This window comes from Oreochromis aureus, linkage group 3 (genome assembly GCF_013358895.1).
Source record: "Oreochromis aureus strain Israel breed Guangdong linkage group 3, ZZ_aureus, whole genome shotgun sequence".
NCBI lineage: Eukaryota > Metazoa > Chordata > Actinopteri > Cichliformes > Cichlidae > Oreochromis > Oreochromis aureus.
In genome coordinates, this window is record NC_052944.1 from 109,277,591 (window position 1) to 109,349,679 (window position 72,089).

Below are 72,089 nucleotides of genomic sequence, written 5' to 3' on the forward strand. Positions count from 1 at the left end.
CACCTCACGAAGGCTGAACTCCTCTCTGAACTTCGTGAAGAAATTTCAGCACTGTTTAAAAAGGAACTGACGGCTGCGTTTGCAGAGAATCTCACGTCTATCAGGTCCGACATACAGCAACTAAAAACGGACCTTTCCTCAGACATAACGACCACGCGGCAGGAATTCACTGGCCTCAGAGGCACAGTTGCGGGGATGGAGCAGTCTCTCTCTACATGCATGGATGATATTGTCCACCTCCAAGCCAAAGTGAATGCAATGTCAAAGGAGTTGGCCAAATTGGAGAATAAATGCAAGGATTTGGAGTCCAGTTCTCACCGCAATAACATACGCATTGTTGGTGTGCCAGAGGAGAACATCCTTTCTGCTACAGATGTGTCTGTGCTGTTGATGGAGGCATTTCAGCTTAGGAAGGAGCCGCTTGTAGACAGAGCCCACCGAACTTTGGCCCCCAAACCTAACACCAGTGAACGTCCCCGCGCTGTGGTTGTGAGGCTGCACTATTACGCGGACTGTGCTAGGATTCTCCAGAAGGCCAGGGAGGGTAGAGAGGGTACAGATAAATAATATGACCATTTCTGTGTTCCCCGACCACACCGCTAAGACAGCGCGGGCCCGTGCGGCTTTCAATGAGGTCCGTTGCCAGATTCGCGGCATCCAGGGAGTCCGATTTGGGATCCTCTATCCGGCAAGGCTACGGATCACTTATCAAGGAATACAACGCAACTTCGTCCCACCAGAAGAGGCCAAGGAATATATTAAGACAATAACCACACGGTAAAAACATAGCGGGACAATTACAAATTTATTTTGTTTGTTTGTTTAAAATAGTGAATGATCCAAATCCAAACGTCATTGTGGTAAGTTAAGTTTGTTACTCTGCCAAACACTTGCTTTGTTTTACCTGTCTAATAGTAAAATATAATTGTGTTATTTTTATTTTATTTGTGCCTTTTAATCTATTGAGAAATGACTCTGTTGGAGCTTTAGTTTGACACTGTTTGTTTTCGTAGTCGGGAGCGTTTTTGTTCAGATTGCTCCGGGTGGGAGCGTGCACTGCCATCTCCATCGTTTGGGGATGGGGGCTTTTGCTGTGCAGGGGGGAGGCGGAAGGGTGTGTTTGACGTGTTATTATTATTTTTATTCTAAAGCTGTACTTCTGTTGTTGTGGTTTTAGTTTGTGTGTTTGTGTGAGTGTGTTTTTCCCACTTGTTCTTTCTTTGGGGGTGAAGAAATAAGTATTTTATCTTTTATCTTTCTGCAATGATCAGCACTTCAGGTCAGTCCTTAGGCAATAGTGGTATTAGATTTTTAACATGGAATGCCAAAGGTATGAATAGCCCAATTAAACGATCTAAAATATTCACACATCTTAAACGTCTAAAGAGTGATGTAAAATTTTTGCAAGAGACCCATTTGCAAAATAGGGATCATCTTGGGCTCAGGTGCCCATGGGTGGGACATACATTCCATTCAATGTTTAATTCAAAAGCCAGGGGGGTGGCGATCTTAATAAACAGAAGGGTACAGTTTACAGCCTCTGAGATTAAAGCTGACAAAAACGTGAGATATTTGGTTGTTGTAGGCAACATGTACAATTTGCCTGTCCTCTTAGTCAATGTGTATGCTCTGAATTTTGATAATCCAGGTTTTACAGATGCACTTTTGAGTAGTCTCCCTTCCCTTGATACTCATCTTTTAATATTGGGTGGTGACTTGAACTGTGTTATTGATCCTGCCTTAGATTGCTCGAATCCTCGGACCCTGGACAAATAATTTCTTTCTCTGCCCATTCCACTAAAAACCACAAAGCCAAACTTCAAACTTTGACTACACAAATTTGTGACATAGATAGACAGGTTGTAGCCAGTCCAACTCCTGATTTGCATAAAAGACGACTTGATTTGCAGACCAAATTTGATTTACTTTCTACGGCAGATGCTGAGCGCCTTTTACTTTGTGCACGTGCGACTTATTATGAACATGGTGATAAACCCAGAAGGCTTCTGGCCCATCAGTTAAAACGTCAGGCCTCTTCTCAATTCATTTATCAATTAAAAGATGCGGCAGGCAACTTGGTCTCTGATTCAAAGGAAGTAAATGAGGTGTTTAAGAAGTTTTATTCCTCCCTATATGAATCAGAATCTGCTGCTGACGCCTCTGAGGTGGATTCTTTTTTTAACGGTCTTACAATGCCCACTGTCGATCCTGTTATGGCTGAACAATTAGATGCCCCTTTTAGGTTGGATGAAATTCTGCATGCAATCAAGACCATGCACAATAATAAGGCACCAGGACCTGACGGGTATTCAGTTGAATTTTTTAAAAGATTCCTAGACAAGTTAGTCCCATTACTTCTTTCAGTGTATAACGAATCTTTTGAACGTGGTCTATTGCCCCCTACATTGTCTCAAGCACTAATTACTGTTCTCTTAAAGAAGGGTAAGGATCCTACGTCTTGCACCTCATATAGGCCTATTTCACTGCTGAATGTGGATGTTAAAGTCTTGGCTACATTTTTAGCAATTCGCCTTGAAAAGGTTCTTCCTACTATTATTTCAGATGAACAGAATGGCTTTATTAAAGGCAGCCAGCTGTTCTTTAATGTTCTCACGCTTTTGAATGTCATTCTTTCCCAACACTTGACCACTAATCCAGAAGTAGTTATCTGACTTGACGCTGAGTAAGCTTTTGATCGTGTAGAGTGGAGCTTTCTCTTTGTGGTCTTACAAAGATTTGGTTTCAAGGACAGATTCATTTCATGGAATCGACTGTTGTACAAGGCACTCCAAGCCAGTGTCTATACAAAAGGTGTTTCCTCTAGCTTCTTCTCATTGTCACGCGGCACGAGACAGGGTTGGCCCCTGTCCCCTCTACTTTTTGCTATTGTAATTGAACCTCTATAGCTTTGAAGGCCCTTCCTCATTTTCATGGTATATTCCGGTCAGGTCTTGACTTAAAATTGTCTTTGTATGCAGATGACCTGCTTTTATATGTTTCTGATCCTTTATCTAGCGTACCATCGCTTGTGTCTCTATTAAACAAGTTCTGCTCTCTGTCAGGTTACAAAATAAATTTTCTTAAAAGTGAATGTTTCCCCATAAATTCTTTAAGTCTTACACTTAAACAATCTGACATTCCTTTTAGACTTAGCCCTGCCGGCTTTAAATATTCATGAGTTAACGTGACTCATACTTTGTCTTCTTTATACTCTTCCAATTTCTCCCCTTTAATCACTCAAATTCAATCAGATTTTCAGAGATGGAATTCACTACCTTTGTCCCTAATTGGTCGGATCAATGCTGTAAAGATGAACATTTTGCCTCGATTGTTATTTCTGTTTCAGAGTATTCCTATATTTTTACCTAAAGCTTTTTTCAAAAAGTTGGACCAGCTAGTTATATCGTTTTTGTGGGGAGGGAAACATCCCACGGTGAGGAAATCATTATTACAGAGACTGACGTTTGATAGTGGTCTTGCCTTGCCTAACTTTTTATTTTACTATTGGTCCTCTCATATTCACAAATTGACCCATTGGCTTGAATCTCAAGAACTGCTGTGGTGGAAACTGGAGCGCCTGTCGTGCACTTCCTCATCCTTAGAAGCTTTATTGTTCTCTCAACTACCACTTAAGCCTTCTCATTTCACAAAAAACCCCGTGGTACAGTCTAATCTAAGGATTTGGTCACAATTCAGGAGTCATCTCTGCATCAGTACACATGCCAATCACACAGAACCATCTGTTTACTCCTGGTCTCATTGATGGTACCTATGTACAGTGGACGCGTCATGGTCGTTATTTTCAGGCACGGCATTGCACTTCTGCTCTCTTCCCCTCCTACCCTCTTCTTCCAAATGTCCAACCGTGGGAGGAATTCTTATCCCTTAAACCCAATAAGAAGTCAATTATATATTTAATATATAAACAACTTATGGATTTAAATGTCCATTCAGTTGTTAAAATTAGGAGGGCTTGGGAGCGGGAGTTAGGAGTAATTTTTTTCGGATCAGCCATGGGAGAAAGCAGTATCCAATGTCCGTTATAGTACATCCTGTGCCAGGTTACAACTTATCCAGTTCAAGGTAGTGTACAGGGTTTACTATTCAAAGTCTTGTCTTTCTGAGATTTACCCACAAGTGATGGATCAGTGTGAGCGATGTCATGCCACCCCATGTGACCTAGGTCATATGTTCTTTCTGTGCCCAAGACTCCATGGCTTCTGGAGTCAGTATTCAGTTATTCTTTCCAAGGCTCTTGGGACCCAAGTCTGCATGGACCCTTCCCTAGCTCTTTTTGGGCTTCCAGTCAACACTGGTCTAACCGACCCTACACACTTCAAAATATTAGCCTTTACATCACGTTTGGCTAGACGTTGCATCTTACTCCTTTGGAAATCTTCAAAGCCACCTTTAGTTTCTTTTTGGTTTAGAGATGTGATGTCATTTCTGAAATTGCAAAAGATAGGCCTTGTGGCGAAGGGCAAAAAATTTCCCCCAGGGATCAATAAAGTATTCTGATTCTGATATAGAGAATTTTATCGTATCTGGGGCCCCTTCGTAAACTATTGCAAGTCATTAGACATTCTACCAGCTGATTGATATCATCCACCCCCCTTATTTATTTATTTTGTGTGTGTGTGTGTTTTGGGGTTTGTTGTTTGTTTTGGGTTTCTTCCTAGGCTACGTCCACACGTACACGGGTATTTTTGAAAACGCAGATTTTTCTATGCATTTGCACCTTTCGTCCACACGTAAACGGCGTTTTCAGTCACTGAAAACGGAGTTTTCTAAAAACGCCTGCCAGGGTGGATATTTTCCAAAACTCCGTTTTTGCATTTACGGGTGGACAAGAAAAACGGAGAAAACGCAGCGTCAAAGGTGTGCGCCTTTTCTGATGTCACACTGTGCGCCACGTTATTGTTTCTGGTAATGAATTTCTACAATACTGTTACTGTTAATTTTACTCTCTGCAGTGTTTAAAAGCTTACATATACACACACAGTTACTGTCCCTCCACACATACGACTCGGTTCTGCTTCTACGCCCCATCTTTGTTTACTATTTCCCACCCAGGCTTCTAGACTTCTGATTGGCCAACATTTCTACACGGTTAGGAATATATCGCCACCTGTTGCTTTGGCATGTTCCTAGCAGCGTTTTCCTTCATTTTAGTGTTTACGTGAGGACGGAATTTTTTTTAAAAACGAAAATGGAAAATCTCCTTTTTCAAAAATACCCGTGTACGTGTGGACGTAGCCTTAGTTTTTTTGTTTGTTTGTTTGTTTGTTTTTCTCAGTTCTATATAAGCGCGCGTGTGTGTGTATTATTGTATCTGTTCATGTAAGAAAAACTAACAAATATGTGAGGGGAACAGATTGTATTGTCATTGTAAACTAATCTACATTTGTCTCTCAATAAAAACATTTAACAAAAAAAACAAACAAAAAAAGCCCAGCACTTTCATATCGTATTCAGCTTCAGAACAACTTCTCAGTAACCTGCAGACGACATCGTGTTAATTCTGTGTTCATTTCAACCAACTTAAAGATGCCTTTCCTTTCCAAGCTCCTCAGACTCAGACCTGGACAACTGAGAATCTTCAGACATCGTGATAATCCTCTTTATCAGCCGTAGTGAGCAGTTTGGTTTTCAATATATACAAACAGGAATTACTTTATAAAATATGAATATATGTCTAAAAACCATTAAATAAATGTGATCCTGCATCTCTAAAATTTAGACAGATATTTTAGACAGACCCCCCCCCCCCTTCACTAAGGTGCCAGTTATAGTCTCCTCACATATGTAATAATAACTTTATTTATCTTAACTTTATAGCTCTCCTGGAAGGATAACATAAGAACACACATGGAGCTGACTGTGAGTCCACAGGAGGCCTCAGTCCCCTCACTGTCTCTGCTGTGGTGAACATCTAGAGTCCTTTAACTGTTCGTGTCACAGGAGACTCAGCGAGGACGCCTCTGTTCTGCTCACTTTATCTCCACCGTCTCCACCCACATCACTGACACTCAGCCCCACCAAGTCTCTATCTGTGAACTTTCACCCACTTTAACTAAGGTGGAGGTTGTTTCAGTCACTTCATCACATTTACTGTGATCATCACACATGATGATGTGTGATGATCAACACTATAACTACTACATAAACATATATAAACAAACATTATATTTATCTTATAAAAACTGTTTATTACAGGTTATTACTGTTCTGTTTATCATTCAAAGGTGTTTGAAAGCCTTTCCAGGTGAGTTTGATCCAGGAAGGTCTGAAGCCAGAGTCAGACAGAGACTGTGCAGAGACTGTAGAAGGACAGAGCAGCAGCAGAGCAGTCCAGATACACTGATGATCCTCTGTCAGATCCAGAGGGGCACACAGGGATGATGCTGGACTCTACATTGTGTCTGACAGTGGAGCTGTTCTCAGAGCAGTTCACTCTGCAGCACTGACAGTCATCTGCACTTCATTCCTCTGTCAGTCACTGCTGGATGAAGCTCTCCTCTCCACTCCACCTCCCAGTAACATGGCCCAGTCAGAGTGTCTCTACACACAAGCTGCTGCTACTTCAACCTCTGGATGATCAGGACAAAGCTCCTCCTCTCTCAGCACACACACTGTCCTGTTTCCCATCATCAGCTCCACCTGCAGAGAGAAGAAGGAAGAGCAGAGGAGATAAACAAGTGTTTCAAGAGACTCTTCTTCAGCTGTCAGTCAGTGATGCAGCACATCCAGTATAAAGAGCAGCAGGGACTTCAGTGCTGGGACTGTACTAGGACTCATTGTTGCTTCACTTTTTCTAATCTTTGGATTTTTATTGAAGTTGATGAAAATTTTTTTCACTCCTACTTTTAGTTTGGACTTTCATTCATTAGAAAAACCTGTGTGTGTCCACTCTGAGCTCTGTAGGAACCCCAACAACAAGCCCAACAATCCAGATGGACGGTTCTAGCTGTTAACTGGAGGAATTCCATCCAAACATCTGCTCTCACTAAATTCTTCCTCACCTACAGACTGCGTTCTTCACTGCTTTAAACTTGGAAATGAATGCAATCATTGGTCTGCGTGCTGCTTTGTTCAGAGAGCTGATATGCTGTTGACAGTGTTTGATCAGAGTGTGTCAGCCGTTACTATGGTGACCATAAAGCTGAGAAAAAGGCAGAAACAGGAAGTGTTTGTATCCAATCCTGAAGCCTGTCACCATTCTCCTCTCACAGCTTCACTGAGAAGCTGCAGATTTACAGGAAACACTGGATCTTTGTTTCATACTAACTGTGTTTAGTAAAATACTGCTGACAGCACCACCCACTCACTCCATCACTCTACTTACACTAGAGACTCCAGTCTGTAGTCTGGACTCTCCTTAAGATCAGACAGCTGCTTCACATCTAGATCCTTCAGGTTGTTCAGCATCAGGTCCAGCACTCTCAGATGGGAGGGGTTGGACTTCACCGCTGCTGCCAGATAATCACAGCTGATCCTTGTCAAACCACAGTCCATCAATCTGTATAATGAATGAAAGATGCAAGTTTATTAGACAAAGTGTGTGCTTGAAATCATTCAATGTTTCATAATCTGTTCAGAGCTGAAGAAGGTTCAGAAGTGTATTTCCTTCTCTTTTCCCATCATTCATGCTGGCAGTGGGGGAGATTTGCATGTTGGACTGCTGTCTGTAAAGCAAATGCACATTTTGGTTTGAATTTCACTGTCAGACAGACTTTAAGGTGGAATGAAGAGTTTTAGAGTTTCACAGTGAATTATCCAGTGGAGGATTTTTCTTCTTCTTTCAAGGTTTGAAATGTGAACATTGTTCTGCTAGAGTCAATGGACTAAACCAGAGAAGAAAACAGACTTTACCATAAAGATCCTCAGTGTGGATCAGTATAATATCAGCCTGATGTCTGCAGTTTAGTGTCAGCACAATTTTCACATCATATTCATCTCAGCACAACTAAAACATGCTGACTGACCTCATAGTTTCAAGTTCACATCCCTGACTCTTTACAAAACCACACAGCTGTTTCACTCCTGAATCCTTCAGGTTGTTTCCTCTCAGGTCCAGCTCTCTCAAATGGGAGGGGTTGGACTTCACCGCTGCTGCCAGATAATCACAGCTGATCCCTGACAAACCACAGTCCATCAATCTGTATAAAGAATGAAAGATGTAAGTTTATTAGACAAAGTGTGAGCTTGAAATCATTCAGTGTTTCATTATCTGTTCAGAGCTGAAGAAGGTTCAGAATGTAGAAGTTTAGAAAATGGAAACTCCAAACAGCTGAAGCCAACAGGAAGAAACTTCAAACAGGAAACTGTGCAGAGTTTTAGACTATATGTCCCAATTCAGCCAGTTTGGTTTTGGAGATTTGAATCTCTGTTCTGTGACTAAGTCCTTGAATAATTTCTTCCAGTTTTTCCAACAAGACAGAGTAAGTATTGGACATGTGTTGTGGCTCCATTAGCTTCTAAATGTGATGTGATGGCCCCTCTGGGTCTGTCAGATCACAGCACTGAAGAGAACTCAAACTGGGCACACAGTTGTACTAGTCTGTACCAAAGGCTCTCTACTGGGACTGAGGGACTGCTTTGACTGCACCCACTGGGACTTTGAAAAGTTCTCCCACTGTCCAGTGAAAGCTGCTTAGGTTCATTGGTGCTTCTAAATTGGCTGTAGATGTGGATGTGAGAGAGTCCTTCTCTGTCTCTCTCTGTTGGCCCTGTGATGGACTGCTCACCTGTGCAGGTGGACCACGCCTTTTGTCCTATTACAGCTAGGGCACAGGGTCCAGCCCTGTGAGGCTAAGCTGAATAAACAGTTAGCAAAAATGATCCATAGACGGCCTGAAATCCCCCAGTTAGCAGTTTGGTAGATAGCTATGACATGCTAATCCCATCCAGCAGCTGTATTCTACCTGTAAGCTGATCCCTGCTGAGCCAAAGCACCGGCACTTTTTAATATACAAATTACAACCTTTAATAGAAACCTGTTGGTCAGCATCTTATTAGCCTGCTGTTAGCTTCATTACACAGAAAACTATAGTAACTAACAGAGTTCATAAAGAATAAAGAGAAATGTGCTGATTTAAAGCCTTTGAAGTGCTTCAGGTGATCTCTGTCCACTCATTCATTCATGTAAGCTTCTAATGCAGCTTTGATCTTCACAGTCTGCTTCATGAAACTCATTCTAACCCTGAATGTCAGAGTGGTCCTCCTTCTCTTTCCCATCATTCATGCTGGCAGTGGAGGAGATTTGGATGTTGGACTGTGTTTTGGATGATGTGTGTATGTTTGTGTTGGACTGCTGTCTGTAAAGCAAACGCACATTTTGCTTTGGATTTCACTGTCAGACAGACTTTAAGGTGGAATGAAGAGTTTTAGAGTTTCACAGTGAATTATCCAGTGGAGGATTTTTCTTCTTCTTTCAAGGTTTGAAATGTGAACATTGTTCTGCTGCAGTCAATGGACTAAACCAGAGAAGAAGAAAACAGACTTTACCATGAACATCCTCAGTGTCGATCAGTATAATATCAGCCTGATGTCTGCAGTTTAGTGTCAACACAACTTTCACATCATATTCATCTCAGCACAACTAAAACATGCTGACTGACCTCAGAGTTTCAAGTCCACATCCTGGACTCTCCAAAAAACCACACAGCTGCTTCACTCCTGAATCCTGCAGCTTGTTCTTTGTCGACGAAAAGGAGTCATTACTCAGGTCCAGCTGTCTCAGATGGGAGGGGTTGGACTTCAGCGCTACTGCCAGATAATAGCAGCTGATCTCTGACAAACCACAGTCCTTCAATCTGTATAAAGAATGAAAGATGTAAGTTTATTAGACAAAGTGTGAGCTTGAAATCATTCAGTGTTTCATCATCTGTTCAGAGCTGAAGAAGGTTCAGAATGTAGAAGTTTAGAAAATGGAAACTCCAAACAGCTGAAGCCAACAGGAAGCAGCTTCAAACAAACACAACAAGAGAAAAACTCTGAATGTTTCACATTAAAGTCGTACATTTATCATAAAAACATGAAAGAGACTTGAAAAAGTCATGTTTTTCATTCAAGGAACCACATGTCTTCACTTTTAAAGGTGAAGGGTGAAAGAAATGGACATATTTGAAGTCCAACACATTTTTCCAGTCACATGATTAAAGCAGACAAACTACAAGCTCATTTTCATTCCAACAAGTCATCTTCTGACCTGGACTAACAACACTGGTCTCTGTGTGCAGCTGGCTGTGAGACCAGTGCTCAGGGAGCGTCTACAAAGTGCAACACTGAAAGAACATCACACACTCATTTGCTTCCAACACTTTCACACAAACATCTACTGTCATTATTGTCACTAATTTAGAACGTCATCCATAAATATTGAGTAATAGCTGGACTCTCGTACAGTGAAACTAAAATGCCTTTAAACATCAGGGTTATCCTCAAAGTCCAACAATGAGTTTGTAAAAACATGTTTGTCAATCATTTTGTTTGGTTTCTGAGGAAAATGATTCAATACCCAACATTTCATCATATTTCCTCATAACCCTCTTTTGTCTGACCATTTGAATCACATTTGATTTTCCAATAAAGGATCCACAGAGTTTGGGCTCAAATATGTGACAGACATTTAATCCCATTTCAGTTTGGCCTCATCCTGGTACGGATTATCCAACACACACTCTGACCACAGGCCCAGGGGCCACGCACAGCTGGGCTCCATCCAAGAGACAGGAAACTAAACCAACAGAATAATAAAGAACACCATTTGATCTTCTTACATTTTAGCTCTTCAAGCCAAACACAGTAAAAAATGAGCATATATATGTTTTCTGATAAAATGACGTCACAGGTAGAATAGAGTCAAGTGGGGGTGTTACAGCCGGCCTTTCTCCCCTCTGCTGCCAAGGCTTTTAGTCTCAAACTCAGCTACAGGACTTCCAAATGAATGAAAGCAGCAGAAGTGGCTTTAAAAGTGAAAGAGGAAGAGGAGAAGAAGAGGAGAGGGAGGCCACCCTGACCATCACTCCAGCTGAAAACATCTCACTTCCATTAATTAAGTTGGTGAGAAAATGTTGAGCAGGATGAGCTGCTGGCTAATCTGGAGGCTGTAGCAGCAGCTCACAGTCACAGTTGATTTCCACTCATGAAAACCTCTGGCTGCTTCAAAAAGACACTCTGCTCTGATTGGCTGCCCTGGAATCCTTGTTACCCATAATGCAACAGGCGTCAGACACGGGCAGAAAGAGTCTGAGAGTTTGTACAAAGTGAAAACAGTTCTTATGTTTTTAACAATGCTGAGGTAAAGTGAGAGAAAAAATGAGCTTTATGGAAGGAATAAATGTGATGAATGAGTCATTACATCTACACCTGGATCTCAGCACTCCAGCAGGCGCAGCCATAGGCCATTGGCCATCAGCTGTGCAACACTCACAGAAATATATCAACTGGGTTTAATATTTAGGCACATAGATCATTTAAGTGCTTATGCTCTTCATGCATTTCACTGCCAACACGTTTCAAAAGGAGCAGATTTTACTTTGAAGGCCAGCTGTCTCTGTTTCCTGTTTTCATTGTTGGATAATGGAACAAGTCGATGCTTCAGTGCGTTGAATTGTGTTACACAGAAATAAGAAAAGTTTTCACGTTCACATTTTCGAGTGTTGAAGAATGAATTCACACGTCAATAAACATTTTCATCAGCACAAGCAGGAGAAAGAAAGCAGGAAATACCCCAAACCGCCATTTCTCATTCTACAACTTCAACAACTGCAGATGAATTATACTTCATACACAGACCTACAGTCCGTGATTGCTCTGAAATCTCACTGAAAGCCCATAGAAATAAAGAAAAGTCCAGACTGAAAGTTTCTGTGGGGTCAAGCAGTGAGCTGCTGAGGCTGCGTTCAAGTGCATCACAAACTATTGGAACTAGATCCAACTTCATGAAGCAGATTTCTTCTCAGCTGCTGTTTTGAACATTTCCTCATGAACTGTATTAATTTCTGTAAATGAACTGAGAACTGTTTCTACATTTGAAACTATGGATCCATTTTCCCATTCACTTCTGTACTAGGGCTGATCACGATATACATTTGAAAATTTACAATAACGATATAACTGATGATATAATTGACACTAGACAAAATACTTTACAACTCCACAACTTTATTATTGCAAAAAACCCCATCAATGTATTTTCACTTAAACAAGCAGCTGTTTTTTATGTGCATTATAGTTATATAAAAATTTAACAGTGCAAATGCAAATTCCTTGCTGTCAGTTTAACCATTTCCAAAACTGGAAACTGGTCGACATATCCTCAGCATAACCATGTATAATATCCACAAAACTTAAAAAGAGGTTATATACACACAATTAGGGCTGCTCAATTAATCGAATATTAATCGTGATTACGATTTGGGCTTTCAACGATCATTAAAAATGACTCAGCCGATTATTAGCTCCTCCTCTCGCGCTGCTCCGTGTGGCAAATCGAGCGCACCTCTCTGCGTTTCGCGCACGCGTCACAACAATTAAGAGGACCCGAGGGAAGCTAGGAAAGCTAAGCAGAAGTTATTTGGTGAGGAGAGGATAATGGCTGCTGAACATAGAATGCCGTTGGTTGAAAAGAGAGGTAAAAGGACTTAAGTGGTGTGGAAACATTATGGGTTCGCGGAGTCAGACGTGGATCAAGTAGACATAGTGTGGAAACTTTGCTATGGTGTCGTAGCTGTACCACAGAGCAACACTACAAATTTATTCAGTCATTTGAAGACCGCTCACAAAGTGACATACGATCAAACAACGACGGAACATAGAGAAAAAACTCTTGAAAACACGTGCTTCATCCTCACAGACTTCCATTCACGCTCCCCTGTACAACGCGACTAAACATCCCAGCAGCTCCCAGAGACACAAGGAGATAACAAACGCGGTAACGTCTTTCCTCGCCAAAGACCACTGCTCAATTAACACAGTGAACAACCAGTATTATGCAGTATTTTGAAGTTCACTAAACATAGATGTTTACATTTTTCATTTATTTTTTATATTGCAAACATTTGCACTGTTATCAGTATTTGCACACTATTTTATATTATGTTTTGACATATTTAAAGCCATTATTCAATACATTATTATTGTTAAATAAATATCATCAAATAATCGAGATCTCAATTTCAGTGAAAATAATCGTGATTATCATTTTTGCCACAATCGAGCAGCCCTACACGCAATATCGTAATACTATGTTGAAGCACAGTACGTATTACTCCGCGAGGCTCCTGCCTACGATAGTCGTAATGCTCTGACAATCCATCAAGCGGCGCGGCTTCGTAGCTTAGCAAAGTCGTACTAAAACATTTGACAGATTTTCAAGCGCCGTGTACCACATAAAATCATTTCGAAGTCAGTAAACACAACCAGAATTCATAGATAAGGCACACGGGATTATAAGGGGCATTGTCGATTTTCAGAAAAATCAAAGGATTGATTTTAAGTGTGCTGTATTTTCCAAAAAAAAAAACAAAAACATGTTAATAACAACAGCCCGCTAGCATATTCTACCAAAAATAGTGCTTTGTTGTGTATCTGATGGACGAAAGCTAAACCAGTTCCACACCACAGAATTTGGAGCATTTTTACAAACCAATTCATCTGTTTCATTCAATGATCCGCTTTCGCCCTTATCAGTCGAGGAAGATGGCGTTGTGGTCAGACTTCCCAAAAGCCGGGTGTGAAACAGCTTTGTAGCCCTGCTTGTATGGCGTGTAGCAGTGATCCAAAATTCGATCCCCCCTCGTTGGACACGAGACATGCTGGTAAAAGTTTGGCATGACTTGTCTAAAGGTTCGCTTTGTTAAAGTCCCCTGTTACAATGAGGGCTGCGCCTGGATCCTTGTTTTGAAGCGAACTCAGCACATCATGTAGTTTGGACAAAGCCATACCTGTGTCCACTTGGGGTGGGATGTAGACCGCCGTGGCGATGACCGAGGTGAACTCACGGGGCAGATAGAAAGGGCGGCACTTTATGCTCAGGAATTCCAGATGTGGCGAGCAGCCGCTGGAAAGAGTAGAAATGCTCCTGGCATCACACCACTTTCTGTTTACCATGAAGCACACTCCTCCACCTTTGGTTTTGTTCGACTCTGCCGTTCTGTCCGCGCGGAGCACAAAGAATGAATCAGATGGAGTTACGGCCTGGTCCGGCACGGTGGGGGTCAGCCATGTCTCCGTGAAGCACAGAATGTTGCAGTCCGTCATGTCACGTTGGAAGATGACTCTTGCTCTTAGGTCGTCGAGCTTGTTCTCCATGGATTGTACGTTGGCCAGTAGGATACTGAGCAGTGGTGCGCGATGCGCCTGCTGTCTCAGTCTGTTCCTAATGCCAGCGCGTTTCCCCCGGCGCTTTGTTCTACGCCACGGATGAGCGGCCCGTCCTTTGTTGTTCTCCGCGCCGCGTAGAATCTCTGGCGGCCAGGATGGGTCAGGTTTAAAAGTGTCCAAGATTAGATGTGCAATCTTGTCACCGATGTTTACAAGTGATCTGCCGTCGTATACTATAAGACTAGAGGATTTTGGAATGTAAACCAGTGCAAAAAATAAGTAAAAAACAAGAAAAGTGGATAGTCGGAGCGGAGCGGTCAGGAAGGCGTCTGGACGTGGCCGCGCCATCTTGAGAAGTACCTCCTCTTTGACTCCCATCACCCTCTGGAACACAAACTTGGAGTAATTAGGACCCTACACCACCGGGCAGAACATGTTCCCTCTAAGCCTGAAGGAAAAAAGAAGGAACACACACATGTAAAGGAAGCACTCAAAACATGCAGTTATCCTAACTGGGCGTTTATAAAGTCAGCAAAGATGCACAGAAAAGAAGATCAGACACCAGCGAGGGAGGATAAGAAAGACAGACGCAACTACATTGTCATCCCCGATGTAGCCGGTGTATCAGAGAAACTCAGGAGAGTCAAAGGAGTTTTCAAAGAAAAAGCGTCTGGACTTCTTTAAGTTGCTTGAAGACGTTTCACCTCTCATCCGAGAAGCTTCTTCAGTTCAGGTCTTCAAGCAACTTAAAGAAGTCCAGACGCTTTTTCTTTGCAAACCCCTTTGACTACGATGACCTGGATGACTGAGAACCTTCACAGACAGAAACTCAGGAGAGTTTTTTCCAAGCACGACATCCCAGTGTACTTCAGACCCAGAAACACACTCAGACAGAAACTGGTTCACCCGAAAGACAAAACTCCTAAACACAAACTTAACAATGTGGTGTATGCTGTACAGTGCAGTGAGGAATGCCCAGACCTCTACATCGGAGAGACCAAACAGCCACTTCACAAGCGCATGGCACAACATAGAAGAGCCACCTCCACGGGACAAGACTCAGCAGTTCATCTGCATCTAAAGGTCAAAGGTCAATCTTTTGAGGATTCCAACGTTCACAGTTTGGACAGAGAGGACAGATGGTTTGAAAGAGGAGTGAAAGAAGCCATTTATGTCCACTGTGAATGACCATCTTTGAACAGAGCCGGTGGTTTACGACAACAACTGTCTGCCATCTATAATCCAGTTTTGAGATCCCTTCACAGACGCCTCAACGCCAACTCACATCCTGGGCATTCTGACCTCAGGAAATCACATGATAGGGTGGGGCCAGGTTTAACAATGAGCTCACCCGAAACCCTGGCTGATTGGGACCCACACCCGCTTTCACACCTCGGCTCATGTGATTAGGTAGAGGATCATCAGGGGGTCCTTTGTCAATCTTTGGGGGGAAACTCCCACTGGGCTTTAAATCTGGGACTCCCCACCAATTGACCCTTAGAACTGAAGAAGCATCTCGGATGAGAGGTGAAACGTCTTCAAGCAACTTAAAGAATTCCAGACGCTTTTCTTTCCAAGCTCCTTAGTCGACTATCAGAATAATTGTTTGTGGCAGCCCCATGCTGTACGTTAGTGTATATATGAATGCTAGACTGGGCTCCATGGAAACACTTGGACTGGTCTCAGCTGCTTCTTTCTGTAGTCATTCCAACAGAGTCCTTTCTCTTCTCCAGCTTCTGTTTGAAATCCTCTCACAGAGCCTGAATCCTTCTTTGTTGCCATGTTTGGGCCTGTGTTAGGCTGCTCTGTGTTCCTCTGCTTTAACACACAACTCACCAGAGCAGCTGTGTGGGTTGTCTCTGTAGCAGCCATATCAACTTCTGATACCATGAACATCATCACAGCTCCTAACTTCACCTTTATTAACTTTGACATTCATGTCTTTCTTTTCTATCCCTCTGTTTCCACACAAGCTCAAAGTCTCTGCAGCCTGTTTTTATCTGCAATCATCAGATCTTCAACAGCCTCATTCACATCCCTCACACACTCTACTGCCTCATCAGTACTGACTTCATCTTCACTGACTGATGGAGCACAACATGAACCTGTGGAGGCTGAAAAACTGTCCTGTAAACATCTCCCCATCACCACTCCACTTCTGTCAGCCTTTAAATGAACCCTGCTCAAGTCTGTTACTTGTATTTGAAGCCAAAAGGAAAAACTGTTGTTTAGTCTTTTGGAAAGACAACATTTATGAAAGCACTCAAATTCCTTCACATTTGTCTTCATCCTGAACATTTAGCAACTAAAGACAGTTTCAAACATCAAAAATCTGAAATATAAAAAAACAACAACAGCTGCAGTCATTAAAATCACCTCAGAGTCTCCAGTCGACAGTTTGGACTCTCCAGTCCAGCACACAGAAGCTTCACTGCTGAATCCTGCAGGTTGTTCCAACTCATGTCAAGCTCAGTCAGATGGGAGGGGTTGGACTTCAGAGCTGAGGCCACAACTTCACAATGAGTCTCTGAGAGTCCACACTGAATTAGTCTGTGATTATAGAAAATATAAAATGTGTTATTATAAAAGCAGAAAATCTGCATTATGAACACAGACTGAATGTATATGAAGACAAAACAGAGTGACATCATAATCTGATGAATGTCGGCTCTTCACATCTGTGCTTCAGCTCCTCTGACTGTGTTTGACATGACACAATGATCCAGTCTCTCTCAGACCTGCAGACTTTAAATAAGAATCTTTGTTTGGCTTTAATCTGGAGATGACGGAGGAAGATGGCATCACATTTAGGCTCCCATAATGTCCACAGTCTGTCAGTGAGATCTGATCCAGAGTCAGAGTGAAGACACACATTTGGACTGTCTCCTGTTTTTAATCTGACTCCAGAACATTTTGAATGAGTTCAGCTCAGTGAAGAGTTCCAGCTGGGAAAGATGATTTCTGTTTGCTACCTGCTGATGCCAGGTATGACTTTTCATGTCCACATGCAGGAAACATATGCTGACTGTTACCAAATGGAGCAGAAATCTCATCACTGGACAATAATGATGAATGAACTCAGAGCTGCTGATATCAGATGTGATTTCACATGGTGGAAACATTGTGACTACATGGATGTGACACACTTCAAATCTCCAAAAGTTGATTCTGTTCATCTGGACGTAGCGTTTTATGGGAGAAACATTTCGCCACTCATCCAAGTGACTTCTTCAGTCTCAGCTGACTGCAGGTTTCCCCAATCTTATAAACAGTACATTTGCATAATGACTGAAACAAGCTCACTCAAGGAACAATGGGCTGGGAGATCAGTTCCTTAATCTTAATTATGCAGACTCTCATGACCATTGATTAACAACCACTAACTAAATCTAGAGATGGACTGATACGATATTACGTATCGGTATCGGTCCGATACTGACCTAAATTACTGGATCGGATATCGGCGAGAAATAAAAAATGGAATCCGATCCATTAAATATAAAAAAAACCACCTCACAAAACTTGCGACAAGGCGTAACTCGGCTCATAACAGTAGCATATGCGTCATGTGATAGAGCGGCTGCGTGTATTTGGAGCCTCGCTACCAAACCAGCATTTCCCAGAGAAAAGTAAAGCAAGTGTGTAAGTTCATCTCTGAATGTTTGTAAAGCGTTCCCATGTTAAGCTTAACAACCGATATATGGAGCGACTGCCCCTCCCTCCCTTCTGCTGCTACTTCAGTCGTGAAACTGCTTAATGATCAGCTGATCGGCTTTTCTGCCGCGAGTCCGTCTCTCTTCTCTGTTTTTGGCCCAGTTTGCACCAGAAAGAGGAAACCAGTGGATAAACAACAGCAGTACGTTTAAGCTTGATAAGCGGTTGTTAGAATTGATTTAATCTTACTTTCTACTCCAGGATATTTTTCTACATAGCTGACGGCTGTAACTGTGCAGGGGCGGATCAGCAAAGTTTAGCCAGGGGGGCCGATAGGGCATGAACAGGGAAAAGGAGGCACAAAGACATACTTTCCTTTCTTATCATCATTGAAAAAGTCTAGCTTTTAATAAATATTTATCTGAATCTTACACCCAAAGTTTTAATCTGATGTAAAATATATAGAAGTCCATTACTGTATATAGTAACTGTTAAGTCTAATATACCCTAGTAAGCTATAGTACTTTTTCCTTTGGGAAGATACCATCTGTGAATTCTGCAATTCTGTAGAAGAAAGATGTTGAATCTATTTAATTATTCTTGAAAAATAATTTATTTCTGTGCATTTTATTTCACCCTGCATCAAATTAATCGATAATTACATCGATTAAGCATCATGAGGTGGAGGGTGGGGGGTGGTTCCCTATTTTTTTTTTTTTTTTTTTTGCTGGGAGTTTGCAACACTATTAGTTAGGTTGCTTAATATTTCTGCTAAGTACTCTTTAAAATACCAGAATAGGGAGGGTGGAGTAGGTTTATTAGATTGATCAGTGTTGCAGAACTATGAAATATTTTGGGTGCAGTGTATTTTTTTTTACATACAGGTATAACAGAATAGCCTTAGTGTTGTTGATAATTTAAACTTGAGTATGAACTTATACAAAATGCAGCAAGATATTAAAAAAAACTGTTTTATTGATTAAAAAACCCACTATATCGGATTCATAACGGTATCGGCAGATATCCAAATTTATGATATCGGTATCGGTATCGGACATAAAAAAAGTGGTATCGTGCCATCTCTAACCAAAACACACTGATCAATGTCCATGAGTCCTATTCACAGAGAGTTGGGGAATGGCTGCAATCACAGCATTGTAACATGGTGAAAGATGTACACTTAGGCCCCCTCCTCGATTCTGTTATTCATCTTGTGATGTTTAAACGATGGCTCAGAGCAGGATTTGTATCATCATTTTGCTTTTCTTCTATCATAATGTTTAGTTTCTGCTTCACAGATATTCTCTGAGATATTCTCTGAAATGTTTCCCACTGTGGGACAAACTTTCACAGTTTCTTCATAAAGGAGATCTTCTGTGGAGTCCATCTGTGATAATATGTTAAACACTGAATTATGATTCATATGTGAATGTACAGACTGTTAATCAATGATGAGAACATAATCAGTAAATATAAAGATGTTTGAGTTTGGCTAAAATGATGAATCAGAATAAAGTAATAAAATAATGATGTTAGAGACAGGCCTAACACAGGCCAGCTGTGTTCAAACATACTTCAGCCATATGAGAGTGAGTGTGAGTGAATGAGAGCACACACAGGACACTCTAATCTCTGAATGTGTGTGACTTAGTGAAAAAGAGGATTGTACCTGATATACTGTGACTGACAAATAGGGCTGCACAATTAATCCTTAGAAAATCGCGATCTCGATTCATACTTATGTGCGATCTCATTTCCAAATGACAACGATTTTAAGAAAATGAAAAAAAAAAGAAAAAAAAAAGACGACAACGATTGTACCGCATTTTGATCTGGGACGTAATCTGCATGAAAACAAGCGCTCACTCTTCCTGCTCAACAAATGACAAGGACGGAGCCTTATACCACGTGATACAGAGGCTGTGCCATGTGATGCTCAAAAGGAAAAAAACAACGGAGAGCACGTCAGGGATGACGAGAAAGTGACAGGAGAAAATCCTTCCCGGTCAACCAGCCAAACATCAATAACGGGAACCTTATACAGCGCTTCCCTATACACGTCGAACTCCCGCAGGCCCAAAGAAATCACGGAGGCTATCACTTATCACCTGGCTAAAGATATGGCTCCCATCAACACTGTGCAAAACGAGGGATTTAGGAAAATGATCAACACCCTAGACAAACGCTACACAGTGCCGTCACGCAACTATTTTTCTATTGTTGCACCACCTGCTCTACACGCAGTGTCGAGCAACGGTGGAGACGGAAGTTCAAGCAGTACAACATTTTGCGGCAACCACAAAATGTGAGGCATTTATTGTTTTTATGTTTATTTATTGTTTTTATGTTCAGTCTCAACTGCTACGAAGTTGATGTGCCGTTAAAAAGTGCAATAAAAATATTTATTGTGGAAAAGAAAATCGTGAGAGAATTGTGATCTCAATTCTAAGCAAAAAAATTGTGATTCTCATTTTATGCAAAATCGTGCAGCCCTACTGACAAACAGTTTTAAAGAGAAAGTTGTTTGGATTAAAATGGATTATGCTAAAGTGAACGTGCTAATGAAATCTTAACTGACTGAAATGTGAAGTGAAGATTATTCAGATGTGAAAGAGAGAGAGACTGATAATAAGGTGAAGCTGAAGATCAGTGAATGTCATGTAAACACCTGATTGGTTGAGTAGATATCAGACTGACAGTTTCAAGGTTTTCCCTGTGGATTATAACTTTAAGAATATGTGACATTTATCAAGGAATCCTGCTCTCTGGATTATTTCCATGAACACTGAGCTGGAACACATCTACAGTTTTTAACCGTTTGTGAAACAATAAAGGTGTAAACCTGAGTATTAATCTATGTTAGTGCAAACACCTCTAATAAGTTGATTTAGCCTTTCCAAGTAATATCTTCCCTTGGAGTCTGCGGTCCAGGTTCCTAAAACCATCCTAGGTTAACAAGCACTACAATCTACAGTAGAGCTGCACTAACAGGTGTGACTGATAAGATCTGACCTGAAAGGATACTCATGTTTATTTGTATCAGTACAAACAGGGAAGACATGGACATAAAATCTGTCATGCTGCCTGAGTCCCCTCACCCACATCAGCTCTGAACTCTGCATTATCTACTGAGTCAGACTCAGAGGATCAGGGATCAGAAGTTCTACAAAGAGTAGAACCAGACTTCCTGTATGGGGGTCTGTGGGCCTACTGATCCACAGTGTCAGCACAACTTTCACATCATATTCATCTCAGCCCAACTAAAACATGGTGACTGACCTCAGAGTTTCAAATCGACATCGTGGATTCTCCAGAAGAACACACAGCTGCTTCACTCCTGAATCCAGCAGGTTGTTGTAGTTGCCACTCAGGTCCAGTACTTTGGGAAACAAGGGGTTGGAGTTCAGTGCTGCTGCCAGATAATCACAGCTGATCTCTGAGAAACCACAGTTCTTCAATCTGTATAAAGATTGAAAGATGTAAGTTTATTAAACAAAGTGTGTCATTCAGTGTTTCATCATCTGTTCAGAGCTGAAGAAGGTTCAGAATGTAGAAGTTTAGAAAATGGAAACTCCAAACAGCTGAAGCCAACAGGAAGCAGCTTCAAACAAACACAACAAGAGAAAAAACTCTGAATGTTTCACATCAAAGTCGTACATTTATTATAAAAACATGAAAGAAACTTAAAAAAGTCATGTTTTTCATTCAAGGAACCACATGTCTTCACTTTTAAAGGGTGAAGTGTGAAAGAAATGGACATATTTGAAGTCCAACACATTTTTCCAGTCAAATTATTAAAGCAGACAAACTACAACCTCATTTTCATTCCAACAAGTCATCTTCTGACCTGGACTAACAACACTGGTCTCTATGTGCAGCTGGCTGTGAGACCAGTGCTCAGGGAGCATCTACAAAGTGCAAAGGGGGGAATTATTGAGATTTAAATTTATAATCTGAATACGTATTTGCTGGCCACATGACTTTATAGAAGAAAAGGTCTAACTTTGGGCCTAAAAGGTCTTGACAGGAAACACAGGCTTGTGCAGAGCATGCTTTGCAAAAGTGAAACCAAAAGCAGAGTCTGAGTGCATGTATTTTGAGCAGGTTATTTTATTATGCATTTATATCTTTGATTAAGCTTTGATTAGGTTTTAAGCAGTTGTATTAGATTGAAATATTTGTTTTATATATTTTACACATAAGTCCAGATCAGTACACACAGGATGGCCTTAGCCTGGGTGCCTAGGCTGAGGTCAAATAAGGTGCAGAGCGAGGGGAACACAGCACACACACACACACAGCAGTAGACTCATTTAGTAGGGGAAAGTTTAAGCCTGTTTTGCCAGGGTTGCAGCTTTCAGGTTGTACGTGACTGTTTGAGAAGCAGGTGCAGGATGTTCCAGAGACGAGCGACAGCGAAGGCGAGATGAGGGGAAGCACCTGGGTTCGAGCCGAAGATAATGTTCTTTTAAACTGTGTCAAACGTTAACTGAACAGTTGTGGTTTTGGATTGACGTATGCTGTATTGAATCTGCCTGACAACAGGAGAGGGGCTGTACTGTTTCACCCCTATAAAGTCTCGGTTTGACTATAGGACGACAGTTCAATGCTGAAGTACTCAGTGCTGAACTCCATGCATGTGACCAATAAATTTTCGCTTTGATCATACCTCGTGGACCAGAGTTGTTTTTCTTGAGAGCCCTCCGTACTCCTTTTCCAATTTTTTGAATCCTAATAAACATCAGGCACAAATTTGCTGCCAGCAGTTTCTCACAAACATCTACTGTCATTATTTTCACCGAACTCTGTGGAGTCCTTTATTGGAATTTCAAATGTGATTCAAATGGTCAGACAAAAGGAGCTTATGAGGAAATATGATGAAACGTTGGGCATTTTAGCTCTTCAAGCCAAACATAGTAAAAAATGAGCATATATATGTTTTCTGATAAAATAACGTCACAGGTAGAATAGAGTCAAGTGGGGGTGTTACAGCCGGCCTTTCTCCCCTCTGCTGCCAAGGCTTTTAGTCTCAAACTCAGCTACAGGACTTCCAAATCAATGAAAGCAGCAGAAGTGGCTTCAAAAGTGAAAGAGGAAGAGGAGAAGAAGAGGAGAGGGAGGCCACCCTGAGCATCACTCCAGCTGAAAACATCTCACTTCCATTAATTAAGTTGGTGAGAAAATGTTGAGCAGGATGAGCTGCTGGCTAATCTGGAGGCTGTAGCAGCAGCTCACAGTCACAGTGGATTTCCACTCATGAAAACCTCTGGCTGCTTCAAAAAGAAACTTTATTATCAAACTCTGCTCTGATTGGCCGGCCTGGAATCCCTGTTACCCATGATGCAACAGGAGTCAGACACGGGCAGAAAGAGTCTGAGAGTTTGTACAAAGTGAAAACAGCTCAATACAATTCAATTAAATTTTATTTATATAGCGCCAAATCACAACAAAAGTTGCCTTAAGGAGCTTTATATTGTAGGCTCAGGGAGGGGCGGGGCCATCTGCTGCGACCGGTTGGGGTGAGAGAAGGAAAACAGGATAAAGACATGCTGTGGAAGAGAGACAGAGTTGAATAACAGATATGATTCAGTGCAGAGAGGTCTATTAACACACAGTGAGTGAGAAAGGTGACTGAAAAGGAAAAACTCAATGCATCATGGGAATCCCCTGGTAGCCTACATCTATTGCAGCATAACTAAGGGAGGATTCAGGGTCACCTGGTCCAGCCCTAACTATATGCTTTAGCAAAAAGGAAAGTTTTAAGCCTAATCTTGAAAGTAGAGATAGTGTCTGTCTCCTGAATCCAAACTGGAAGCTGGTTCCACAGAAGAGGGGCCTGAAAACTGAAGGCTCTGCCTCTCATTCTACTTTTAAATACTCTAGGAACAACAAGTAGGCCTGCAGAGCGAGAGCGAAGTGCTCTAATAGGGTGATATGGTACTACAAGGTCATTAAGATAAGATGGGGCCTGATTATTTAAGACCTTGTATGTGAGGAGCAGGATTTTGAATTCAATTCTGGATTTAACAGGAAGCCAATGAAGGGAAGCCAAAACAGAAGAAATCTGCTCTCTCTTTCTAGTCCCTGTCAGTACTCCTGCTGCAGCATTTTGGATTAACTGAAGGCTTTTTAGCGAGTTTTTAGGACATCCTGATAATAACCAATTACAGTCGTCCAGCCTGGAAGTAATAAATGCATGAACTAGTTTTTCAGCATCACTCTGAGACAGGATATTTCTAATTTTAGAGATGTTGCACAAATGGAAGAAAGCAGTCTTACATATTTGTTTAATATGTGCGTTGAAGGACATGTCCTGGTCAAAAATGACTCCAAGGTTCCTCACAGCATTACTGGAGGCCAAGGTAATGCCATCCAGAGTAAGAATCTGGTTAGATACCATATTTCTAAGATTTTCAGGGCCGAGTACAATAACCTCAGTTTTATCTGAATTAAGAAGCAGAAAGTTAGCAGCCATCCAGGTCTTTATGTCTTTAAGACATTCCTGCAGTTTAACTAATTGGTGTGTGTTATCTGGCTTCATGGATAGATAGAGCTGAGTGTCATCTGCATAGCAGTGAAAATGTATGCTATGTTTTCTAATGAAACTGCCTAGGAGAAGCATGTGTAATGTAAACAGAATTGGTCCTAGCACCGAAATATAATTGACCTCAGTGTGTGAAGAGGACTCTCCATTTACATGCACAAATTGGAGTCTATTAGATAGATATGATACAAACCACTGCAGTGCAGTACCTGTAATACCTACAGCATGTTCTAATCGCTCTAATAGGATATTATGGTCGACAGTATCAAACGCTGCACTAAGGTCTAGCAGGACAAGCACAGAGATGAGTCCACTGTCAGAGGCCATAAGAAGATCATTTGTAACCTTCACTAAAGCTGTTTCTGTGCTGTGATGAGCTCTGAAACCTGACTGAAACTGTTCAAATAAGCCATTCCTCTGCAGATGATCTGTTAGCTGTTTGACAACTACTCTTTCAAGGATTTTTGATATGAAAGGAAGGTTGGAGATTGGCCTGTAATTAGCTAAGACAGCTGGGTCTAGAGATGGCTTTTTGAGTAAAGGTTTAACTACAGCCACCTTGAAGGCCTGTGGTACATAGTCAATTATTAGAGATAGGTTGATCATATTTAAGATTGAAGAATTAATTAATGGCAGGACTTCTTTGAGCAGTTTTAAAACAGTTCTTCTGTTTTTAACAACGTTGAGCCATAGTGAGAGAAAAAGGAGCTTTATGGAAGGGAAAAATGTGATGAATTGGTCATTAAATTTACACCTGGATCACAACACTCCAGCAGGTGCAGCCATCGTCCATCACCTGTGCAACACTCACAGAAATATATCAACTGGGTAAATGTTAAATGGCCTGTATTTGTAAAGTCCCTAAGGACCCCGAAGCGCTTTACACTACATTCAGTCATCCAACCATTCACACACCCATTCACACACTGGAGATGGAAAGCTACATTGTAGCCACAGCCACCCCGGGGTGCACTGACAGAGGCAAACATATATACACAGGTGAGGCTGCCGGACACTGGCGCCACCGGGCCCTCTGACCACCACCAGTAGGCAACGGGTGAAGTGTCTTGCCCAAGGACACAACGACGGACTCTGTCCGAGCCGGGGCTCAAACCGGCAACCTTCTGATTACGAACTGCCAACTCTTGAGCCACGATCGCCCAAAAGGAGCAGCTTTTACTTTGAAGGCCAGTTGTCTCTGTTTCCTGTTTCACATTCTACAACTTCAACAATTGCACATGAATTATTCTTCATACACAGACCCACAGTCACGATTGCTCTAATTTATCACTGACAGCCAATAGAAATAAAGAAAACTTTTATGAACTAAAGAAAGTGTCAAACATCAATCAAAGATCTGAAATATAGACAAACAACAATAGCTGCAGTCAGTGAACTCACCTCAGAGCCTCCAGTCGACAGTTTGGACTCTCCAGTCCAGCACACAGAAGCTTCACTGCTGAATCCTGCATGTTGTTCCAACTCATGTCGAGCTCAGTCAGATGGGAGGGGTTGGACTTCAGAGCTGAGGCCACAACTTCACAGTGAGTCTCTGAGAGTCCACACTGAATCAGTCTGTGATTATAGAAAATATAAAATGTGTTATTATAAAAGCAGAAAATCTGCATTATGAACACAGACTGAATGTATATGAAGAAAAAACAGAGTGACGTCATAATCTGATGAATATCGGCTCTTCACATCTGTGCTTCAGCTCCTCTGACTGTGTTTGACATGACACAATGATCCAGTCTCTCTCAGACCTGCAGACTTTTAATAAGAATCTGGACACCTGGACGTAGCGTTTTGTGGGAGAAACATTTCAGTGGGCTGGTTTCAGTCATTATGCAAATGTACTGTTTATAAGGTTTGGGTAAACCTGCAGTCAGCTGAGACTGAAGAAGTCACTTGGATGAGAGACGAAACGTTTCTCCCACAAAACGCTACGTCCAGATGAACAGATTAAACTTTTGGTGATGAACATATGCTTTTCTTATGTGCTTCAGCTCCTCTTACTGTGTTTGACACAACGATCGAGTCTCTCTCAGACCTGCAGACTTTTAATGAGAATCTTTGTTTGGCTTTAATCTGCAGATGAAGGAGGAAGATGGCGTCATATTTAGGCTTCCATAATGTCCACAGTCTGTCAGTGAGATCTGATCCAGAGTAGGGCCGCCACGATTACATCGACTATCAAAATCGCAGACGGCTAATTTAATAGTCAACACATCGTTTAAAGCATTGTAAGATCCTGAAAGACGCAGGAATAAGTAGTAAGTTTTATAAGTGTGCGTGTAATAACGGACTAAAACAGAAGATGGCAGCAATGCATCTACAAGAATGCCAGCTGCCGTTAAACCCTGAAGAAGAAGAAGCAGCCTCCGGTATCGTAGCTGTGCCCAAATTCAGGGGCCGCATCCTCCTGTGCCCACATTTGTAGGCCAATTACGTTACATCGACGTGACAAAGGCTGTCCAAATTCAAATAATCCTCCAAATGCGTCCTCCTTTTCCCCAGATTTGAAGGATGGGTCGGGTGTAACACCTTGGTGGCCCAACCTATCCTAGAATTTATAGCGTGGCCCAGCCATTTCCCGTTTCCAACAATGGCGGGAGCTGCTTAGTTTAAGTATTACTCTTATTACTCTTTCTGGGTCACAAAATAAACGTTCAACATATTTTCTGCCAAGAATTTTGCTGTATAAACTTCAAATATCTACTCGCTTTATCAAGACATACCATATTTGTAAAAGTGCTCTGACGTTTCCTAGACGTCTGTTACCCACCAGCTCGATAGCTAGTTGTGATTCAAGGGTCATTAGAGCCGGTGAGGACACCCAACTCCCAGCACATCGTTTGCAAACCCCTGCGTCCTTTGGCTACTCAGGTTAAACATGATATATAAGTCACTTAGATAACTTAAAAAATGTTATTGTTTGGCTTTGCCTTTATTGTTTGGTTTTATTTGTTCCTGAGTAAATCGCTTTGGCTGAGATTAAAGTTATAGTTTTCACACAGCTGAATAAACATCAAACAGAAAACTGATTCAACAAGAGTGTGAGATGCTCAAGAATATACTCGGTAGTCCTGTTACATTTTAGATAGCAAGGAGCAGACGGCTGAGTTTATTAAACTCCACTGAGACAATCTGCAAATTTCCTTTAAAGTTTAATAAACTATCATCTTGTCTTTATTTTTAGTTAGCACATATCTTAAACACTATAAGGTGTAAGCTAATGATAGTTATATAAGAGCAGATGCATGCTGGTGCAATAAGCTGTACGTTTTATGACTAATGATGGCAATGGATGCATGATCTGATTAGTCGACTAATTGCAAAAATAATCAGTGACTAGTCGATTTTCAAAATAATCGTTTGTGGCAGCACTAATCCAGAGTCAGAGTGAAGACACACATTTGGACTGTTTCCTGTGTTGAATATGTCTCCAGAACATTTTGAATGAGTTCAGCTCAGTGAAGAGTTCCAGCTAGGAAAGATGATCTCTGTTTGCTACCTGCTGCTGCCAGGTACGACCTGCTGACTGTTACCAAATGGAGCAGAAATCTCACCACTGGACAATAATGTTGAATGAACTCAGAGCTGCTGATATCAGATCTGATTTCCACTAAACTGTCAGGTCTTGTGTGGAGGCGAGGAAGAAGGAACCCAAACGCAGGACTCGCAGGTAGGTGAAGACTGGTGAAGGTTTATTATAAGGAATGGATGAACAGATGGTGAACGGACACTGACTGGCTGGATAACTGAATGGCTGACTGGACTGACCGAACACACGGGAAGGACAACATCACACGAACATCACCAGAACATCAATGACACGACAAGGGCTGAAGGGAACAGAGGGCTTAAATACATGACTAATAAATGACAATGATTGGAGACAGGTGAGAGCACAGCTGATGTGTAGTCTAACTAATGATGTATGGAAGGAACTGGAACATGAGACAGGCTGGCACAGAAAACATGGATGTGAAAATAAACTGAACATGACAAAACGGAAAACACTGGGTCAACGACCCAGGAACCCTGACAGTACCCCCCCCTTCAAAGGCCGGCACCCGACGGCCGAAAGAGAGAAGGACCAGAACAGGGAGGGCGGAGGGGGCCCAGGATGGAGGGACGGAGTCCAAACAAAAAGAGTTCAGGCGGGCAACCACGTGGCCAGTGGCTGAGCTGAAACAGTTCCGGTGGGCGACCACGTGGCCGGCGGTGATGCCGGAGTCGATCTGGTGGGCGGCCGCGAGGAAGACGGCGGCGGCCACTGAGCAGGTCCGGTGGGCGGCCGCGAGGAAGACGGCGGCGGCCACTGAGCAGGTCCGGTGGGCGGCCGCGAGGAAGACGGCGGCGGCCACTGAGGAGGTCCGGTGGGCGGCCGCGAGGAAGACGGCGGCGGCGGCCACTGAGCAGGTCCGGTGGGCGGCCGCGCGGAAGACGGCTGCGGCCACTGGCGGCCACTGAGCAGGTCCACAGGACCAGGCGAGGCTGGTGCAGAGGCTGAGGCCGAGGCTGGACCAGGCGAGGCAGAGGCTGAGGCCGAGTCTGGACCAGGCGAGGCAGAAGCTGAGGCCGAGGCTGGACCAGGCGAGGCAGAAGCTGAGGCCGAGGCTGGACCAGGCGAGGCAGAAGGCGAAGCAGAAGCCGAGGCTGGACCAGGCGGAGCAGAAGGCGAATCAGAAGCCCAGGCTGGACCAGGCGGAGCAGAAGGCGAATCAGAAGCCGAGGCAGGGCCAGGCGGCGCGGGGGCCTCTGGCTGGAGACAGGCAGGGCCAGGAGGCGAAGAGGCCTCTGGCTGGAGACAGGCAGGGCCAGGAGGCGCGGAGGCCTCTGGCTGGAGACAGGCAGGGCCAGGAGGCGCGGAAACCCCTGGCTGAGGTGCGGCCGGGCCAGCGGGTGCGGAAACCCCTGGCTGAGGTGCGGCCGGGCCAGCGGGTGCGGAAACCCTGGCTGAGGTGCGGCCGGGCCAGCGGGTGCGGAAACCCCTGGCTGAGGAGCGGGAGAGCTCACAGCTGGCTCTGGATGCTGCTGCTGCAGGTCCGGGAACAGAACAAGTTGGTGGATGAGTGGCTGGGCGACAGAAGGCTGGGCAACAGAAGGCTGGGCGACAGAAGGCTGAACTGACTGGAGGACGGGCGACTGGGGAACAGGACGAGACTGGAGGACAGGAGACTGAGCTATAGAAGATTGGAGGACAGGAGACTGGACTACAGGGGACTGGACGGCAGGAGGAGACTGGACTACAGGGGACTGGACGGCAGGAGGAGACTGGACTACAGGGGACTGGACGGCAGGAGGAGACTGGACTACAGGGGACTGGAGGGCAGGAGGAGACTGGGCTGACCGGAGTGGAGCTGACCGGAGTGGAGCTGACCGGAGTGGAGCTGACCGGAGTGGAGCAGCCTGAGCTACGGGTGCCTGAGCTACAGGAGCAGCCTGAGCTACGGGTGCCTGAGCTACAGGAGCAGCCTGAGCTACAGGTGCCTGAGCTACAGGAGCAGCCTGAGCTACGGGTGCCTGAGCTACAGGAGCAGGCTGGACTGACTGGACAGGAGCAGGCTGGACTGACTGGACTGGAGCAGGCTGGACTGACTGGACTGGAGCAGGCTGGACTGACTGGACAGGAGCAGGCTGGACTGACTGGACTGGAGCAGGCTGGACTGACTGGACAGGAGCAGGCTGGACTGACTGGACTGGAGCAGGCTGGACTGACTGGACTGGAGCAGGCTGAACAGCAGGTGAGTGAACTGACTGGGCTGGAGGCTGAACAGCAGGTGAGTGAACTGACTGGGCTGGAGGCTGAACAGCAGGTGAGTGAACTGGCTGGACTGGGAGCTGAACAGCAGGAGAGTGAACTGGCTGGAATGGAGAGGGTAATGGATGAACAGAGGTGGGTGAGGCTAAGGGCTGAGCTGGGGTTGGTGTGGCTAATGGCTGAGCTAAAGACTGAATTACTGAAGGTGATAAAACTGCAGCCTGGGCTAGTAAAGCAGGTGCCTGAGCAGGGGACACCTCAGCTAGCCTAACCAGGGACAGTGCGAGGGCGTGAAAAGCTGGATCAGGCGGTGGATGAAGTGGTGGACTGATGGGGAAGCAGGCTAGCTCTGCCGAGCCTCCAGAGCATGAGGGCACTGGCTGGAGAGTCTTGGCTGGGCCTCTGGGATGATCAGGTTGGATTCTGGCTGCCCTCAGCCTAGGCGCTGGGACAGGCTGACAGGTGGACGAAGGCGCAGACTCAGATAAAACAGTGCTAGAGCGACCAGGCCTAGGGTTTGCATACACAGGGGCTGTAACAGATTTATCAGGGATTGCTCTGGCCTTTCTGCCATCACCATTTACAGTCTTTAGTTGAACAGTCTTCGGGGATGTTGAAGCGCGGGTATTGTCCTTAATGAATCCTAGCTCAGAGGGAGCAGAGCAGAAAAGTTCTTCCCAGGCCACATCGTCATCTAGGAGGGAAGTTCCCCATGAATCGGAGATGAGTCTATTATTCATTTTATGTGAAGAATCAAATGAGGAAGGCGGCAAACAGTCACTGCGACTCACCGCCGGGAGTTGCTGAAAATAGTCCATGTTATGGCGGCGTGTGCGCCGCTTTCTCCGGGAAGAGGAAGCGGGCGGGGTACACAGCCGAGCCTCTGGCACGGGAGCCTCCGTTGAGCCGAGGTGGGAGGCGTAGCCGCTGTGCAGTGGGGAAGTGGAAGAGCCGGTGGGTAAAACGGCTGGCGGGCGAGCGAGGAGCGGAGCGGCGGGAGAGTGAGCGGCCGAAGCTCGGCCTGTGACGCCCACTCTCCGCGGCGAATGCTCCAATGCAGGTAAGGCAGCAGGTGGAGGACTGCGGCGTCTCCGAGGTCCGCCAAGAGCCAGACGGGTCCCCTCAAAGACATGATCCCTCTCTGAGAAGAGCCGCTGTTTCCTCCTGAGCTTCTCCGCCCAAATGGAGAGCGCTGCGTCCTGCCGCTCGAAAAGTTCAGAGTCCGCTGGGTCCCAATCGTGTCTTCGTGGCACGGGTCGTGTCATTCTGTCAGGTCTTGTGTGGAGGTGAGGAAGAAGGAACCCAAACGCAGGACTCGCAGGTAGGTGAAGACTGGTGAAGGTTTATTATAAGGAATGGATGAACAGATGGTGAACGGACACTGACTGGCTGGATAACTGAATGGCTGACTGGACTGACCGAACACACGGGAAGGACAACATCACACGAACATCACCAGAACATCAATGACACGACAAGGGCTGAAGGGAACAGAGGGCTTAAATACATGACTAATAAATGACAATGATTGGAGACAGGTGAGAGCACAGCTGATGTGTAGTCTAACTAATGATGTATGGAAGGAACTGGAACATGAGACAGGCTGGCACAGAAAACATGGATGTGAAAATAAACTGAACATGACAAAACGGAAAACACTGGGTCAACGACCCAGGAACCCTGACATAAACAAAGAAACGATTCACTCATTTTAGCTTTCTAAACCATTAGTCTGCTGGTATATCGCCAGTTGGTAGAAAAAGATTTGTATTCCTGTTCTGGGCTTCAGTGTTTATGAATCCAGATCCAGTTGACAGCAAGTGGACAGGTGAGAGTGAGAGTGGACAGGTAACCAAGGTCGCCAACCAATCAGAAAGCTTCTGTTTGACCCACAGTCACTGATGATGACTGCACATAACCAAGCAGTGTGTTACTCTGATATCAAATATGGATCCTGCTCTTATAATAATGATCATCAGATGATATTATTGTGTTATTTTGTAGCTGAATACGATGTTTATGTGATTATCAGCGAAAGAAGCAGTGAGGAGGATGGAGAGAGAGAGAGGACAGAGGGTGAAGTTAGAAACACTAAAAGGATTTTTCATGGATTTCATGGATGATTTGAGTGATTTCCAGCAGGACACTTAAACATGTCAGTGGACATAAAGAACATATTCACTGATATGAAACGTGTCATTGAACAGGATTAATATCAGTGTAAACATGATGGAAACAGCTGTGACTGCATGGATGTGACACACTTCAAATCTGTTCTCCACTCTTGGATTTGGGATCCATGGAGCTGCTGCTGAGTCTGTACAATAAAGGATGGTGTGGAAGTTTGCAACGTATGGACACAGACATGTTGTGTTTACAACCTAAATCTCCCACCATCTATAAAGCACTGATGACATCATGGCGTTTGGCGAGTGCTGCCAGGAAGTGAGCTCGAGGATGTAAACAGCAGCCAGAAACACAACAGTGACTTCCATCAGCATAAAACAGGGACGACATTTCAGCAGCAACAACTACACATTGAAAAATCAGCTCTGTGATTAATGAGGACATGAAGTCAGACATTTGTCATTAGGAGCAGCAGCAGGAATGAGAGTGAATCCATGAGCTGCTGTGACATCAGCATTAGTTCACAGATTGGACACATGTTCAGTCCAGATGTCAGCAGTGTCTTCTCACTCAGTTTGTCCCACTGTTGGCAGTAAGAGAGCACAGCTGGTTCACCTCTGAGCCTCACTCTGAACCACAGCTCTGTCACTCATCAGGACATCACACTTTAATCACACTAAACCAGAGTCTTCCTCAGAGCCTTCAACCTCACTCACCATGTTTATGAAACTAAACTCTGTGTCTGTAGTTCTGTCTGTAGTCAGAGGAGAAGCTCATGGTGACTGCTCTGGATATTTGTCTCTGTTTCTAACATTAGGGTTCACTTCACTACAAAGAAGCTCTTCATAGATTCTTATTTCTGTCTCTCTCTAACAGGAGTGTCTAAATGACCAACAGCAGCAGCAGCAGATTAAAATTTTGCCCCCTAATGACACCACACAGGTACTACATGTAGATGTGAGTCTACAACACACAGCGTACGACTACCAATGCAGGATCATGCTGAGTGCACACACACATTTCCTGATCAACACAAAATATAATTTTATCTGAGAAACTCAAACTAATGAGAGTCGCTTAGTACTGTGTATATCTGAAGAACTAAACTACTAATCCAATGATCACATCTGGACTCACCGAGCCTTTCTGCAGTTTCTCACAGCTGGAATCAGTCTCTGTCGTCCCCGCTCTGATGTGTTGTACTTCTGCAGGTCCAACTCATCCAGAACCTCCTCTGACATCTGCAGCATGAAGGCCAGAGCTGAGCACTGGATCTCAGAGAGTTTCTTCTCTGATCTGTTCTCTGACTTCAGGAACTCTTGGATCTCCTGATGTACTGAGAGGTCGTTCATCTCCATCAGACAGTGGAAGATGTTGATGCTTCTGTCAGGAGAGATTTCATCCCTGTTCATCTTCTTCAGGTTGTTGATGACTCTCTGGATGGTTTCTGGAATGATCTTTGTCTGACCCAGCAGACCTCCTAAGAGTCTCTGGTTGGACTCCAGACAGAGGCCATGAAGGAAGCGAACAAACAGGTCCAGGTGGCCATTTTTACTCTGGAGGGACGTCATCATCACAATCTCCAGAAAAAAATTCAGAGATGACTCATTCCTGTCTATCCCCAGGAACATCATGAGCACCTCTGTCTTCCTGTTGGTGTGACAGTGGAACATGTAGACTGCAGCCAGAAACTCCTGAATGCTCAGATGAACAAAGCAGTAGACTGGTTTCTGGAAGATCACACACTCTCTTTTGAAGATCTCTGTACAAACTCCTGAGTACACCGAGGCCTCTGTCACATCCAGACCACACTGCTCCAGGTCTTCTTGGTAGAACATGATGTTTCCTTTCTCCAGATGTTCAAACGCCAGCCTCCCCAGCTTCAGAAGAACTTCCCTGTCAGCCTCCGTCAGCTCCTGTGGACTTGTCTCATGTCCCTCATGGTACTTGTTCTTCTTCCTCTTTGTCTGAACCAGCAGGAAGTGTGAGTACATGTCAGTCAGGGTCTTGGGGAGCTCTCCTCTGTGCTCTGTAGTCAACATGTGCTCCAGAACTGTAGCAGTGATCCAGCAGAAGACTGGGATACTACACATGATGTGGAGGCTCCTGGATGTCTTCATGTGGGAGATGATTCTGCTGGACAGCTCTTCATCACTGAATCTCCTCCTGAAGTACTCCTCCTTCTGGGCGTCAGTGAAGCCTCGTACTTCTGTTAGCCTGTCGACACATGTAGGAGGGATCTGATTGGCCGCTGCAGGTCGGGAAGTTATTCAGACGAGAGCCGAGGGAAGCAGATTCCCCTGGATGAGGTTTGTCAGCAGCTGGCTGACTGATGACTTCTGTGTGACATCAGACAGCAGCTTCCTGTTGGTGAAATCAATGAAAGTCTGCTTTCATCCAGGCCGTCAAAGATGAACAAAAGCTGAGAGACAGCCAGCTTCTCTGCTGTGACCTTCTGTAATGTTGGATGGAAAACATGGAGCAGCTCCAGAAGACTGTACTGCTCATCTCTGATCAGGTTCAGCTCCCTGAATGAAAGCAGAACCACCACACTGACATGTTGGTTCTCCAAGCCCTCTGCCCAGTCCAGAGTGAACTTCTGCACTGAGAAGGTTTTTCCAACACCAGCCACGCCGTTGGTCAGAACCACTCTGATGGGTCTCTGTTGGTCAGGTAAGGCTTTAAAGATGTCCTGGCACCTGATTGGAGCGTCATGGAGGGCGTCCATCTTGGAAGCTGTCTCCAGCTGCCTCACCTCATGTTGGGTATGAACCTCTTCACTCTGTCCCTCTGTGATGTAGAGCTCAGTGTAGATCCTGTTGAGGAGGGTTCTACTTCCTGTTTCATCACTTCCTTCAGTCACACGTTCACATCTCCTCCTCAGACTGATCTTATGTTCATCTAAAACCTCCTGCAGACCAACATCTGCTGAAAGAAAGAGAAAGAAAACTCTTCAGTGTCTGAACAACAACAAGAAGTCCAGTTTTCAGAAATGAGTCCATCAGCAGACAGATGTTCAGTCTTACTTTGTACACAGCTGCTCTGACTGGCTGTCTGCAGTCCAGCTCTGCTTCTGGATCTTTCTCCACACTGAGGACAGGAGGAGTCTCCTGATGAAGCAGACTGGTCCCAGTATGAGGAGATGCACTGTCTGCAGAACCAGTGTCCACAGCTGGTAGAGACTGGATCCTTCAGGACGTCCTGACACAAAGCACAGCAGGACAGCTGCTCCTCCTCACAAACACCACTCCTCTTCCTCTTCCTCCCTCTGTGGACACATTTCATCATCACTAAAATAATTTACTGTTAGTGACAAAGATCCAGATTTGACCAAACTGCAGTTCCTGTGATTTCATCAACAGTAGTGAGCTGATGAGGTTAGAGCTCTGGGAAATATTAAATTTTGATTGATGATCATGAACTGTAGAAACTTATAAACAATAGAAAAGTCATGTGTGTGTGTTCATGTTGTTCAATGCGCTTGAGTGCACTTAGACTTAAGTAAACTGAGCTAGCTTTGGAAGCTGTTTACACGTGTCTGATTCTGTCCTACTCTCACTTATACTGCATGTTAATACAGTCAGATTCAAACTAAATCTGTTGTCATGGACATATTTTTCTGTTCCTCATAATTTAGGTTAATGATTCAAACTATAAAGTTATGACTGACTGGCCATGACTGACCATTCTATTTTATTTGAAGGAATATTTACAGAGTCCAAACCCTGTGAACTATTTTAGCTTTAATAATTTTTGGATTCAGGTATCCTGCACTCATCTTTGGACATTTGTAAGTAAATATTTTAAAACTCTATCAAAGACTCCTGATGTGGATGTTTGGAGAAGGAAAAGAGGGACAAAGTGGAGCGTCGAGCTGAGGCTTCATTCACTGCAAACCTACAGTTATGTTTTCTTGTGTCTAGTGTTTGCTTGTTCACAGCTGCAATAAAGCTGCCTCTTTGACTTCATCCTGTTGTGTTTGGGTCCAATCCTGAATGCCACACAGCACTACAGGACAAAGTCTAAGATTTTTATCTTTTTAATGAATCTTTGGTCATATTTATCCAGAAAAACACAAAAATGTAAAGGAGCTCATCACAGGACTCTGAACTTGTTGGTCCAGGTTCAACACTGAACTCTGGAGTGTTTCCCTTGGACCGGTCACTCCTCACAGATCAGAATCAGAATCAGAATCAGAAACAGCTTTATTTGTCACAAGCAGGTTGCCCTGCAGTGAAATGGGACCCCCCCCGACCTTACACACATTACACAGACATCACTTGGGGTTACAAGTCGGAGATCGGTAGCGTTACAGAAAGAACACTGAAATGTACACAACAACGGGAGAGTACAAGAGGAAAAAAAGAGACCTCCTCTCATGCTGTAGGACAGCACGGGAGCAGGAAACAAAAAAAACTCCTCTGCACAAAAAAAGCACATGAATAACCACAGCACAACATTATGAGAGACATGACAAGCCACAGGGTTGGGAAGGGGATATCATAACACAATCAACACAGTGTGCACATCTGATCTGGGACTGCTGCAAATTGCGCCGCCAGCTGACCCGATGTCCACATCATGGGGGAGGTAAGCATCGAAGACATTGGAAAGGGAGGGGGGATGAGTGAGTGCTTATCAGTGTAAGTGTATGTGTGTGCGTGTCCATAGTTTAGCTGAGACACTGTCCTTCGGCCTATCAGGCTAAGTAAACAGTCTACCAGCCAATCCAGGTGTCCTTGCATGGGATGGGAAGAATAGCCGTAACACAGACGTTATCTGGGAGAGATAATTTCGGCTCCAGCCTTGGGCCTGCAGCTGGCGCCATTATGGGGTCCGCAATCTCGATGTTGAATTTTGTAAATTTCCATGCGAGCAGCCCGGAGAATTTTCTGGCTGCCCTAACACTCCGACACTGGCCTCTCGATCTCCCTTTGGAGAGCCGCGAGCCTCCCCATGATGGTATCAAACTTCTGCTCCATGGTGTTGTCATTCCTTTGATTCTGAGACCTCACAGCTGCAGTGATCCGTTCCGCGATGTCTTCCAACTGTCGCTCAAGGGTCCCATTTTGAGCAGGCCTCTCTCTGATGTATCCCCCCATACGCTCAATGTTGTTGTTTTGAGCCTTCACAGCCGATGCGAGGGTCTCCAAGATTTTGACCATATTACGTTCGTTGTGAGAGGTCGCGCCTCGTCCCGTCGCTTCGATTCCAGCCGGCAGCTTTGGGGGGTTTGAACAGCCGGTTCCGCTCTCTTGTTTCTCTGATAAACCAGGGCTAAGCCAACTCCGATCAGCAAGAACCCTGTTATCACGGTTCCGAATAGATAGATATCTTCAGCATCCTCGATCGACAGTCCCGCCAGGCACACGACCCTCCAGGTCTGCCACCCATCCATCGTGTAACCGGCAGGGAAAGTCCCTCCAGGGCACTCAGGCTCTCCCGAGCCCAGGCTTCTCGTTGAGAAAATGGTGTCAATAGCATTCAGAGACCAGTTGATCAAATCCATAATTCTCTTTTAGGTTTTAGAGAACGGCTGTGTTAGTCTATTCCAGGGAAGTAATGCACATGAGACAAGACAAGGACATAGAGGCTAAGCAGGGAAGATAAGGGTGAGGAGGAGAGGAGAAAAGTGCGACCGCCTTCGCTGAGAGCCAAAGAGAAAGATCTCTTTTGGATGGACAGCTGGATCCTGCAGAAGCAGTCCATCTGCATCTTAAGGATAAAGGTCACTCTTTTGAGGATGCCAATGTTCACATTTTGGACAGAGAGGACAGATGGTTTGAAAGAGGAGTGAAAGAAGCCATTTACGACACGTCAACAAGACTACCTCCCATCTTCAGAAGGCAGCAAGAATTTTTCTTCCTTTCTATGGAGAAACTGAGAAGCCAATAGGATTTTAGCTGAAACTTGCCCATAGTCCTGCTCCATCACTGCTCACTTCTACCTGTGTTGGTGCTGAGTGGACAGTCATACGCTGTGTCCCAATCCAGCGACCACACGCTTCGTAGTATGCACACTTCGCGTACTACGAAAAGCTGAGAGACAGTGAGCTTCTCTGCTGTTACCTTCTGTAATGTTGGATGGAAAACATGGAGCCAGAAGACTGTGGTCATGTCCAAATTCATGGGCTGCATCCTCCTGAGGACCCGGCCTTCGCGGTCCACGTGGGCTGGGTCCTCAGAAGGTCGGGTAGGCCGGAAGTAAACGGCTGTGTAATTGGACGGTCTAGCCTTCTGATCAGCATCACCGCTGTCTCGGTGGAGTTTAATAAACTCAGCCGTCTGCTCCTTGCTATCTAAAATATAACAGGACACTGGCATAAATTTCGACCATCTCAAACTTCTGTTTAATCAGTTTTCTGTTTGACGTTTATTCAGCTGTGTAAAACCAAGGAGGAACCCACCGAGGGATTAATAAAGTTTTATTTTATCTAATCTAATCTAATAACTTTAATCTTAGCCAAACCAATTTACTCACGAACAAATAAAACACTGAAAAAAGCCAAACAATAACATTTTTAGGTTGTCTAAGTGACTTACATATTACGTTTAACCTGAGTAGCGAAAGTCTGCGGTGATCTGAAAATGATGTGCTGGGAGTTGTGCCGTTCTCGGCGGCTTCAGTGACCCTTGAGTTCTTGGCAAGCTATCGAGCTGGTGGGTAACAGACGTCTCCGAAAACGTTGAAGCACTTTTGCAAATGTGCGATATCTTGATAAACCAAGCAGATATTTGAAGTTTACACACCCACATTCTCGCCTGAAAATATGTTAAAAGTTTATTTTGTGACTCAGAAAGATTAATAAGAGTAATTTTAAAACTTTGCGGAAACTGGAGTTTGTCAGGCCCACGCTATGAATTCTGGAATATGGTGGGCCATGAAGGACACACCGACCCATCCTTCAAATTCGGGAAAACGAGGACGCATTTGTCGGCTGCATTCAGAGGAGTCTCACAATTTGGACAGCTTTCGGCTGTCGCTGTGGCGTAATCGGTCACGAACGCGTCCTCGGGAGGATGCAGCCCATGAATTTGGACCGACCTGTATGTCCCACGCACGGCGGGTACTACGAAGTCGCGGAAGTGAGAGGCTTGTGAAATGGGAGGGTCTAGCCTTCGCGCTGCTCAGGTTGCCTAGCAACCCGGATACTAACCATAAAAAAACGTTTCATACAGAATTGTTTGACAGAAATGAAGGAGAAAATTTTTCTTTTGTTCGTTCATTTTTTATGACATCACTTTGATTAGTTGAGGATCTGAGGCTGATTCCACGGGACTGTAAAACATGATTGTTGGGCTTCATTTCTGTACTGAACAGTCATTTTAAGATTATTTAGTAAATAACAATTAGCTTATGTTGTTCATGAGACTAAAATCATCTCACTGTGGTAATGTAAATATAATATGGCCAATATTAAAGTTATTGTCACATTATTACGATATATTACAGCAGTGAGCTTGAACTACTCTTGGTGGCGCTGTCACTTGGTGTTCGCTCTCTCTGCGGTAGAGTATCACTTCCTGTTCCTGCTCAAACAGGGTGGTGTTCTTGAGTAGCTTATCTGCTTAGTGATTTATTTAGATACATTCTTTCTTCATAGTATAATCTTCACGTGTTTCATCCGAAGCACACTTTCTGTGTAGTCACTCCCGAATTTATAGCCAAAGTATTCACTCACTGTGTCTTTACTGTTTCGCTAGCTTAGCTTAGCTTGTAGCCAACTCGCTAGCAGCATGGCCTCTTCACCTGTCCCTCCTGCACTTTGCTGCTCATTGTGACAGATCACGAATTTAGAAGATCATCATTTAGCCTGGAGAAATAGTTTGTTGCTTTATAAGAAAGCCCTCCGCAAAGCCAGAACATCTTACTATTCATCATCTTAGAAATATGGTATCTAACCAGATTCTTACTCTGGATGGCATTACCTTGGCCTCCAGTAATGCTGGGAGGAACCTTGGAGTCATTTTTGACCAGGACATGTCCTTCAACGCACATATTAAACAAATATGTAAGGCTTCTTTCTTCCATTTGTGCAACATCTCTCAAGTTAGAAATATCCTGTCTCAGAGTGATGCTGAAAAACTGTTCATGCATTTATTACTTCCAGGCTGGACAACTGTAATTCATTATTATCAGGATGTCCTAAAAACTCGCTGAAAAGCCTTTAGCTAATCCAAAATGCTGCAGCAAGAGTACTGACAGGGACTCGAGAGAGCATATTTCTCCTGTTTTGGCTTCCCTTCATTGGCTTCCTGTTAAATCCAGAATTGAATTCAAAATCCTGCTCCTCACATACAAGGTCTTAAATAATCAGGCCCCATCTTATCTTAATGACCTTGTAGTACCATATCACCCTATTAGAGCACTTCGCTCTCGCTCTGCAGGCCTACTTGTTGTTCCTAGAGTATTTAAAAGTAGAATGGGAGGCAGAGCCTTCAGTTTTCAGGCCCCTCTTCTGTGGAACCAGCTTCCAGTTTGGATTCAGGAGACAGACACTATCTCTATATTAGAGTGAATTGTTAAATGTTTGTCATTTTTATGCTTACCATCTCTACAAAAGGAATTTCACTGTCCCCCTCCCCAGATTCTCGAGGTTCTGGGTGGGGGACTGTAGTCTTTTATTGCAGGCAACATCCTTGTGAAGGTCTTTTTGATGTAAGCTTCCTGCCCAGCAGGAGGTCTCACACACACACACACACACACACGCACACACGCACACACGCACACACGCACACTCTTACTTACATATAGAAGTTCACACATATACATACAATGCCTTAGAACCATGTGGGCGTTGCTTTGCTGTGTTTTGTGTGAACAGTCTCTCAATAAAAGGCAGCGAGAGGAGGCCATCGTTGGGGTCATTTTGGTGCTGGACAGAGACAGGCCTCCCTTGCGCAAGTAATCGATCGATCGCTGACTGTCTTGTTTTCTTTCATGATGAATAAGTCTCTAGAACTATTGGGGTTTGTGAACACCGACCCAACACTCTACTTTTAAGATTAGGCTTTAAACTTTCCTTTTTGCTAAAGCATATAGTTAGGGCTGGACCAGGTGACCCTGAATTCTCCCTTAGTTATGCTGCAATAGACGTAGGCACGTAATGTACTTCAGACTGGGAGATTGGCAAAATGTCTAAATAGGATGGTGATTAGGGGAATTGGAGCTGCGTAACACAGCAAGGATACATTGGGAATAAGAAGACAGTGGAAGTAAGACTCAACACAAGAAAGAGACAACTATCTACAAATCAGGACACATTAACTATGATATTAAAAATGACATGATGGCATAGTCCTTGGTCAGTGCCATCTTACAAATATCAGGAAGTCCAACTGGTTATATTTTTCATTGCATTCTTGTAATTTTTCATGCTTGTACTTTTAATACATTTTTGATAACATAAAAATAAATTCTGAAAGACACTGCATTTTTCAATACAGAATTCAGATATTTCAAAACAGTTGATTTGGCATGCAGTGTTACATTGGTAAAGTATAATATATTGCATTAAAAACTTTCGCAGGATCTGGACTGGACTTTATCAAGTTCTGTATTCCAAATGTGACTGTGGACGAAAGCATTCGGGTTTTCCCAAACCAAAAACCCTGGATGACCAGCGAGGTCTGCACACTCCTCAAAGCCCACGATGCCGACTTTAGGTCAGGTTACAGACCTCTGTACAGGTCTGCTCGAGCTGACCTGAAAAGGGGTCCCACCTGTCCAGCAACAACACACGAGAGGTGTGGCATGGAATAAAAGACATCATAAACCACCGAGGCAGAACTGCATAAACAGAAAACCTGAGTGTACATTTAGCAGAGGAAATAAACAGCTTATTCGCCCGCTTTGAAACACCACAACAGCAGCATCCATCTGCTTCAGCCCTTCTCCCATCCTTATCCTCACCTGGTTCCTGCACCGCTCCATTCACTGTAATGGAGCACGATGTCAGATGTGTGCTCCTAGCAGTGAACCCCAAGAAGGCGGCCAGTCCAGACGGAATACGTGGTAAAGTGCTAAGAGCATGTGCCCACCAGCTCACCCTCATCTTCACCAGATTCTTTAACTTCTCACTGGATGAAGCAGCTATCCCATCCTGTCTAAAATCAGCCACAATCAACCCAGTGACAAAGAAGTCTCCCATCACTAGCCTGAACTATTATTTCCCTGTGGCCCTCATGCCGGTAATCATGAAATGCTTTTAGAGACTAGTCCTTCAGCACACCAAGGATTACCTCCCCCAGAATTCGACCCCCACCAGTTTGCATACCGTGCAAACAGATCCACAGAAGACGCCACAGCCCTCCACACGGTGCTGAGTCACCTAGAACAGCTGCAGAGCTACTTCAGAATGCTCTTCGTGGACTACAGCTCAGCCTTTAATACAATCATCCCAGATCCTCTGCTGACCTTCCACCGCCCATTGAGAGCCTGCTAAGTTATTGCATCACAGTATGGTACGGCAGCTGCACTAAGGTGGATAGAGCCACCCCCCCAGCATATTTGCACTGAGTAGGAGATGCTCTCTATCTCACTGTACAACTGTATAGTGACAAAGGTATTCGATTCTATTCTAAAAATTGCTATAAACAGAGGAACTCAAACTAATGAAAAATGGCGAATATTTTTTTTCAAATGACTTTTTTTAGTGGATTTTAGATATACAAGCAGAATAACAGAATGTTAAAAGAAGTTACTTTTAGTTGCTCTAAGCTGGGCATTGCGTTCTCTGGCTGTTCAAAGCCATGGAACTTTAGACTTTCCAAGCAAATAATGATGGTCATACTGATGTTCTTTTCAGTACATTTTACTTTATATTCATTTTTATGATGTTTCTATTTTTACATAATTCATCCCACATAGCAAAATTGGTATGGCCCAGATCTGTCCCACACAATGGCCTGCACACATGGCCTGCATACCACAAAGAATGACGGCCCTTTGGTGGCCCAGATCTGGTTTGCCAGGGGTGGCCCACACATGGGCCAGCACAAGGCCAGTTGCAGACACACTGCTGGTCCAGTCCTGGCCCAGAACAGTTTCAGCTCTGGCCCCAGATGTCAGCCTAATGTGTACCTTAATCAAGCCATATCATAACAACGTGCTGGAACATAATAGTGCAAAACTAACATGACGAAACTCTGTTCAGACAGTGAATAGACTGATTCTTCTAAACTGAGTGTTTTCTAACTACATTCACACTCTTGACATGCAAACTGGAGGAGCCAGGGATAAAACCACTAACCTTCCAATCAGTAGGTGACCTGCTCTACCTCATGAGCTACAGCCACCCAGTGGCAAATATGAGTAAACCCTCACTCTGTTTTGGATAAAGTGTACACTCACAAACTTGTCAAACCTGAATTTGAAACATTGGCCACCATAGAAGTATTGCAACATGGCATTTGGATCTTCTAAATAAATAAGAATATATGAAGATAAATATTGCCATCATTGCCAGACCTGGCCCACATCTGGTTGACATACACCCTGCCATGACACCAGTCAGTCAGAAGTGCCAGCTTGATGCCGGATCCGGGCCAGATCTGTTTTCTATTAGCCTGGGCCACATACAGCAAACCACAATCAGGCCAGATGTGGCATGCCATCACATAAACAGTGCCATCTACGCCAGGCCTGGCCCATATCTGTATGACATACCACTTACCATGCCAGAAGTAAGCCAGCAGTGCCGGCTTCACACCAGATCCGGACCAGACCCGTCTGCTATGTGGGATGACTAGGGATGGGTATTGTTTAGGTTTTATCTGATACCGGTGCCAAAGCGGTACTTTTGAAACGGTGCCGGTGCTTAAACGGTGCTCAAACCGGTGCTTAAAGAATGGAGAACACAAAATTGGTCCAAAAACCTCTCATGTTCAGCTTATTTTTTGTAAAAAGATAACAATGTTAGCCTTTTCTGCAGCTATAGGGCATATATGGTATCACTCTTGGCTGGAAGCAGTGCTTTAACAATGGAAAAAACACAAACTTTGTCCAAAAACCTCTCATGTTTAACGGTTTTCCACTTTTTCTTTGGTCATTTTAGCCTTTTTGGCCAGGGTGAAGGGAGTATCTACCATCAAACAAGAAGACAGACGCATGTAGCTATGATGATGTTTGCTAGTTCACCTTACATGCATTAATGTAATAACGTGGTTAGCGTACACAACGTAAATTACACATGAACAGCATTAAGCTACTCACGCAGAGAAGAACGGCTGCTGCTGCATCATCATCCTCATCATTTCTGCTACACTGGCAGGGCTAGGGGCCAGGACTCTCCTCTTCGGGTTCTTGGGGGATGTTGCTAACTCCGGGTCCGATAACAGGCACCACACCCGCAGTAGATGTGCACGGTGTGAGGTCTCGCAGCAAGCTATCACATACGGCGCATTTCTCGGCTTTTGAAAAAAACGCCAGGTGTTTCATTGGATTTGAGGTGTTACCTCCTTTGACAGTATCACAGTATAACCTTAAAGCACTTGTTGCAGGCTGCTGAGTTTGCATCTTATGCTGTGAAGTACAGCCAGACTTTTGACCGCTTCGCCATGGGCATTTTTAATCTGTAGCCCTGCTCTAAAAGAACGTACGTACCTGGCCCCGCCTACTATCCTCGGAAACATAAAATGATTGGCTAGAATCTAAAGTCATCACATCACAGCTCAGGAAAAAAAAGCCCCGAAATAAAGCACCGAAATGTGCGCTGCTTTTCGGTCTGGTTCGGTCTGGTTACACCCCTCCCCCAAAACCCCCTCTCTCCGTCTCAGCACTTCAAGTGAATATGTGTCTGTGTGTGTGTATGTGGGTGTGGCCCTGGCAGGTGATGGGCCACACCTGAAGACCATGTCACACCTGCAGCTGATCAGGCCTCGTCGGAGGAGCTACTTGAGAGTGTGGTGGAGCTCTCTCCGATGCGGGAACATTGCGTGACTTGACGTTAGTCTCTCGGCCAGTCAGTACGATTGTTCTTCCGCATTGTGTGTGTCTTATGGCTGTCTGTTTGTCATCTCCCCAGGAGAAGCGGGGAGACTAGAGGACAGCGAGCACGGGGTGCTCAGACACCAAGGAGCGGGGAGAAGGGACGCTGACACTGGGAAAGGACACGTCATGGGAGTCGGGAGTGCACAGAGGATTTACTGTTATTTACCTTACCACTGTAAATAAACGCACTGTTTACACACAGAGCACCGCACCTGGGTCTTCCTTCCTCACAACCCCCACGGTCTGCCAGCCAGACCGTGACAGACTTATTCTTTTGGAGTTTTAGTTGTGGATTATGTTTGGGCTGTGTCTCTTGCCCTTTCAGTATAATATTGTTTTCTTGTGCTTCTAAGTGTCCCTTTGCTTCCACTATGTTTCTTTTTAGGTTATGTAGTATGGGTTAGGGATATTTTGCATGTTGTTTTTGTTTAATAAAACCGCCTTTTGGATTATTCCCTGATGTGCCTGAGTTCTGTTATTTAGTGTCACTGTGAAAGGCACACAGCCAGCCTTGACATATAATTGTTCTTTCAATTTTTGATAAAGATTACAGCGAATTGAGATGGAACTTGGCCCAGAGGTACAGTAGGTTGCCCAGAGTAAGACGGTGTTGAAAGTTGGACATCAACTTTCAAGGATGATTTTTAATGAATTTTTGAAAATGTCATAATTGTATTGTATTGACTGTATTGCATAGAATACAAGTTTCCTGTAATTTCTGAGGAATATTACAGTAAATCTGGATAAAACTTGGCCCAGAGGTACAGTAGGTGTCCCAGAGTAAGAATGTGTTGAAAGTTGGACATCAACTATTGAGTATGATTTTTAATTAATTTTTGAAAATGACATCATTCTATTGACTGTATTTCAATTCAATTCAATTCAATTTTATTTATATAGCGCCAAATCACAACAAAAGTCGCCTCAAGGCGCATTATATTGTACAGTAGATAGCACAATAATGAATACAGAGAAAAACCCAACAATCATATGACCCCCTATGAGCAAGCACTTTGGCGACAGTGGGAAGGAAAAACATTGCATTAAATACAAGTTTCCTGTAATTTCATAGGAATATTACAGTGAATCTGGATGAAACTTGGGACAGAGGTACAGTAGGTGTCCCAGATGTATAATGTGTTGAAAGTCAGACCTCAACTAAACATGATTTTTAATGAATTTTTGAATATGCAACCAGACTGTCCCAATGGCTGTATTGCTATTTGTGTGCGCGTGTGCATGTGTGACTGTTCGCCCGTGCACATGCGAGCGCAGGTCTAGTCTTTCGATCAGGACACAACGAGAAAAGGCGCTACCTTAAAGACTGGTGTAGAAGCGCAAGAAAATTTGTGCGGCGGATAAGAGGTGGCTCACTTGACCGCGGTGACTGACGGAGGCAGGAAAAGCTGCCTTCAGTCATCAGGAAGTAACAACGACTCTGAGTTCAGCTGCTGACAACCTAACTCTGCTGCTGCTCTCATTCATGGCTCCCCATCACAGACACTGACAGAAAATGGCGGACATACTCGTCGGAAAACATTAACGGAGAGACCGGAAATACAAACACACACAGTTTGTTGTGTGAAAAAAATCAAACATGAGCTGAACAAGCAGTAAAGTTCCTAAAGACAAACTGTTAAAGGAGGAAACAAAGCAAACTTACAGTTTCTTCACACAGAGACACCAACAACAAGCTCCACTCCACACCTGGACACTAAACACAGACACGCAGGTGAGCTGCTTCCTGGAAGGAGGCGGGACTCCACCTGAAGCTCAGCACAGGTGAGAGGGACTCAGCTCTGTGTGTGTTGATGTGTTAACTTTAAAAATATGCCGTCTGACTGCTCAGACTGAGTCAGAGTAAAGTTCACATGCTGACGTGTGGAGACATGAAACCTTGTTGTAGCTGCAGGTGTGAACACACTGATCCCAGATCAGCTCTGCTGTATTTGTAACATGAACATTTCTGCTGCAAAGCTTCAAATGTTCAGCATGCTTCTCTGTCTGTCCAATCATTGTGCGCTAGGTTACCCTTATAGTGCGATGTGTGTTTGCACAAAGAGAAGCATGTGTGTCAAATATAAATAAGCACAGAACAGAAAAAGCTGCCAGTTTCTTCTATTTAGAGTCAAGTTAGTGTTTTGTGTCTTTGTTTGAGGCCTAATGTCAAGCAGAGGTGTGTGTAACTGGACTGCTCTGTTATATGTGTGAAATGTGTGCTTCAGCATCATCTTCGTCACTGCTGATTCCTTTGTGTCATCATGTGTTGAGAAGAGAGAACAGTTATAACGGAGGAGCAACAGGAAGCCCTGAAATCTGCATCAACAAGGAAGTGTTGGCTCACCAGTGATCCCAGCAGAGGCCACTGGTTTGGCTCCAGTTGTTATAGATTCAATGATGTTGTTCCTACAGATACATGTTAGCATCTTTATTGTAGTAAAGTCTTGTAATGTGAAGCTAGAAACAAGGCAGGAAACAGCTCCATGATCTGATCTTACTGATGTTGTTTTTATTTCTGTCTTTCAGAACTGGATTGAAACTATCAAAGGTCTAAAACAGCCTCAACCCTCCCAAAGACAAACTTTACACACGTCATCTTTCAGCTACAATCTTTGTTGCAGGGATCTTCTGCCAAACAAGGCTGAGAGAAGATTTCTTACAGCTGTCATGTTGATGCTGTTTCAATCTTTGGGCAAACACACTCATATATTAGGGCTGATATCAGGGCTGCACAAGTTCTTTGTGATCATGAATAATAGAAGTGTGCCTGTTGAAGATCATGTTTCTACATGATTATATGTCCTGTTATTGTTCTGTATTATATTCAGCTTTCAGCATCCTTTCCCAGCCCCTGTTACACCATCCATACAAAGCCAATCTGACTGTGAGCCAATGTGTTTGATAGTTTGTGTTGGATCAATAGATTTGACAGACTTGGTTCTCATCCAGAGGGAAACAGTCCAAATTCAGATCTAATGAAATGATGGAGGCTGTTTCCTACCACGGTGCTAATGTGTGACTAACAAGGCTCATGGTCTCCAGCAGACAAGCGCCTGGAATGAGGTGAGCTGAGTGTTGCTTTGGTGGGTCTGTGCCCACGTCATGCATCAGGATTCATATTGGCAATAGTTCATATCTCTGTTCTTTAGCCTTCATCACAAAGCTGTGAAGGAAAACAAACATCTAACAGGATTTGATGGATGCAAAGTCCACTGAGCTCTTTGTCATTTACAAACTTGTCCAACCAACAAGAGCACAGATGAAAAACACAGTGACACTTAAAGGATTTTGCCATATATGAGCATAGATTACTTTCATATAGATTTGCAATGCAGGCTTTTGGTGAGCCGCTGGGTTGTGTCTAATAATCATCTCAGCATTTTACAATAGAATAGCTCTTTATTAGCTCTTCATTTATTGTTATTGGACATGAAACAAGGAAGCTGTGTTTCTCATTGGATGTTAGTTTCATGTTCATCAGGATCATTTTCTAAAGAGCTGATATTTAGACCATTTACTGCACTGGCTGCACATTCTGTCTACATTTCTCTGTATGTGCTGTGTTTGTCTTTCATATTTCTCCATATATTGACACAAACAGTGAACAGCAGTAGATCTACTCTTCATCTGTTTTAGGCCCTGTGAAAGATCTGAAGCAGAAATGGTGTCATTATTAGGAGAAGAAGAACGGCGAGGAGGCAGCAGCTCTTAAAGATGAAACACAGCAACTTAGCCCTGAGCTCAGAGAGCTTCACATGAAAAAGCTCCTCAAGCAGATCATGTCAGAGGTTTGTCATCAACAGGAGGAACTGTTCATATCATAGAATGAAGGATGCTTGTCAGCTGGATGAAGAAGGTTATTTAATGGCAAACGTTCACATTGAAGTCAAATTGTTGTCGTGTTGAACAGATTCATGGACTGATTGTCTCCAGAATGTTAGAAGAGCTTCAATGAATCATTAGAAACAACTTACAGCTGCACAGTTGTGTCAAACACATCTTTGTGTCATTGTGGCATTTTGTGTTTCTACATGTGACACACGTCTAAAACATGCACACAATTTGAACACAAACAGGGACTCATTTGTTCCCACAGCCAGATGCTGAGAGCCATTTCCTTGTAGTCCTGTGTCTATATATATGTACCATTAGATGTTATTGGAATGATTGTCAGCTTTGATAGTTTCATGTATGTTTAGCTGGACGGCTGTTTGATCCTCCACATGTTTAAAGGTGTCCAGTCCTGAGACACTGGGGTGGAAACAGCTGTGATGTCATTGGACTGTCACAAAGACAGAAGTGCATGAAGTGAGCAGCCAAGGAGCCGCTGATGTTTTGGATTCAACAGCATTTGAAAGGTTGACACAGACACATTTGCACATAGAAAACTGAATTTGTCATATGCCACAGTGAACTCACTGTTCAGTGTTTTCAGGAAGCTTCTTAACTGCCTCTGCTGCCAAACAAGCAGCTGATGTCCTTGAGAAGAAGCTGAAGAAGTCTTCAACAACAAATACAGGAAGTGGACTTTCAAATACTAGATTCACTTTAGACTCACACAAGAAATGACTCAACTAGCTGTGTTTGATTGACTCCTTTGACTCTATGAAAGCTCAGTGTGTGTCTGTACACAGACTGTTGTGTTGGACTATTATTCAGTTGTTTTCAAATGTCTGCATCTCAGTGTAGATGAGGCTGGGGGTCATGGGAGGCCACCATAGCAGTCTCTTCAACATCATGACATCATCATAAATGCTGCTGGACTGTCTGATGGGCTGACGGTGAAAAAGCCGTCGGGAAGGAAACAGAAGACATTTCAGAGGCTGCAGCAGATTTCTTTGATTTGGGGCCTTTTTCAGCTTTATTGGACAGAGCAGTGAAGATAAGTGACAACAAAGCAGAGGGAGAGAGAAAGGGGACGTGGTCAGAATCAAAGCCAGGCCAGCTGCTCTCCACCTCGTGGCACATGGTCACCTGCTCATCCTAGTGAGCTCCACCAGCAGCCCTTTCACACAGTTTACACTGTCAAACACTGTGTGTGGACCTCAGCTAACAATAGGCTCCATTTAAGTCTGGACTACATGTTTTTATATTGAGGCAGATTTTTACCTGTTTTTATTCCATCAGCAGCTCAACATCATGAGCAGCTTTGACATAAAGACATCAAACTCAAGCTGACTTTAAACTGGATCTACTTTTAATACAGGGGCTCAAAACAACTCACATCTTTATTATATATCAGGACAGAAAGTCATCTCAAATGGAAAACAGCTTTATTTGGAATAATCAGCACTATCAACTGGTTTGGGATCTCCACCAGTTTCATGTCTTTCCAGCTTCTCCAACAAAGTTCCTGTAAAATCAGCATCTTTATTGGTTTGATAGTGATTGATTATTCAGTCCCAATCTGCTGTCATCTAAAGAACAAAATGATGTTTCTATGAGTCAAAAAGCTCCAGATGTTGTTCACAAAGAAAACAAAGATTAGGAAGTTAAACACAAAGTGTTTGGAGCCAAAATGTTCCCAAGCTGCTCTTTTTGAAATGGCAGAGGTACAGTGGTGTCTAACAGCACACTGTGGAAGGCAAACATGTTCTTGTTGGATGAAACTTCATGAATCCTTTGTAGATTTGAGCTTTTGGAGCCTTTCTTTTCTCTTCAGGTGTACAGAGGCTGAGGAGGCAGGTGAAGCAGGTGGAGCTGTTGTAATGCTGGCAGAGGGTGTGTCTTAGTAACTCTGTGAGGTAGAACTGGATCTAACATTGTGGATGTGTTGATGTTGGAGCCATTAAGATTCTCTGCACACTGTAGGATTTCCCTGTGATTCACTGCGGGGGCATTTTGGAGTCTGTCAATGAAACTCTTCATATTTGTGTTTGACACCAGTTTATAGAAACAGACAAATGTGTCATGCTTTTGTTCCGCTTCCACAAATATACACATTTGTTCATTGGTTGGACTTTTTGGAAGGAGACACATTGAAAACCATGTTAATAAGATCTTGTTGTTTCCTGTGGATCCGACACAGAGAGTGGACTTCAGACAGAAAGCGTGGAAGAGATTTTAGAGGCCGTGTGTGGCAACAGGAAGTTTCTGTATGTTTGCTGATCTTCCATGTGGAAAACAACACGTGATGTTTGTGAAGTTCTACAATGATCATTGTTCTGACAGCATTTTGAGTGGGAACAGTTCAAACTGAGAGTAGTGGGAGTTATTTACTGATTGAAACAAGCTGAATGTTTCTGTGCACGATGAAGATCAGCAGCTCAGCTGATCAATGAATTGACATCTATCAGTCATTTCATGAGATGAAGTCATAAGCAGACATTTGTTCTAACTGTGTGATAAATGTCAGAACGTCAGGGCTCTGCTTTAGTCACTACTTGATGATCATTGGCTCATTGTTGAATCACGTGGCCCAGTCTGACCTCTGACCCTTTGCTGCAGGTCTTCTGTGTTATCTCCACTTTCATGTCTGATCTTCTGCTGTATCGTAAATCAAGTTATCAAGTTTCTTTGTCCTCTGATAAACCATGAAAGGACCGATCAGCTGATCAGCAGTCAGGACGTCAGTATCGTGACACGAGTACTGGATCCAAATGTGACCCTGAGCTTTGTTTTGACCTACAAAGTCACATCCTGCTTCTTGTTCCAGTTCAAAACATGCAAAAGTTCACTGGTTTCCACACAGAGCCTGACACAGCGCTCCACGCCTTCTCCTCATCACATTTGTGCTTCCTGACGTGCAGCTGCTTCCTAAACTTCCAGACTTCTAACTTCATTCATAGGGAGGAGATCACTCCACTGCACTGCAGACAGACTTCACACTTTCATGAATTCCTTCTAAGGCCTGATGTGGCTTTGCTTCCTGCTACATGACACATTTATTCACACCTTATGAACCAATCAGGAGCCTCCTACCTGTTCCCACAGCCGCCTCATTAATAACAGGAAGTCAGTGTTTCTGTGAGCCGACGAGCAGAACTCAGACTTTTCACTTATACCACGTCTTATTTCTTTCTTTATTGTATTTATTGATTTGACCTGCTCAGTGATTTTATTTCTATATGTAGATATTTGATATTCTGTAACTGAAGCTGTGTCCACGTTTGATCTCAAAGTGACACATGGACTCTGTCTGTGTCCTCAGTTTCCCAGCATGCCTCGGCTGTGGAGCTGTATGAGGGAGAGCTGTTTGTCCTGCTGCCCTGTGAGTTTCCCACTTTTGAACTGGACAGCCCCACAGTGGTGTGGAGTCGCTCCGACCTCAGTCCTCCAACCGTCCACCAGCTTCAAGGAGACGAACTGAAAGATCCAAAGCAGCGTTACAGCGGCCGAACATCCATGAAGACTGACGCTCTGGAAACTGGAGACCTCAGCCTGAACCTGACCAACCTCCACCTGTCTGACAGCGCCACCTACACCTGCTCCGTCAGATCATTTAGACTGAGAGATGTCCCACTGCAGGTCAAAGGTCAACATCAAACCAAAACCCTGCTGTAGACGATCACAATCACTCAAACTGAACTTTTAATAATGTCACAATAAGCATGCTTGTTTAACCATTTTAAATCTGAGCATATTCTTTAATTCATCACATTCAGTCAAAGGTCACCTGACAATTTGTGCTTCTCTACAGAACCATTTCCATCCTGGGCCACAGCTCTGCTGGTTCTCCTGGTTCTGCTGGTTCTGCTGGTTCTTCTGGTTCTTCTGATTTTCCTGGTTCTCCTGGTTCTGCTGGTTCTCCTGGTTCTTGTTCTCATCGTCTCTGGAGGTCTTTTATTTCATTTCCGGCACTATTTTAAGTCAGGTGAGTGTCTCCTACTACACTACCCATAATGCCGATGGTTAGCAGGTAGGGGTGGGTTTTGATTAGTGATTGAAATGGATTCCAGCTTGGATAACGTCATATTGATTCATTAAAATCCTGAATCGATGTTTAAATATAAATGTATTTTACCTGAAACGCCTGAATCTCAGGTTGAAGCTCCCACAGTTTCAACAACCATCAAACAGCTGAAACAGTAACTGAGAGCAGGAACACGGATTCTGCACAAAGACGCATCAGAATCAGTTTCATCTAAAAATCTCTGTTTTCTGCATTATTGGCTTGTTGTTACCCACCAGTCTACCGTTGTTGACAGCGCTGTCGGCCGCTGGGTTTGTTGTTGTTTTAGTCTCATTTCTGCTGTTCAAAACTGAACAAACTTTGTAAAATGATGCAAAATTGCAGAACTCTCAGCTGTGTCTGTAATCAAACCTCTGTAACTTTGCTTCACTTCATCAGGTCATGTTCACGTGTGTTTTTGTTCTACTGCAGAATATTTTTAAGGTCATCTGCTATAAAAAAGCCAGGCCAGGAAAATCTGCTTCATGTTCTTCTGTTTTATCCTCAGTGACTTTGACACAAAGGCCTCTGCTGTGATGCTCACACCTCTGATGAAGTCTCACAGTGTCAGCTTTCTTTTATAAAAATATGGAAATGAATGATAATATTTCTGACTGTCTGAGTCAAACTGATTAAAAGTGAATGGATTGTAGAAATGAGTGAGGATACCCAGCCCTGTTAGCAGGTGTCCTCTGGTGGCTCCTTGACTGTCACACAATCATGTGCTGACAGGAAATGTTGCAGCAGCTTCAGTAAATGTTCCTCCCTGAGTTGTGCTCAGTCATGTGGTGGAGAGCTTCAGATGTTCAGAGCAGGAGAGCTCCAACAAGACCAGGACTGTGTATTTCCCACCATCTGCTGACATCACAATATAACTGCTTACTGTTAGTAGTGCAGTGTCAGTGGATGCATTTGACCAAAACCAGAGTGGAAACGCTCATAGATGTGGTGTTTCTTCAAGCAGGCTGTGAGGTGGGCAGCAAGCGGCTTCTCAACAAGCTTTGACCTGAAAGAGAAACTGATCTATAATGTTGATGTAATGTTGGATCTAAGCTGGGTTTGCTGAGCTTTGCTTCCACAACGGCATGTTTGAAAACTTCCACAATTCTGCTAAAACTTGCTTGGTTTTGAAACTTAACTGCTTCCTCATACTTTCACCTAGAATTTCCACCATTCAAACTTTAAAATGTTCTCAAAGTATTGGGCTATTCCTGTCTGATTCAGCTTTTTCAGACATTCTACCGTTTTAATCTTATCTCTCTTTAAGTTTTCAGTTGCAAAGTTGTGATTTTTCAGAAAATATATGCGTTGCTATGGTTGCTATGCAATTAACTCAGAGTGTGCTCTGGTCTGTTCTGAATTTTCTCTTCATGTCTGAACAACTTCTTGCTACTCGCTCAATTTTCACTCAACCCCCACAAATTATACATCAAAACGTAGGTATTTTTGCTGGCTTTCAGACAATGTCACTATCGTTATTGTGAGATTTACCGTTTTTCCGCAATTTGCCTCGAAGTGACACAAGGTGTGACAACTCCCCATTCACAGTCTATGGGGAGGTTTTGAAATTCAGAGCTGAAAATCTGTAACGGGAGGCATTTTCAAATCGTCATATCTCTTAAACAAAGCAAATTTAGGACATGAGGCTTGTGCCAATGTATCTTCAGATACTGCTGACACTCACAGTGGAAGCAGTTTTTACATTCATCTTACCGTTGAGCCATAAATTACGTCTGTTTGAGGGGTGGAAATCTGTCCTCCTCTCAGTTTTCACACTCTGAAAATGAAGCCGTTTCTTCTCTCGTCATATCTCCGTGACAGAGGTACAAAGAGCTATGGAAATCGCAGTCAAAATACACCAAAGTCTGCTGATTCACCCAGTACAAGAATTATGCTGCTAGCCCTCCTAGTTTTTGAGTTACACGACGTTTTGTAACTCCAAAAACCGGCGTTTTCGCCTCTCACCGCGATCTATTTCTGATTGCTGATCTCTTTGTTTTTCGGCCGTCCGCCCCCTTCCCAGGTGGCGCAATCAGTAATGACACGGCTTTGCAGCTCAAAGGTCGTCGGTTCAATCCCACCTTGGTCAACATTTTTTTTCACTACAAATTTATACACTATCACAGACCTGTAATTTATATTGCTAATTTTTTTCACTGCAAATGAGTAGTGCAAGAACATACTATGCAACATCACAGTATATCTGTTATGTTATAGTATTACTACTAAATCACAGTATTTCTGCCAATTCAAGGAGGCTGACTGTTACTAAGTGCATCAGTGTAGGTCATCTCTTGTGTTGGAGTGCCCTCTTGTGGCGTCTTTGGGTAGTGTCTTAGTAAACATGAACACTGCAAAGAGGTGGTATCAGACTGGTTTGTAGTGGAGGAATTTGTTGCCAGTTTCTTTCATCTTTAATCTGTATTCATGTTGTAATGTAGTAGTACCACAATATGGCAGAAACACTATGTTTTGGCACAAATACTTTGATTTGGTATACTTTAGCTTCTTCACCCCTTTTCAGCAAAATTTTTATTTTTTTTTACCCCTTTTCAGCACAAATTCCAGCTTTTTTGGCTGTTTTTTTAAAAAAAACCTCTTTTCTGCAGAAATTCTGCTGATTCACCTCTTTACTGCAAAATTTTCAGCCTTTTCACCTCTTATCAGCACAATTCTCAGCAGCTTCTGTTAATTTCAGCAGAATTCTCTGTCTCTCCGCCTCTTCTTTGTAAGAATGGCTTTGGCTCAGGGAAATGAATAGCTGCCGTTAGACTAAGAGGGCCAGGTTCAAATCCTGCTCAGGGTGACTTTTTTTTTTTTCCACCACCATACAACTTTTTGCAACTTTTCATCTTTTTCAGCTTTTCAGCAGACAGCTTCAGCGTTAAGGCATCCACACAGCATTTTCGCAGGAAATGCAAATGTTTCTAGTTATTCTTCAAGTTGCTTCCGTACGTTTTTTGCTGTTTAACTACTTCCACAATTTTTATGCTATTTTCACCGTTCAAATTTTAAACTATTCTGCTATTTCTGCTAATGTGTGCTATGACTTTTGGTATTTTCTGCTATTATACTTTTTGAAATATTACGTTTTTTTCCTTTAATTTGTCCCATTGAAATGAATGGAAAACTTCAGTAATTCTGCTAAAACTTGCTTGTTTTTGAAACTTAACTACTTCCTCATACTTTCACATAGAACAACCATTTAAACTTTAAAATGTTCACAAATTATTGGGCTATTCATGTATGATTCAGCTTTTTCATATCTTTTATAGTTTTAATCTTGTCCCTCTTTAAGTTCTGAGTTTCATTTTTCTGATTTTTCAGAAAATACATGCGTTGTTATGGTTGCTATGCAGTTGGTTCTAAGTGAGCCACTTGTCCTTTTTCAATCTTCTCTTCATGTCCGAACAATCTCTTGCTACTTTCTCAATTTTCACTCAATCCCCACAAATTATACATCAAAACGTAGGTATTTTTGCTGGCTTTCAGATCACTATCATTGTTGTGGGATTGACAGAATTTTTGCAAATCTCCTCAGACCAACACAAAGTCTGAAAACTCTCCATAGAAAGTCAATGGAGAGTTTGTTCAAAATCACCGCTGGATTTCTCTAATGAGAGGCATTTTCAAATCGTCATATCTCCCCAACGAAACAAAGTTGAGACATGAGGCTTGTGCCAATATATCTTCAGACACTCCTGATGCTCACAATTCAAGAATTTTTTTTTCATCTATTACCGTTTGGCCATGAATTACGTTTGTTTGAGGGTAGGAAATTCGTCCGTCGCTCAGATTTCTTCAGATTTCAAACTCTGGAAATGAACCACTTTTTTCTCTCGTCATATCTTTTTGATGGATTTCCATAGAGACCTGAAAACTTCCATGATTGTTCACCAAAGCCTGCTGTCTCTTACGGTGAAAGAATGATATCGATGCTCCAAATAGATTTCGAGTTACAAAACATTGTTTGAGGGGAGGTCAAGGCAGTTTTCTCTTCGCCCCTACTCAGTTAGGGTACATTAGAAGTCAAATATCTTTAATAATTCATATTTTAATGATAAATTGCCAACACTTGAAGATTCCCCCATCTCTTCTGAACAAAACGGTGTAAGAATGACTGTTCTAGCCCCTACGGTTAGGAAATTATGGCCATTTGTTTGAGGGGAATGCTCACTATGAGAAATAGACTGCAAAAATCCTGTCTCTGTGCTGTGTGTGTGTAAAAACGGCTGCACCTGTTTTGGCGGGAAAAAGTACACAGCCTCTCTGATTGGTGGATTCAAATTGAGCAGCTCCCAGGCTGCTTGACTGACCTAGAAACATACAGACAGGACCATTAACAGCCCTTGTTCACTTCCTTGTGTGTGTGTGTGTGTGTGTGTGTGTGTGTGTGTGTGTGAGAGAGAGAGAGAGAGAGAGAGAGAGAGAGAGAGACCCTTTTTATGGCAGCATCTCATTGTAGGATTCAAATTGATTATATTTAGACTGGCTGACTGGATTACATCCTGTGTGTGTGTTTCTCTGTGTTTCCATATGTGTCCATAATTGTAATTGTGTGTATCTGCTGGCTGTTATTTCTTTCTTTCTTTTTTCGTCAATTTTTTACCTTTCAACAAGTACATTTGAGCGACCCTTACCATGTTCAGCATTTTTTCAGCTGTCCATTTTGCTTTTCCAATTTTTCTATTTAAGTTACTACTATTCTGTTAAATCATACTATTTCTGCTATTTTATAGGATTTGTGCTAAGTATAGTATTTCTGCTTAATTATAGTATTTCTACTAAATGTAGTCTTTCTGGGTAATCATAGTATTTCTATATATTTCTTTCAGGTCCCCAGGGAGCCAATCCTCTGTGAGGACTGTAATATTCAAATTTACATATCAGGGCCTGCATGGCTTCCCAACCAGCCAATCATATCTGAGGGCTGAGACATTCAAATTTGCATATCTGCACCTTTATGGCCTCTAAGCCACCCAAACTTCTATGTCATATATCTCTAATATTTCATATTTTTATTTTAAATGGTCAACATTTCCAGATTCCCCCATCTCTTCTGAACAAAACGGTGTAAGAATGACCGTTCTAGCCCCTATGGTTAGGAAATTATGGCCGTTTGTTTGAGGGGAATCCTCAATATGAGAAATAGACAGCAAAAAACCTGTTTCTCTGCTGCATCTGTGTGTAAAAGCTTGCACTTGGTGCACCAGTTTTGGCGGGAAAAAGTACACAGCCTCTTTGATTGGTGGATTCATATTGAGCAGCCCAGGCTGCTTGACTGACCTGGAAACTTACAAGAAAAACTACTAACAGCCTCTGTTCACTTGCTTCTCTCTCCCTGTGTGTGTGTGTGTGTGTGTGTGTGTGTGTGTGTGTGTGTGCTTGTGTGACTCAATTTGTCTTCGTTGGTGACCAGCATCCCATCCGTAGATTCAACTTGACCAGACTGGCATGGAAACATACAGGACACTTCATGCTCTGCTTGTCTCTGTGTGCCCTTGTGTGTGTATGTTTGTATGTCTGTGTTTATGCTTGCATCTATGTTTGTACACTGTTTTCTGAACATGGGTTATGTGTCTCTGTGTGTGTGTGTGTGTGTGTATCCCTATTTGTAAACATTGCTAGGCATGTCATTTTTGCCTTAGCTTTGTGTGTCTGCTGGCATTTCCTTTGTAACTTTTCTAATGTTTCTGCCAATTTTTCACAGTTGAACAACAACTAATCTTTTGAGGAAACTTCAGCTTTTTGAAGCTGGCCGTTTTGCGTTTCCAATATTTCTGCTAAAGTTATTACTTTTCTGCTGAATTATACTATTTCAGCTCCTATGTTGCATTTTTACTACATGTTACTATTATACTACAGTATATTAAGTTGTACTCTTACAACATTTTTCTAAGTTTTTAGGTTTGTGCTACATATTAACATTTCAGCTGTATTACAACACTTCTGCCATGTTGTACTATTTCTGCCAAGTCACTAATTTTTTGCTAAGTTACAACATGTCTGCTATATTCTCCTTTGATATAGTATTTTTGCAAACGCTTCATGTTTCTTCTTAAGTTTCTGCAAAGTTATTATATTTTGGCTCAGTTTTTATTCATCTACAAAGTTATTACAATTTCAACCACTTTTCTGATACTGACTTCAGGTTCTTCAGCTATTTTCAGCTTTTTCAGCAGTTTTCAGCAGACAGCTTCAGCTTTACAGCATTCACACTGCATTTTCGCAGGAAATGCAAATTTTTCTAGTTATTATTATGTGTGCCTATGCCAAGAGGCACACATATTACTATTCGTCGGATTTATTATTATTATTATGTGTGCCTATGCCAAGAGGCACACATATTACTATTCCTCGGATTTATTATTATTATTCTTCAGTTTCCGCCTGAAATTTTGCAGCTTAATCTCGCCCGCAGTTTTCAGACAAGCTTCATATATGTTACCTCATTTTGTGCGGCTGGATCTGGAATGGTGTGCTATGACTTTTGGTGTTTATGACTATTATAGTTTTTGAAATATTAATATTTTAGTGAAAATTTTCCCGCGCTCCTCTGCCAAACAGTTTTGACAATAGGGTTACATATGTTAGATCATTTTGTGCGGCTGGAGCTGGACTACTATGGTACGACTTTTGGTGTTCATGACTTTTATAGTTTTTTAAATATTAATATTTTAGTGCAAATTTAGAAAGATTCTACTTTTTGCGCCATAGAAACAGACTTCATTTGTGGTGTCTTGGCTCTCTCTAGTGGTATACCCGGAGTAGTACAGGCGAAAAGATCTATCCTTGGCCCAAAACTCCATATCCCACAATTCATAGCACGCCTCTACAGAGGCCTCTACCGAGTCAAACAATGGCGGCCACCACTTCGTTTTCTATGTCTTTTATTCGTGTTTCTAGGTCACAAACTAAACTTTTAAGACATTTTCAGGCGAGAATATAGGTGTGTAAACTTCAAATATCTGCTCGTTTTATCAAGACATCCCATATTAGCAAGAGTTGTCTTATGTGTTGCTGATAGCCAGCCGGCTAGCATAGCGCCGCTAGCATAGCTAGCTAGCGCTGCTAGCGACCCTCAAAGCACCCAGGCTGGGCTTATAGTGACGCGGCTAAAATTTGTTGCAACACCCGATCGCTCGCCAAGTCTGTGTTTTAGCTGGACTCATTTTTCGCTTATATGGGCCGATGATGGTGGTCGATGTGGAAAAAATAACTGAGTTGTTTGGTGGTGGAGCTAGCCGGAGCTACAACAGAGGGCAGCTATCCACCGGTGTGTGACAGAAAGGACATGCCGCGAACCACACATAGGAGGTGGGGCAGGCCACCGCCGATCGACCGGTGGTTGCTAACCTGGAGGTCAATCGTGGATCAGGGAAAGCGAAGGTGGTTGCTAACCTGGAGGTCAATCGTGGATCAGGGAAAGCGAAGGCAGGAGCTGAGGGGTGAACTGAATTTCAGGTAAGAAGTTATGAACTGCACTCTATTTGGGTCAGATATAAACAGAGTTTAGGTGTAGTTTATTTTCGTTGTGCTGACCTTTTACAATCGTACTGCATGCTAGCTAGCACGACAGCTGTGTGCGCGGTAAGTTACTGATGTTGAACTTTATTATATTCATAAGGGTTGGTTCGTCAGAGTTGCCGTACAAACGGAATCGTCCCACATTCAGAGAAAACATTACGATTTATTCTGTCGTTACGAAGCCTCCCCTGTCATTCTCTCGCCAGTTGCAACTTCACTCATGAAACTGATCAACGATCGGCTTTTCGCTCTTGTTTATCGCGCTAAAGAACAGCAGCACGTTTAAGCTTGATCAGCTGTTGTTAGAATTCATTTGATTTTAATTTCTAGCAGCTCCTTCAGTGGGAGACTGCGGCACCCACGGTGTGGGATGGAGAGATTTCGCAGGTCTTTCCTCCCCACTGCTGTCAGACTCCACAACAAAGACTTTAACTGATCAAACACACATGTGCAATAACACTAAGTGCAATAATCTTCCTGGCATCGTTGTATTTTTACTCAGTTGTATATAGCATTTGTATTCTATTTTTATCTTATTGTATATTTTATTCTATTTTATTCTACTGTATATAGTATTTTATTTTATTCTATTCTGTACAGTTGTGTACTGTATTTATTCTTATTTTATTTTATTCTAATTTTTGCTTCATAACTTTTGCACTGTCCACTTCCTGCTGTGACAAAACAAATTTCCCACATGTGGGACTAATAAAGGTTATCTTATCTTATCTTAGTATCAGCTGATGTTTGCTGGGGCACAGCTGTAGAAGCGGCTGGTCCAAACCAGGAGATGTCCTTACTGAATCATCAGAGCTGAACTGGTGATGGAGAAACAGGTTTACCCTTTAGGTGACATGAATGAGTTGAAGGAAGTTATGAACTGTTTCTGACAGACAAATATACACCAAGCTCCTGTTTTTGTGTAGCTGACAGCTGGTAACTGTGCAGGGGCGGATCTAGCAAAGCTTTTGCCAGGGGCCAGGTAGGGCATTAACAGGAAAGGGGACACAAAGATATACTTTTCTTTCTTACTCTCATATAAAATATTTAGCTTTTTATTAAATAGTTATCTGCATCTTACAACCACAGTTTGTATAATAATACACAAGATTGGCTGTAGACCATTGTTAATCATTCAGAACACTGTAAAAATAACAAAAACAAAAAGTGAATGCACAGCCGGCTGTGTGGGTAAACCAACCATGTGTGAAAAGTGGTCCATAATGTAATGCTTCAAAGCGTGTTCATGCAAAAATTGTCGGGTCTGCCGTGGTACAATGGGACTTCTGCTCATGAACCTGTGTGCACAGCGCCTGCAAATCGGCGCTGTAATGAAGTAACTTCATCTTTACACAAAACTGTAAGCTGTCATCTGTGAAGCGTGAGCGGTGTTTGTTTTTTACCATAGTTCATGGTGGAGAATGGCTGCTCTTCTGAGTTTTGCTCTCTGTAGCTGTATGAATGGCAAACTACAGTGATTAGCAGCGGCATAGGCACACATAAAATTTCTTCTGAAATTTTCGCTTTCTAGTTATTATTATTATTATTATTCAGTTTCCGCCTGAAATTTTGCAGCGAATCTCGCCCGCAGTTTTGAGACAAGCTTCATATATGTTACCTCATTTTGTGCGGCTGGATCAGGAATGGTGTGCTATGACTTTTGGTGTTTATAACTATTATAGTTTTTAAATATTAATATTTTAGTGAAAATTTTCCCGCGCCTCTCTGCCTAACAGTTTTGACAATAGGGTTACATATGTTAGATCATTTTGTGCGGCTGGAGCTGGACTAGTATGGTATACACTTTTGGTGTTCATGACTTTTATAGTTTTTGAAATATTTAGATTTTAGTGCAAATTTAGGCCAATTTCCATAGAAACAGACTTTATTTGTGGTGGGTTGGCTCTCTCTAGTGGTATACCGGGAGTAGTACGGCCGAAATCTGTATGCTTGTTTTTAAACTCAATATCCCATAATGCATAGCACGCCTCTGCCGAGTTAAACAATGGCGGACACCTCTTCGTTTTAAACGTCTTTTATTCGTGTTTCTAGGTCACAAAATGAACTTTTAAGATATTTTCAGGCGAGAATGTAGGTGTGTAAACTTCAAATATCTGCTCGTTTTGTCAAAACATCCCATATTATATCTGACGATGTTGCCGGCTAACTAGCTAGCGTGGCTAGCGCCGCTAGCTAGCGCCGCTAGCGACCCTTCGAGCACCGGGCTTGCCTTCAGTGAGACTGCTGACCATCACCTGTTCGCCGCCAACAGACTGTCTTAGGTGGACTTATTTTTTCGTTTATATGGGCCGATGATGCTGGTCGATGTGGAAAAAATAACTGAGTTGTTTGGTCTTGGCTAACGCGCAGCTACAACCGAGAGCAGCTATCTACCGTGTGTGTCAGAAAACATGCGGGAGCGAGACATACGAGGCGGCGAGGGGACCGCCGATCGACCGGTGGTAGATCGTGGATCAGGGAAACCTAAGGCAGGAGCGTGAGGTGAACTGAATTTCAGGTAAGAAGTTATGAATTGCACAGGAGTTTCTATAGAGCTGTGTGCGGCGCTAAGTTACTGACGTTGAACTTTATTTTATTCATAACGGTTAGTCCGTAGAGTTGCCGTACAAACGGAATCGCCCCACATTCAGAGAAAATATTACGATTTATTCTGTCGTTATGAAGCCTCCCTTGTCATTCTCTGGCCTGTTGCAACTTCAATCGTGAAACTGATCAACGATCGGCTTTTTCGCTCTTGTTTATCGCGCTAAACAACAGCAGCACGTTTAAGCTTGATCAGCTGTTGTTAGAATTCATTTGATTTTAATTTCGCGGCTGGTCCAAACCAGGAGATGTCCTTACTGAATCATCAGAGCTGAACTGGTGATGGAGAAACAGGTTTGCCCTTTAGGTGACATGAATGAGTTGAAGGGAAGTTATGAACTGTTTCTCAGAGACAAATAAACACCCAGCTCCTGTTTTTGTGTAGCTGACAGCTGGTAACTGTGCAGGGGCGGATCTAGCAAAGCTTTTGCCAGGGGCCAGGTAGGGCATTAACAGGGAAAGGGGACACAAAGATATACTTTTCTTTCTTACTCTCATATAAAATATTTAGCTTTTTATTAAATAGTTATCTGCATCTTACAACCAAAGTTTGTATAATAATACACAAGATTGGCTGTAGACCATTGTTAATCATTCAGAACACTGTGTAAAAATAACAAAAAGCAAAAAGTGAATGCAAAAGTGCATAAATATTTATTTTACGTGTTTGATGTGTGTGGCGGGGCGTGGTCTGCAGTGCCGCTGCAGGGGAGGTGGACCCACGGGCGTAAAGTCTGTGCTCTTTCGGCTGTTTTTTGGGTGTGTGTCGGGCTGTCAGTTGAAAAGCTACAGCCGGCTGTGTGGGTACACCAAGCATGTGTGAAAAGTGGTCCATAACGTAATGCTTCAAAGAGTGTTCATGCAAACATTGTCGGGTCTGCCGTGGTACAATGGGAATTCTGCTCACGAACCTGTGTGCACAGCATCTGCAAATCGGGGCTGTACAAAGTCACTTCGTCTTTACCCAAAACTGTAAGCTGTCATCTGTGAGGCGCGAGCGGTGTTTGTTTTTACCATAGTTCATGGTGGAGAATGGCTGCTCTTCTGAGTTTTGCTCTCTGTAGCCGTATGAATGGCAAACTACACTGATTCGCAGCGGCATAGGCACACATAAAATTTCTTCTGAAATTTTCGCTTTCTAGTTATTATTATGTGTGCCTATGCCAAGAGGCACACATATTACTATTCGTCGGATTTATTATTGTGTGGATGCTGGAGGCATCCACACTATTGAGTTCCTCTTGGGACTTCCGTACACTTTTTGGCACTTAACTACTTCCACAATTTTCAGCCGATTTTCACCGTTCAAATTTTAAACTATTCTGCTATTTCTGCTAATGTGTGCTATGTCTTTTGGTATTTTTCACTATTATACTTTTTAAAATATTAAGCTTAATTTGTCCCATTGAAATGAATGGGAAACTTCTGCAATTCTGCTAAAACTTGCTTGTTTTTGAAACTTAACTACTTCCTCATATTTTCACGTAGAACAACCATTCAAACTTTAAAATGTTCTCAAATTATTGGGCTATTAAGGTATAAATCAGCTTTTTCAAATCTTTTACCGTTTTACTTTTATACCTCTTAAAGTTTTGAGTTGCAAAATTGTGATTTTTCACAAAATACATGCGTTGTTATGGTTGCTATGCACTTGGCTTCCAGTGTGCCACTGAAGGTTTTGCAGTCTTCTCTTCATGTCCGAACAACTTCTTGCTACTTGCTCAATTTTCACTCAACTTCCACAAATTATACATCAAAACGTAGGTATTTTTGCTGGCTTTCCGAAAATGTCACTATCATTGTTTTGGGATTTATAGAATTTTGGCAAATCTCCTCAGACCAACACAAAGTCACAAAACTCTCCATAGAAAGTCAATGGAGAGCTTGTTCAAAATCACCGCTTGATTTCTGTAATGAGAGGCATATTCGAATCGTCATATCTCCTTAACGAAGCAAAGTTAAGACATAAGGCTTGTCCCAGTATATCTTCAGACACTCCTGACGCTCACAATTCAAGAATTATTTTCTCACCTATTACCGTTCTGAAATGAGTTAGACTTGTTTGAGGGTAGGAAATTCGTCCTTCGCTCAGATTTCTTCAGATTTCAAACTCTGGAAATGAACCACTTTTTCCTCTCGTCATATTTTTTTGATGGATTTCCACAGAGACCTGAAAATTTCCATGATTGTTCACCAAAGCCTGCTGTTTCTTACGGTGAAAGAATGATATCGATACTCCAAATAGATTTAGAGTTAGAAAGCGTTGTTTGAGGGCAAGTCAAGGCAGTTTGTGCTTTGGTCTACTCAGTTATGGTGCATTAGAAGTCAAATATCTTTAATAATTCATATTTTAATGATAAATTGTCAACATTTTAAGATTCCCCCATCTCTTCTGAACAAAACGGTGTAAGAATGACCGTTCTAGCCCCTACGGTTAGGAAATTATGGTCATTTGTTTGAGGGGAGTCGTCATTATGAGAAATAGACTGCAAAAATCCTGTGTCTCTCTGTGCTGCGTGCACCTGTTTTGGCGGGAAAAAGTGCACAGGCTCTCTGATTGGTGGATTCAAATTCAGCAGCTCCCAGGCTGCTTGACTGAGCTAGAAACTTACTTCTCTCTCCCTGTGTGTGTGTGTGTGTGTGTGTGAGACAGAGAGCGAGAGAGAGAGAAAGCCTTTTTATGGGATGATCTCATTGTAAGATTTAAATTCAATATATTTAGACTGGTTGACTGAATTGGATCTTGTGTGTGTGTGTGTGTGTGTGTGTGTGTGTGTGTGTGTGTGTGTGTGTGTGTGTGTGTGTGTGTAAGAGAGAGAGAGAGAGAGAGAGAGAGAGAGAGCCTTTTTATGGGATGATCTCATTGTAAGATTCAAATTCAATATATTTAGACTGGTTGACTGAATTGGATCTTGTGTGTGTTTGTGTGACAGAGAGAGAGAGAGAGAGAAAGCCTTTTTATGGGATGATCTCATTGTAAGATTCAAATTCAATATATTTAGACTGGTTGACTGAATTGGATCTTGTGTGTGTCTCTCTCTGTGAATGTGTGTTTCCATATGTGTCCATATTTGTGATTGTGTGGCTGTTATATTCTTTTTTTTTGCCAATTTTTTTCATTTAACAAGTATATTTGAGGGACCCTCAGCATGTTCAGCATTTTTTCAGCTGTCCATTTTGCTTTTCCAATTTTTCTGTTTAAGTTATTACTGTTGCGCTAAATCATAGCATTTCTGCTGTTTTATAAGATTTGTGCTAAATATAGTATTTCTGATTAATTATAGTTTTCTACCAAATCATAGTACAGTATTTTTGCTTTTTATAGGATTTTTATAGGATATTTATATTGCTTAATATAGTATTTCTGCTTTTTATAGGATTTGTGCTTAATATAGTACTTCTGCTTATTATCGGATTTGTGCTTAATATAGTATTTCTGCTAAATGTAGTATTTATGCTTAATCATAGTATTTCTATATATTTCTGCCAGGTCCCCAGGCAGCCAATCCTCTGTGAGGACTGAGACATTCAAATTTACATATCAGGGCCTGCACGGCTTCCCAGCCAGCCAATCATATCTGAGGGATGAGACATTCAAATTTACAAATCAGGGTCTGGACAGCTTCCCAGCCAGCCAATCATATATGTGGGCTGAGGCATTCAAATTTGCATATTGGGGCCTTCGTGGCTTCTAAGCCAACAAGTCATCGATGTCATATATATCTAAAAATTCATATTTTAATGATAAATTGTCAACACTTGACGATTCCCCATCTCTTCTGAACAAACGGTGTAAGAATGACCGTTCTGGCCAATACAGTTAGGAAATTATGGTCATTTGTTTGAGGGGAATCCTCACTATGAGAAATAGACTACAAAAATCCTGTCTCTGTGCTGCGTGTGTGCACCTGTTTTGGCGGGAAAAAGTACACAGCCTCTGTGGATTCAAATTTAGCAGCTCCCAGGCTGCTTGACTGAAAACATGCTTCTCTCTCCCTGTTTGTGTGTGTGTGTGTGTATGTGCATGAGAGAGAGAGAGAGAGAGAGAGAGAGAGAGAAAGAGACCCTCTTTAGGGCAGCATCTCATTGTTGGAAAAAAATATAATATATTCAGACTGGTTGACTGGCATAGACCCTCCGTGTGTCTCTCTCTCTGTGCATTTGTGTATACATATTTGATTTTGTGTGTATCTGTTGGCTGTTCCTTCTTGTTTTTTAAATTAGTTTTGAGGGAACTTAACCATGTTCCGTTTTTTTTTTCAGCTTGTCATCTTACTTTTCCAGTATTTTCAATTAAGTTATTACTATTCTGCTCAATCATAGTATTTGTTCTAAATCATTGTTATTATGCTATATTGTAGTATTTCTGCTAAATCATACTATTTCTACTATATTATATTTTTCTTTCTAAATATAGCATTTCTGCTATATAATTATATTTCTGCTATGTTATAATATTTGTGCTAAACCAGAGTATTTGTGCTGAAACATAGTATTTCTGCCAAATGATAGTATTTCTGTCAAATTATAGTATTTGTGCTAAAACACAGTATTGATTTAAAATTACAATATTCATAGTTCATCACAGTGTCTCTGGTAAATCACAGTATTTCTGCTCTGTTGTACTATTTTTCTAAATCATAGTGTTTCTGTAATGCTTAAGTATTTTTGGCTAAATATATTCTTTGTGTTATCTTATGCTATTTCTCCTAAATTCTTGTATTTTTGAGAAGTTATCATGTTTCTGGTAAGTTACAATATTTCTGCTAAGTTCTGCTATGCTATTGTATTCTGCCAAGTATTATGTTTCCTCTATGATATTGCAGTTCTGCTAAGTTATTACATTTTAGCAAAGTTCCTTTGCTTCTGCAAAGTTTTTACAATTTCTGCAACTTTTCAGCTTTTTCAGCTAGTTTTTGCATACAGCTTCAGCTTTAAAGCATCCACACTGCATTTTCGCAGGAAATGCAAATTTTTCTAGTTGTGTGGATGCCCTTAAAGGGCTTCCACACTATTGAGTTCCTGTTTCTCTTTATTGTGTGGATGCTTTATGCATCCACACTATTGAGTTCCTGTTTCTCTTTATTCTTTATTCTACTTTATTCTACTTTATTATTATTATTCTAGTTGCCACTTTTGTACTTTTTTTGGCACTTAACTACTTCCACAATTTTCAGCCGATTTTCACCGTTCAAATTTTAAACTATTCTGCTATTTCTGCTAATGATGGCAATGACTTTTGGTATTTTTATCTATTATACTTTTTAAAATATTAAGCTTTTTTCCTTTAATTTGTCCCATTGAAATGAATGGGAAACTTCCACAATTCTGCTAAAACTTGCTTGTTTTTGAAACTTAACTACTTTTTCCTACTTTCACGTAGAACAACCATTCAAATTTTAAAATGTTCACAAATTATTGGGCTATTCATGAATGATTCAGCTTTTTCATATCTGTTACAGTTTTACTTTTATCCCTCTTAAAGTTTTGAGTTGCAAAATTGTGATTTTTCAGAAAATACATGCGTTGTTATGGTTGCTATGCACTTGGCTTCCAGTGTGCCACTGTAGGTTTCGCAGTCTTCTCTTCATGTCCGAACAACTTCTTGCTACTTGCTCGATTTTCACTCAACTTCCACAAATTATACATCAAAACGTAGGCATTTTTGCTGGCTTTCCGAAAATGTCACCATCATTGTTGTGAGATTTATAGAATTTTGGCAAATCTCCTCAGACCAACACAAAGTCTGAAAACTCTCCATAGAAAGTCAATGGAGAGTTTGTTCAAAATCACCGCTTGATTTCTGTAATGAGAGGCATATTCGAATTGTCATATCTCCTTATGAGCGAAGTTAAAACATGAGGCTTGTCCCAGTATATCTTCAGACACTCCTGACGCTCACAATTCAAGAATTTTTTTCTCACCTATTACCGTTCTGAGATGAGTTAGACTTGTTTGAGGGTAGGAAATTCGTCCTTCGCTCAGATTTCTTCAGATTTCAAACTCTGGAAATGAACCACTTTTTTCTCTCGTCATATCTTTTTCATGGATTTCCACAGAGACCTGAAAATTTCCATGACTGTTCACCAAAGCCTGCTGTCTCTTACGGTGAAAGAATGATATCAATACTCCAAAAGATTTAGAGTTAGAAAGCGTTGTTTGAGGGCAAGTCAAGGCAGTTTTTCGCTTGCCTCTACTCAGTTATGGTGCATTACAAGTCAAATATCTTTAATAATTCATATTTTAATGATAAATTGTCAACAGTTGAAGATTCCCCATCTCTTCTGAACAAAAGCGGTGTAAGAATGACCGTTCTAGCCCCTACGGTTAGGAAATTATGGGCATTTGTTTGAGAGGAATCCTCACTATGAGAAATACACTGCAGAAATCCTGTGTCTCTCTGTGCTGAGTGTGTAAAAACGGCTGCACCTGTTTTGGCGGGAAAAAGTACACAGCCTCTCTGATTGGTGGATTCAAATTTAGCAGCTTCCAGGCTGCTTGACTGACCTAGAAACTTGCTTGTCTCTCCATATGTGTGTGTGTGTGTGTGTGTGTGTGTGTGTGTGTGAGAGAGAGAGAGAGAGAGAGAGGGCGAGAGAGAGTTTTTATGGGAGCATCTTATTGTATGATTTAAATTCAATATATTTAGACTGGTTGACTGAATTTGATCCTGTGTGTGTCTCTCTGTGCATGTGTGTTTCCATATGTGTACATATTTGTGATTGTGTGACTGTTATACTTGTTTTTGCTGATTTTTTTTCATTTAACAATTACATTTGAAGGATCCTTAGCATGTTCAGCATTTTTCAGCTGTCCATTTTGCTTTTCCAATTTTTCTGTTTAAGTTATTACTATTGTGCTAAATCATACTATTTCTGCTATTTTATAAGATTTGTGCTAAATATAGTATTTCTGCCAAATATAGTATTTCTGATTAATTATAGTTTTTCTACCAAATCATAGTACAGTATTTTTTGCTTTTCATAGGATTTTTATAGGATATTTATATTGCTTAATATAGTATTTCTGCTTTTTATAGGATTTGTGCTTAATATAGTATTTTTGCTTTTATAGGATTTGTGCTTAATACAGTATTTCTGCTAAATGTAGTATTTATGCTTAATCATACTATTTCTATATATTTTGCCAGGTCCTCTGTGAGGACTGAGACATTCAAATTTTTGTATCAGGGCCTGCACGGCTTCCCAGCCAGCCAATCATATCTGAGGTCTGCCCTTTCTTCTCTCGTCATATCTCAGCGACAGATGTACAAAGAGCAATGCAAATCACAGTCAAAGTACACCAAAGTCCGCTGATTCACCCAGTACAAGAATTATGCTTCTAGTCCACCTAGTTTTTGAGTTACATGACATTTTGTAACTCCAAAAAACAGCGCTCTTTGCCTCTCACCGCGATCTAATTCTGACTGCTCATCACCCTGTTTTCCAGGCGTTTGTTCTCTTTCCCAGTGGCACAGTTTGTAATGACACAGGTCTGCAACCCAAAGGTCGTGGGTTCAATTCCACCTTGGTCAACATGTTTTTTTCCCTACAAATTAATACACTATCACAGACCACTAATTCATATTCATCATTTATTACAATTCTGCAAACTTTTATGATTTTAGCAGCTTTTCTAATATTGACCTCAGATTCTTATTAACACTCCATGGCACAAATACTGTTCCCTTTAGGCTCTGTGTATGTGTGTGTGTATCAATATTTTCTCCCATTTTAAAGTATTACTCCTCTATAATTGTATTTCTGTTAAATCAAAGTACTTTTACTACATCTTAGTACTTCTGCTCAATCATAGTATTTTGCCAAATCATGGTTTTTGTGCCAAATCATAATATTTGTGTTATGTTATAGTATTACTACTAAGTGGAGGAATTTCTGTCATGTTACAGTATATGTGCTGATTACAGTATTTCTGTATAATAGAATTTTGGCAAATCTCCTCAGACCAACACAAAGTCTGAAAACTCTGCATAGAAAGTCAATGGAGAGCTTGTTCAAAATCACCGCTGGATTTCTCTAATGAGAGGCATTTTCAAATCGTCATATCTCCTTAAGGCAGCGAAGTTAAGACATGAGGCTTGTGCCAATATATCTTCAGACACTCCTGACGCTCACAATTCAAGAATTTCTTTCTCACCTATTACCATTTGGCCATGAATTGGGTTTGTTTGAGGGTAGGAAATTCATCCCTCGCTCAGATTTCTTCAGATTTCAAACTCTGGAAATGAGGCACTTTTTTCTCTCGTCATATCTTTTTGGATTTCCACACAGACCTGAAAATTTCCATGACTGTTCACCAAAGCCTGCTGTCTCTTACGGTGAAAGAATGATATCGATACTCCATATAGATTTAGAGTTAGAAAGTATTATTTGAGGGCAAGTCAAGACAGTTTTTGCTTTGCCTCTACTCAGTTATGGTGCATTAGAAGTCAAATATCTTCAATAATTCATATTTTCAAGATAAATTGTCAACACCTTAAGATTCCCCATCTCTTCTGAACAAAAGCGGTGTAAGAGTGACTGTTCTAGCCCCTACGGTTAGGAAATGATAGCCATTTGTTTGAGGGGAATCCTCACTATGAAAAATAGACAGCACAAATCCTGTCTCTGTGCTGCATGTGTGTAAAAACAGGTGCA

The 72,089-nt window shown here is 42.5% G+C and overlaps 1 protein-coding gene across 1 annotated transcript; it reads right to left on the bottom strand.

Annotated features, from left to right (window-relative positions):
- Nucleotides 1-6,510: 6,510 nt before the first annotated feature.
- On the bottom strand, nucleotides 6,511-34,147 carry LOC120438782 (ribonuclease inhibitor-like). Its single transcript, XM_039609211.1, has 8 exons — nucleotides 33,558-34,147; nucleotides 25,928-26,101; nucleotides 21,262-21,441; nucleotides 16,705-16,878; nucleotides 9,621-9,815; nucleotides 7,986-8,159; nucleotides 7,346-7,519; nucleotides 6,511-6,660 (listed from the first exon to the last, which is right to left on the bottom strand). Exons 1-8 carry the CDS (start codon nucleotides 34,091-34,093, stop codon nucleotides 6,651-6,653), a joined length of 1,617 nt encoding a protein of 538 aa, XP_039465145.1. The 5' UTR covers nucleotides 34,094-34,147; the 3' UTR covers nucleotides 6,511-6,650.
- Between the last annotated feature and the right edge of the window lie 37,942 nt (nucleotides 34,148-72,089).

Bases quoted from the DNA above. Each gene is read 5' to 3' on its own strand.
- LOC120438782 (XM_039609211.1), bottom strand. From the start codon at position 34,093: ATGTTCCACTGTCACACCAACAGGAAGACAGAGGTGCTCATGATGTTC. The intron at 9,816-16,704 runs GTGATTTTAATG...TTCTTTATACAG, and splicing joins TGTCGACTGGAGACTCTGAG to ATTGAAGGACTGTGGTTTGT. The intron at 7,520-7,985 runs GTCAGTCAGCAT...TTCATTATACAG, and splicing joins TGTGAACTTGAAACTATGAG to ATTGATGGACTGTGGTTTGA.